The sequence below is a fragment of the Lygodium microphyllum genome, chromosome 29 (assembly GCF_053477565.2).
Source record: "Lygodium microphyllum isolate KBCC chromosome 29, Lygodium_microphyllum_v1.1.10, whole genome shotgun sequence".
NCBI lineage: Eukaryota > Viridiplantae > Streptophyta > Polypodiopsida > Schizaeales > Lygodiaceae > Lygodium > Lygodium microphyllum.
In genome coordinates this window covers 105,559,619-105,631,707 of record NC_141163.1, presented here as the reverse complement: position 1 = coordinate 105,631,707, position 72,089 = coordinate 105,559,619, and the positions used below count along the sequence as shown (strand labels likewise).

Genomic DNA, 72,089 nt, shown 5'->3' with positions numbered 1-72,089 from the left:
CAACCCTAAATGGTAGGGAGAGGAGGGGGTAAGAAGTGTTGATTACATGTTGAATCTAATTTTTTTATTATACATTTTTCATATAGGATACATGTGTTTTGAGAATAACAGGGTACAATAGCACAAGCATGCTCGGTGCTATTGCTGACCCTATGCGATGTAGCAACTACGCTTAAAATGAAAGCATGAAAAGAAATGGTTTCACACTATCACAATGTTGTTTTAAATGAATAAAAATGGTTGAGCACTATGAATCATTCACAATTGCATTGCATTCAACACATGGTATCATCTTGGATGTATGGCAATTGTCTTCATAAACATTGGCCCATGTTGAGGGTGAAGTATCCCAAGCCCTAGGGCTAGTGATCAATTTTTTTGGGAAGTGTGTAGTGAGGATCATAATCTATCTCTTGGAACAATTGATTATAAGAGAGGACTATGTGTCATATGTGTTATATGTGTTCATGACACATCTCGAGGCCAATCCTCAAGGTGTAGGAGAGTCGAAGTGAGCCGCGGTAGTTAGCCAAGGGGTGCTCCTTGTTTATGTGATAGGATCATGTTTGGGTGCTCCCTATGAGGAGTTGGGGAGTGTTATCCATTGGACTACAAGCCATACAAAGGTGAATATCTAAATTAGAAGTTAGGTTAGTGTATCTCTAGTCGTGAGGCCATGGGGTGTTTTGGTTGAGCATAAAGGCCTACTGGCTAGAGCCTAAGAGCCAGTGTTGGGCCCATGTTAGGTCTCCATAGGTGGTGTGTTTGCCAAGAGCTGCTAATAAGTGATGGTTTCTAAAACTTGGCTATAATGGACCTATTTTTTTTGTTTCTAATTGAGGGCCATCTTGAAGCGGTGGATATTAAATTAAATTTGGGCTGATTAAAGCCTTGTTCATTAGCATGATGATTAGTCTAAGAAATCCCCATAACCGATAAGATACTCTATCGATTCTAAATGGTTTAGTGGGATTTTTTGTTGGTCATGTGGCTGGCTATTTTAGCCTCTAACCAAAAGTGACACCATGCTCGAGTTTGGGACACTATGGGGAAGTATCCATGGAGCAACTTTTGAGATTAATAGGCCATGGGTGTTAGAGAAATCATTAGAAAGAAAAAGTGAGACTAAGAGGGCACGATCATCCACTAATGATGATGACTTTCTAGATTAAAAGACTATGATGACAATGGTTAATATGCACACAATAATACATGACTATGATCCGAGAATACATCTAATGCTAGTGTCCCCACAGTTGGATACTATAGTGCAATTGCTAAGATCCATAAAGCATTGGATTATGTCTACGTGTGTGGAACCCATTGTTAGCGAGGAAGGTTCTATTGGGACATATCTTAGGTTCTAGCAAAGTGGTGGTAGATGAAAATAGACTTGCTAAAGTACCACTAATCAGTGAAGGGGTAGATTCCCTATTGCATAGTGTTGGACTCCTAAACTATGGAAACGTAAGATATTAGAGACCCTGATATGCTGGTATTAAGTTAAAAGGAATACAAAGATTTTGAGGACCTAGTGTTGATCCCAAAGAAGAGGACTAAATATTGTCCTCCTTATAGGGATCTGCTAGTGTTTTGTGGCCTATTGGATGAGGATCTGATGCTACACTTAAAAGAATATGGCCTAACTTGCCTTGCAAGTGAGTTTAATGATCTACATCGGATGTTTGTGTTCTCAAGCACCCTAAAGAGAGAGGCTAGGAAATGGTATTAGAGCCTCCCAAGAGGATCAATCAAATCATTTGAGGATTTGTGTGATAGATTTTTAGATGAATATGAGAAGAAGGTCCCCATGACCCATGTCTTGGGACAGCTTATACAGATTCAATAAGAGTTATATACCTCCATCAAAGAGTACATGAGAGCCTTTGATGACATTTTGAAGCTTTGGCTAAGGAAAATTAGTCAATTATTGGAAGATGTGCTTGGTGAACTCTTTGTCGATGACTTGGAAATAAATACATAGTTCCAAGTTAAGATGAGAAACCCTAAGTCACTGAAGGAGGCAAAGGCTCAACCAAAAGATTACGAGATATATATTCAAAGGTGTTGGAAGAGCTATTGGAGTTTTCCCCACACCCTTGAAATTCATAAGGATTGGCAACATTTGTTGAATGTTAGTCATGCCGAAGGTGCAAATGATAGGTATAATAGGGAGAATCATGGCATTAATTATAAAGATCCCAAGGCCCAAGAACCCTTGCATCCTAGTGCAACCAATCCTATGTTCCAAAGCCATGAGCTAGATGGAAATTGGTGTAGACCTAATGGGGGAAGTGGAGTGGTTAAGCAACCCCTCAATGGTCTAAGTTTGAAACAAAATCATGTCAATGAGATCACCCCCCAAAACATAGCTAATATATGCTACCATGTGGAGGCTATCTCAACTATTGGGAGTCCAAGTGATAGGGAACCTAGGGTTTATAATGGTAAAGACCCATTTAGGGTTGGATCTAGTAAAAGTATCTGATTTAGAGAAAGTGATAGGCAACAAGTGAGCCGAGATAGATTGATCATCATGAAAGAATATAAAAATAGAAGAAGTGGTGCCATCCATTCAAGCCATGCAATGATAAAAAGGAGATGGGTTTGGAATCCCGAAACCTCTAAAAGTGTGGCTAGTGGCTTAGATGAAAAGTAAAGAGTTTCAAATAGACACACCAGAGTCAATTCCCAAGTGGATGAGACCAGAGGCCATAATGATACATCTAACAATATGCACTCCTCTAGGATGCATTGATTGATGGGCCTAGGATTGAAGCCCTACTTAGTTTGGGTGTGGTAACAATGAAACACTCAAATATCCAAATAGGGAAGGGTCAAATGAGCCAAAATTTGTGGATTTCTTTGTAGGAGAGGTCTTTGGGAAGCTAGAACAACTAGTCTACTTGAATGATAAGACACTCGAGCCCAATGAGGTCAATCATTTAGCTAATAGTACCCAACAAGGGATAGTCCACATTGACATTATATCAGTGGGAAGGCTCAGACTGGTGAATATATAAGAGCACAAGATTAAACTTTGATAATCAGATTGCATTGAACTAGTTTGCATATGTGGCATGAGGCTAGCCCTTGCATTTTGTGTCATTTTTTTGGTTAGCTTGGATAGGTTGATAGGATGCAATATAGATGCCAAGGAAACCATGTGCTTGATTAATTAAAATGACCCATTCTCTTAAGGCCAAGAGGGCCATGTATTGGTCTAATGCAGGTGTGATTAATGTTTTCTTGTTTTAGTGTTGTGCCAAACAGGTCTGACAAAGTGCCTAGAGTGAGCCTCTTGCTACGCTGATACTTCTTGCGGCCAATTCCAGGTGATATCCTTCCTTTCTAAGTTATTTCCCTTTATGCTGAATGGTTATGTGTATGTGGGGATTTTTGTTTGTTGGCTATCGGTAATTAAGGCATGAAGTCCCAATGTTTAGGTTAGGCACAATTGCTATGCAAAACAAGTCAAGTATTGCAACTCCCTTCACCCTCTACCCACATTGTTGAGGTCCCTTCAAAAAAAACTACTTTCCCAACCCTTACATGATTTTTATTTCCCTCTCTATTTTACATTTACATGTTCTTTTAAAATAGTTGGTTTTATGCACACAAACCACCATCCAATGTGGTGCCAAGGACACTCCTTTTTGTACCACCAAGCCATGATTTCAACCATATGCATGCGATGAATGAGAAATATAAGGTGTTAAGGAAAGATATTAATGTGTAGTGTATATGTGTATGTGTGCATGTGCACATGCATATGCGTGAGCGTGTGTGTTGAGAGTGGAAAAAGACTAAATTTTTGATGTTTTTGAGGTCTGAATGATTGATTTTTTATGGATTTAGAGTGATGTATGGTTGTTAAAGGAAGTTTTTGAGAGTGTTTTGGATGATATTGATTATTTTATGGAAGTTCATGATGATTCTCAGTGGAGATATGAGGCTCTGTGATGTTCTGATAGGTTCTGTTGAGCTTTTGATTGGTTCTATATACCTATTGTATAGCTTCTGTTTTGTTTTGATTTTCTTCTATATGAAGCATGGATTGATGATTGATGAAGATTGAGATCTTTTGGAAGCCTATTGAATATTTTTTGATAGTTTGGAATGGTTTGAGTATGAGTTATGAGGTTCTGATGACCTTTTGTAACCCTCTGTACACCTTCTATAGAGCCTCTGTCTCTGCTCTGTCTCTGTACTGTAACTGTACTATAGCTGCTTTGATATTGTACTATACTATTCTGTAGACCTTATGTAAGTGTTCTGTAGAATGTATGGGTGATTTTGGGAAAGTTTTCTAACCTTTGAAAAGGATGAATCTAAGTTCAAAAGAGCTAAAACAAGTGGAAAAAGCAGCTACTGAAGACTGAAGAGAAAACTGAGTGACAATGACAGTAGTGAGCCGTGAAAAGACATTGTAGTGGCTCTGGTGACTCTTCATATCAGACATACCTCTTGGGAGGTGCATCCACGACCTAAGAATGATTATTGAGAGTTATTATGAGAGTATTGTGTTAGATATGATCAATGCCCCACCCTCATTAGGTGCTACCAATGATCCATGGTGCTTAAAGTTGTAAGGCCCCCATTATGAGGAGAAGCCAAGTGTGAGCCCGGACATTGGTGGAGTCCTGACTTGTATATCAGATGAGGTCTATGTGACCGGATGGCAAAAAGGTGACCATTGTGGGTCTAATCTTTGGGTTAAATGGAGAGGTTAAGTTGGTAGCAACTCGAGGCACATTGCATTGAGTTGCGTGATAAGGGAGTTAAAAGGGGCCACTATTGTGGGGTCCGGGGGCCGCGAAAGCAGCCCCTGGATGGGGGGGACCCTGGGGGCCAGCGGCCCCCCTGGCGGGGGTCTGGGGGCAGTGCCCCCGGCCCCATGGTAAAGGGAATATTCCCTAGAATATTCCCTGACCGACTAGTGGAGGCTCATATGGTAGGTCGGTCAGCAGGCCGGACCTAACGACCTTCGCGGGCTATAAAAGCTAAACCCCTTCGCAGCCATCTCTCACTCATCTTTCACCCAGTCAGAGTTGTTGTTCCAGCTAGCCTTAAGCTCTTCACCTATCTTCTGTCTAGATCACCATCTAAGCTTCACACAGTGGAAGCGCACGGGTGGGCAGAGCCATCTTTGTATCAATTGTTTGGAGTTAAAGAATTTACTGATTCACCTCTTATCTGTTGTGTACTCTCTATCTCTTTCTCAGATTCTGTTCGCTGCGCCGTGTAATATTTTACATGGTATCAGAGCCCAGGGGGCTCTAGAGATCGAAGAGCATGCAAGAGGCAAAGGCTTCAACAGCAAAGAGAAACTATGTCGACTCCGGGAAGCGGTTCTGGCGCATCAGGAAGCGGTGCAAGAGGTGGTGCTGCTGTACCGGCTATTCAAACACTGAGGATTCGTCCACCAACCTTCAGCGAAGGCAAGTTAGATGGTACAAACTACACCTTATGGAAGTTCAAAATTACAACTATCCTTGAATCTTATGAGCTTCTGGAGACTGTGCTGGGGACTGACGCAGAACCACAGCCTATCCCCGACCCATCAAATCCTAGTATGATGATTCCTCCGAATGCAAATCTTCTACGAGCTTGGAAACGAAGGAATGCAGGTGCATTGTGTGCCTTAGTTACAAGCTGTTCTGACAGTGTTTTGACTCTGATTCAGCATACAACCAAAGCGTCAGAGGCTTGGAATGTACTAAGGAGTCAGTATGAAACACGAAACCAAACAAGGATTCAAAACTTGGAGAATCAACTAGCAGCGGAGAAGTTTGCTGAAGGAGAGACGGTTGAAGCATTCATCACTCGGATTAAGAATCTGCTCGACCAGATGGCTGGCGCTGGGATACAAAAGACTAGCGAAGAGCTAGCTCGGAGGTGTCTTCGGATTTGTCCACAAAAGTTTGATGGACTAGTAACTGCCCTTAATACTCAGGTGAGACCTCAAGCTTTGACTTTTGATGCCAGGAGGCATATTCCACGGTGGATTCCGTGAGGTTTTACGGTGGATTCCGTAAACTTAGATGACCGGGGCTCATACGCAAAGAGGATTCTTTGTGCGAGAAGTTGATGGGGACGCCTGTCCTTTTCGGGCGTTTCATTAATTTAGTGTGTACATGGGTGATTCCATAGCGGGTGATTCCGCAAAATGCATATTAAATTAATAAACGTTTATGAGTTTAGAGTGCGCACTCGTAATAAATTAAGGTTAGGATTTATTTCTAACCAGTTGATTTATTTATGTAGCTGAAGACTGCTAGGTATTCACTTTTGTCGGTTTAATTGTGTTATTTTACTAACGATTGTGAATGCTTCAGTTGATGTGTAGAGATAGCAGGAGTGGCGGAGGAAAGCATTGGAGTCTAGCGGGTTTTCGACCTTTGGATATATTTTGATAGGCGCCACGCCTATATTTTGATTATGTCTATAGAGACATCGACTATTTATTATTATTTTGTATGCGCTTATGTGCCTGGATATGTTATTTTTATTTGGACATTGAGATTGGGCGTGCCAGACTCTTTGGGCACCGTCCATTAGCTTTATTTTCCTATTTTTGGTAGAAAGCAAACTCAAAAGCTAAAAGCTTGTATATTTTTGTAATTGGGCTATTTTTGAGCAAAAAGATTGAAAATATATATTAAATACATGCTTTGTGAAGCGCTCACACAAGGCATGGGGGAGATTCAACCCAATTTGTCTCTTGTCTCATGTCGTGCTTGTTTTTACATTGGTCTTTGTGCTAAAAAGTAGAGTGCTTTGTTCTTGGGGACCTTTGGGAATTCACTACGTGAGCTACCTGCGTCCGATCTGCGCACCAGTGGTATCAGAGTCGAGCAGAGATCAAGGGCTTCCAATCGCTACCAATCTCGGGCGAAGGCGGAGCTCCAGGAACAAACGACCTCTACAGTCAATCTCGTCGCGAACCGTCGATACAGGCAGACTTCTGGCGATCAAGAACCCCTGTTTCCACTCTCAGATCGCGAAGGACCACTCTCTGTCGGCGGAGGACCACTCAAACACTTTCTTCATGAAGTCGTGGAGTTACAGATAAGATCTTTCCTAATCAAGTTTAGTTTGAGCTTAAAGCTTAGTCTTAAGCTTAAGGAACTTTAAAACAAGCTTCAAATCGTAATCGACTAGCAAGGAGGAGCATTCCGAAAATCACGCGCGGAAAAAACGGACCCCCCCCCTTCACGAAAATCACGACGACTGCAGTAAGCTTTCAAAGCTTAATCATCTAAGTCCCATAAGCCTAAGACTATAAGCTTCTGCAAGTCACACAGAGCAACAAAGTCGACATACTCCGGGTCACGCGCATCAGAAGACAAGTTTCGCAAGTCGACACTAATCAAGTACTGCAAGTCCTGCAAATCAGCTAAGTTCAGCAAGTTCACAACCCTGCAAGTCTGTTAAGTCTGCAACTCTGCAAGTCAGACTAAATCAGAACTGACTATTGCCTAAAACTCCTAGAAGACTTGTTCGTTTGCAAAAACTCTGAACTGGAAAGTTGTTCGCAGCAAGCTGTTTTACCTATCTGCAAGTTCGTTGAAGTACTTTCAGCAAACAGAGACAGAAATATTTCAGAATTTCTGAAAATTGAAGAAGAAAATACCCAAAAAATACATAGCCTTGTAACCCCAAATTTGAGCTACGCTCATCCCGCTAACTGATTTTGAGTGAGAAAGGTTTGTTGAGTTTTACAGGATGACTACCCCACATATGGATGATCCTATGGCTGAAGACGACCTACCTGAGCCTACCATGGAGCAAAAGCTGGATCTTATCATGTTGCAATTGGACGAAGAGCGAAGAGCTAGGCAAGCCTTGCAAGCGCAATTGACAAAGCTACAAGGAGCGTCCACTGATAAAGAAGAACCTCAAGCTGAAGATTTGATACGCCGTACCATCGACGCCACTCTTGAAGCACAAACCATTCGCAAGGAATCCAAGATAAGTAAACGAAGTTTCAAGTTTCGCACTTTCAATGGCATAAGAGAAGGAAAGACTGTTTTATCATTCATTAGCCAGTTTGATGACTATTTCCATGAGGAAACTTATCCTGAGAAAGATAAAATCAAGTGTGTTACTAATCATCTGATAGATAGAGCATCACTTTGGTGGACTGTTGTCCGCAAGAGCATAGAATGTCCTGCTACATGGGAAGATTTTAAGAAGAAATTTATGCAAAATTTCCTTCCACCGCAATTTCATGAGAAGGCAATCAAGCAATGGGATTTACTCCAACAACGCGACCGTGAGTCTATTCCACAGTATACAGAGCGTTTTTGGAATGCACTTCTACAGCTACGCATGCTTGAAGACGTACCAGAGATGACCCATAAGCGGAAGTACATGTCTGGACTTCTTGGACATTACTACGCTGAGGTGAATATGTTTAAGCCTGCTACCCTTGAAGATGCCATCTCCTTAGCTCACGACACTGAAGATAAGTTACGTGGAAGAGATCGACGACCACAGCCATTCCAAGCAAACGGTAATTATGGATCTAAACAATTCAATTCCAATTTCAGAAGGTTTAATCCAGGTCGTTTTTCATCACCATCTTTCCGCAAGAATTGGCCTAAACCACCTGCATTACCATCCACTGTCAATCCAAATCCTAAGCCTATCCAACAAGCAAATCCAAATATACCCAGACTCCCAGCCATTGCAAATAATGTGACCAAAGCCAAGCCTATCGTATGTTACAAGTGTCACCAGCCAGGCCATCTCGCAGCAAATTGTCATTCAAAGAAGCCATCAGCACATATCAACTACCTTGGAGCTATGGACGAAGACGAGCATGAGGATATGCCGGATTTCACTGAAGAAGAAGATGATCCTACTACTACTTCCGACACTTTACCAGGTATGCCTACTTTACATTCATTGTTGACTATGAAATGTATGGTGCATGGAAAGGAAAGAATTGTATTGCATGATGACGGTAGTACGCATGATTTTATTTCAGCAAAATTGGTAAAGGAATTGAAATTGCATACAGTACCTACGCATTATCGCATAAAAGCTGCATTTTTAGGCACTAGGTACAATGGCACACAAGAAGTTCAAGATTTAGAAATTCAAATTGGTCCATATATTGAAAGAAGAAATTTCTTAGTTGTCCCATTACAGTCTAGCGACATTATTCTAGGAATGCCATGGAGACACCAACATAATCCCAATATAGATTATTCCACACACACAATGAATATAAATTTTCAAGGAAAATCTATTACATTATTTGGTATGCATGCATCTCATATGTTTCCACTGCTTTCGCATACTCAAGCAAAACGTGCACTACGCAAGAACACTAAATCATATCTCATTTGGGTAAATGAATTGCACGCAAAAGAAACTCATATGCACTCTAGGCATAAGGAATTTCTTGCATATTTTAAGGATTGTTTTGCAGAAGACCTACCACCAGGTTTACCTCCATCACGTCCAGAAGACCATAAAATTGACCTAATACCTGGCACACAACCACCTTGCAAAGCCCCATATAGGCACAATCAAATAGAGCAAAAAGAAATCCAGAGTCAAGTAGAAGAATTACTAAATAGAGGTTTAATTCGACCCAGCAGTTCCCCATTCGGTGCACCTGTGCTCTTAGTCAAGAAAAAGAATAATACTTATCGGATGTGTATTGACTACCGAGCATTAAACAAGATCACTGTAAAGAATAGGTATCCTATACCTAGAGTTGACGACCTTATGGACAAACTGCAAGGATCTTCTATATTTAGTAAAATTGACCTTAAATCTGGATATCATCAGGTGAGGTTAGATAGATCCGATATATTTAAGACTGCATTCAGGACACAGTTTGGCCATTACGAATTCTTAGTTATGCCATTCGGATTAACTAATGCACCTGCCACTTTCAGTAGAATGATGAACCGTATTTTTCTAAAATATCAATATTGTGTGATTGTTTTCTTTGATGATATTTTAGTATTCAGTCAAAGTGAAAAAGAGCATTATGAGCATTTATCATTAGTTTTTCAATTACTGAAAGAAAATCAATTGTTTGCAAATCCTGACAAGAGTGAATTCTTTAAGACAGAAATAGAATATCTAGGTCATATTGTATCAGAAGAAGGAATAAAAGTTGATCCTAAGAAAATTGACGCAATATTGCATTGGCCTATTCCTAAAAATGTACATGAATTACGCTCATTCCTTGGTCTTGCTAGTTTCTATAGGAAGTTTGTACGTAATTTCTCATTACTTGCTTTACCGCTGACCAAACTTCTTAAGAAAGGCATTGTTTATCGATGGATTGAAAACCAGCAGAAATCCTTTGATTTACTTAAACGTGCATTGACCAATGCCCCTGTTCTACAATTGCCTGACTTTAATAGACCATTCTTTCTAGTTGTGACCGATGCTAGCGGATCAGGAATAGGAGCCGTGTTAATGCAAGATAACCATCCAATAGCATATTCTAGTTCTAAGCTGAAACCCTCTGAACTTAAATATTCCACTTATGACAAGGAACTCTTAGCAGTTGTCCAAGCATTGAAACAATGGAAGCATTATTTAATGGGTTCAGAATTCATGATAAAGACCGACCAGCAAAGCATTAGACATCTACTTAGCCAACCCCAAATTTCTGACCGCCATATCAAATGGGCTTCATTCATTCAAAGTTTCCATCCTATCATTCAATACCAACCTGGAAAAGAAAATGTAGTTGCTGATGCATTAAGTAGAAGACCTGCAATTTATAACATTTCTATCATATCTTTTGATTCTTTGATTACTATGAAAGACACATATCACCAGGATATTACTTTTCATTCTGATTGGCAAAAATTAGTTCAAAATAATTTCATTCCTGTTGATTCATTGTCATATAATGATGGATTCATGTTCTTTGAAAAGAGACTGTGTGTTACTATTCCATTCCGATCTTTTGTTTTGAATGAAATTCATTGTCCCCCATATCAAGGTCATAGAGGTATCATTTCTACATTACGCATGTTAACTGAAGATTTTTATTGGCCGCATATGGATGCAGATGTGTCTAATTTTGTTTCTGAATGTTTGATTTGTCAACGAATAAAAAGACATCATGGTAAACAGTATGGGTTATTAATGCCTTTATCTATTCCATCTAAACCTTGGGAACATATATCTATGGATTTCATTACTGGCTTACCAAATACTAAATCTAATCATGACATGATTTGGACAATTGTAGATAGATTTAGTAAGCAAGCATATTTCATTGCATGTAAGAAAACTTTAACAGCATCACAAGCAGCACAGTTATTTTTGAAAACTATTTTTACTAACCATGGATTGCCGAAAGTGATTATTTCAGATAGAGATTCTAGATTTTGTAATAATTTCTGGATTACACTGTTTGCAAATCTAGGCACAAAGATTGATTTCTCATCTGCATTTCATCCAGAAACAAATGGACAAACAGAAGCCACAAATAGCACTATTCTAGATCTTTTACGTGCATACACTATCTCTAAACCTCAAACATGGGATACTCATTTACATTTATTACAGTTTGCATATAATAATACACCTCACACATCTACAAAGAAAGCACCTTTTGAAGTTATTTATGGACATAGATTATCTACACCTGTTGCATCTTTGTCTAATAGAATACAAAGTGCCGATGATATTGCTGTTATGCATAACACTATTTTTGATGAGGTCAAGGATATGATTGCTAAAGCCCAACAATCATATACCAAACAAGCCAACAAGAAAAGACAAGCCATGAATTTCAAAGTAGATGATTATGTTTGGCTTAGAATAGAAAAGCGTAGACTGCAAAGTGTAGATAGACATCCAATTGTTAAACTAGCCCCTAGATTCTACGGACCATTTAGAATCATTCATAAGATTAATGACAATGCATTCAAGTTAGAACTGCCATCACATTGGAAAATTCATAATACATTTCATATTAGTTTGTTGAGACCATTTGGAGGACAATTACCTATCCACCCTGTCTATGAAAACCCACCTTTACTAGAAGAAGAGACTGAAATCCTTGAACCAGAAGCCATCATAGACACTGACTACATGACCACTAGAACTGGCCGAAGGTACTCTAGATATCTCGTGAAATTTAAGAACCATCCTGTAGAAGAAGCACAATGGATGCACGCTAGAGACCTAAATGCTTTCCCCACTCTGTTAGCTCCACATTGAGCTAATAGCAATTGAGGTCAATTGCTATCCCACCCCGGGGGTATGATGCCAGGAGGCATATTCCACGGTGGATTCCGTGAGGTTTTACGGTGGATTCCGTAAACTTAGATGACCGGGGCTCATACGCAAAGAGGATTCTTTGTGCGAGAAGTTGATGGGGACGCCTGTCCTTTTCGGGCGTTTCATTAATTTAGTGTGTACATGGGTGATTCCATAGCGGGTGATTCCGCAAAATGCATATTAAATTAATAAACGTTTATGAGTTTAGAGTGCGCACTCGTAATAAATTAAGGTTAGGATTTATTTCTAACCAGTTGATTTATTTATGTAGCTGAAGACTGCTAGGTATTCACTTTTGTCGGTTTAATTGTGTTATTTTACTAACGATTGTGAATGCTTCAGTTGATGTGTAGAGATAGCAGGAGTGGCGGAGGAAAGCATTGGAGTCTAGCGGGTTTTCGACCTTTGGATATATTTTGATAGGCGCCACGCCTATATTTTGATTATGTCTATAGAGACATCGACTATTTATTATTATTTTGTATGCGCTTATGTGCCTGGATATGTTATTTTTATTTGGACATTGAGATTGGGCGTGCCAGACTCTTTGGGCACCGTCCATTAGCTTTATTTTCCTATTTTTGGTAGAAAGCAAACTCAAAAGCTAAAAGCTTGTATATTTTTGTAATTGGGCTATTTTTGAGCAAAAAGATTGAAAATATATATTAAATACATGCTTTGTGAAGCGCTCACACAAGGCATGGGGGAGATTCAACCCAATTTGTCTCTTGTCTCATGTCGTGCTTGTTTTTACATTGGTCTTTGTGCTAAAAAGTAGAGTGCTTTGTTCTTGGGGACCTTTGGGAATTCACTACGTGAGCTACCTGCGTCCGATCTGCGCACCAACTTTTGAGGAGTTTTGTGCATTATTAATGGAGGAGGAGTTGAGGCTGAAAGCCCGAGAAGGAAGCAACAATGGAGATGTTGCATTCTCTGCCAATGCAAAAGGCAAAGGTGTTTCCTCCACCAAAAATGATGGTGACAAAAAGAAGAAGGGCGGCAAGAAGAAGTTTCAAGGAGAGTGCTTCTACTGTAAGAAGAAAGGACATGCAATTGCAGATTGTCGTGTCAAGAAGGCAGATGAAAAGAATGGTACCCTTAAAAGTAAAGGGAAAGAGACAGCCAATACAGCTGAAGCAGAGTTGGAATTATTCATGGCAACCATTGAGGAAGTGTGCTCCTCAGCGCAAGAAGAATCTACCACTAACTCATGGGTGTTGGATAGTGGGGCCTCCCGTCACATGACCAACAAGAAAGGTCTATACAGTTCTATGCAGCCTCTACAAGAATCCATCACTGTGATGGTTGGAAATTATGCTAAATGCCCTGCTGCGGGCACAGGTACTATTTCTTTTGTTGCTGCAAATGGTGAAGTCAAAAAGCTTTCAAATGTGTTGTATGTTCCCGAAATCAGGAGAAATCTCTTATTTGTTGCTGCCATAACTGATCTTGGTCATGAAGTGAGGTTCAAGAAGACAGGTGCAAAACAGTGTAACTATATATGAGAGATTGAGAGAGAGAACTATAAAGACATTGAAGATGAATACTATGTGATTGATTTCCATTCAAAAGATGGTGTATTCTTCTGTGTTCTTTGTTATATTGATGGATTCTATGAAGATGTTGAAGATTATGGTTGATTCTATTAAATCCATGGGAGATATCTACTATGATGCTACGTGAAGATTTGTTGTTTTCATTGTTTTGATTATCAAAAGAATGAAATAAAAGCTTGTTGATGTTACAAGATAGATTTTCTTAGAAGAGAATTCCCTTTTCCTTGTTGTTCCTTTTGGGGCTCCATATTTTTGGTGCACAGCCGCCCGGGGAAACTTGCCATCAACAAGCATTAGAAGAGGCTAAAAATGAAGGAAATGGCATCGTTAAGAAGAGGAGAATGGATGTTTGCAAACTTCCTTCTTCCACTGAAGACTTGGAGATTCTTATCATCAAAGCCACTTTTCACAAGAAGTTCATCCCACAATGGCGGAGACATATCACCATCATGATGCATGCTCTATGTGATGGACTGTTTCCTCTTCCTGTTGAAGCAGCAGAAACTTACATCTTGGTGGCAAACTGTTTGGGCACAAATTGAAGAGCAAAAACAGAGAGAATGACCATTCATGAAAGATTTGGCATTCATTGAGAAGTTTCCAGACATCATCAAGTGGGAGATCGTGAAGAAGCTTCAGGAGTCGTGGTTTGTGGAGGTTCACGAAAACAAGAAGGAAAAGAGTTGGAATTTGTTCGTGGATGCTCAATAGCAAGATACGTGGGATGCTTGGTGTACTGATAATCTTCTGTTTGTCCAATTAGCAACCCACTGGAATTTGGTAGACAGAGTGTTTTTCACAACATATACTGTTGAAACCCTCAGAAGCTAGCATTATTATAATGACACAACAACGATCCTAAGATGAATGAGTTTTGATACTTTTAGAACGGAATATCTCCCCCTTTGTAGTGGTTTGAAAGTCGAATTTAGAGATGCTGAAAAGAAGGAAGTAGAATAGATGTTGGCTAGAGAATCCCTCAGAGACTGAAGCCCTCTTTGATACTATCCTATTGATTACAGACCAACTGGTTGGAGCCGACCCCCTGATGAATGACGCAATCAAGAGGCAAGCATTAGAACGAGTCCAGAGGTATGTGATAAGATAGAAGGTAAAAATCAAAGCTGAGAACGAGCTTGCAGCAAAAGCCTCCTTTGACTCCCTAAAAGCACTCTTTACAGAAGTCCCCATGGTGACTCAAGGTCCCCTTCCTAGTCAGATTCGTCCTGGAAATATTGATAAGAGGCCACAAATGTAGTCCCATTGGCAATTTTTAAGGGAGAGTACAATGAAGACCCTGATCTTCATGTAGCAAAATTTATGGTAGCATGTGTGGCTAACAATGCCAGAATCCCTAAGCATTGGTTAGCAATATTCCCCGCCGCTTTCAAGGGCGTGGCATTTCAATGGTATGAGAGACAAGCAACAGGAACTTTTGGCACTTGGGATGATCTGAAGTTGGTCGTCCTCACTAAATTCAGGCGTGAAGGTTTTGAAGAGCAGATGCGAGAGGAGTTCATGAACCTAAGTCAGTCCCCTGGAGAAAGAGTAGAAGCTTATGTCTCGCGAATGGAATCCATCTTGAAGAGATGGACTAACCATCATTTGGACAAAGGTATCCAGAAAGGAGTGTTTCTCAGAGTCATGCAACCAGAAGTTCGCAAGTTCATGGAATTGAGAAGACCAGTCAATCTGCAAGCTGCAGTGGAAGGTGCAAGATTGTATGACGAAGTTGAAGCAAGGCTGTCAATGACTCTAGGAAGAGGAGTCTTACTTCCTCCCATGCCAGGAATGGTATACCCACCAAATGCAGTCCCAAGGACAGTTCCCTAACCCTATCCCCAAATTCAAACAGTGTCGTAGTATAATGCACCTAATCCACTATGGTCTCGCAAACGACAATGCCTCAATTGATGGTTCAACCCCAACAACAGTGGCCTCAAACAGTTCCTCCAATGGCGACTCAACAACAGTGGAACCCTACCAACTGGAATCAACAATCCCAAGTCTCAACAGGAGCTCTGAGTCAGAGCCAGAACAGAGGACCTTCTGGATCTATCCTACTAGTTTATGCAGTAATTACAGACGCTTCCCAAAATCCCACTATAAGTACTTCAAGAGGTGAAAGTTTGAAGGACTACTTATCCAACTCAGTTGCAAGTATAAAGAAAGAGCTTCTGGATGTGATTACAGAGCAACTACAAACACTAAAAGTGAATACTGCCAATATATCCACTCCTGTGGGAGGTGAAAGAGATGTGATGCGCTCTAATACATGGTGCAGAAAGTGTTATCAGGCGGGACATTTAGCCATTGAATGTACCTGAAAACCAACCATTCCTGGAGCCTTCTATTTGTATTGTTTGCGGAAGAGCCATACAGAGGATATTTGCTCTCTGAAAGAGATGCATGAACGAAGATAGAAGGATGAAAATGTAAGATTCAACTTACTAGAATCCAAAATGACAACACATGATATTGGACCAAAGCCTAGGGAATTTGATCCTAATTTCAATCCAAGGAGGTTTCCCTCTCAAAGTTACAGAGGATGATAGTCTGGCAGTGGTCAGAGATCAGAGGTGGAATATTATAGGTGTGGAGAAAAGGGTCACATCTCCCCAAATTGTCCAAACCCTAGATGATCCGTGGATTACAAGCCCTTATGCAGCCGATGCAAAGGAGAAGGCCACACTGCAAAGGACTGTCCAAGCCCAGCCCCTGTAAAGGCCAATGGCACTGATAGCCAACAGAAGGTACAAGAGCCTACCTCCAATTTGATAGAGTTGGAAGTTGCCACTGTTATGCACACCAAGAATAAGGAACCATTTGTTCAGAATGAAAATAATTCTCCTGCCAAGACTGTGAAGTTCAACCTACCCACAAAGGGACAGAGTAGTACAGAACAGAACAGTGCAGTACAGAGCACTACAATGCCAAAGAGAGTTACAGAGACAGTCCCAGAGGCAGGACTAGAGGTCTAGGAGATAGATGATACAGAATCACTTCCAGAAACATGTCGATGCTACAATTATTAGAAGAAAAGGGAAAGAAGAAAATGGGTGTAGCCCCATTCCCCAGCCGGCTAGAGAAGCCTATGGATCCTATCAAAGATTATGAATTGGTAAAAGACCTAGACACTTTTAAACCAAACTTAACATTCCGGCAGTTGCTAATGCTGTCTCCTAGCTGCTGAAAGAAATTCAAAAGCATCTTGACAAGAAACGTGGACTAAGGATCACTCCTTTAACAACGACCAAGACCAATAAGGCCCGGAGCCTGTAAAGGAAGTAGATGTGGCTAGTGCCTTCCTAGATCCTGGAACCCTAGAGATTAGTGTATGGATAGAAGGATGCTTTATTTCAGATGCATTGATTGATGGAGGCTCATTAGTAAACATAATGACGGATGTGACAATGAAGGACTTAGGGTTACAAGGAATTCAACCTATACAGTGGCTTATCAGATTGGCGGACCAAAGCAAAGTCAAACCATTGGGCATCCTCCCATACGTAAAAACAACCCTTGCAAGAAGAGACTGTTGGCTAACATATCTGTTGGTCAAACCAAATTCTTATGGAACCTCATACCCTCTCTTGTTGGGAAGACCTTGGCTTTTTGAAGCAAGAGCCAGGACGGGTCCAAAGGAACCCTAACCCTAGGCACGGGACCCAACAAAGTGGTGTTAAAGCTGTATGGATCCCAAAAAGGCAATGGATCGACATCCATCGAAGTCATAACTAACTCCTCCAACGAGGTAACAAATGGTACATCAGGAGATGAAGAGGTTGTTAAGCAGATCTTTCCTAAGAAAACAGAGGCACAGTTCCTAACAGTGGGCATTGTAAGCCAACTGCCAAGGGAAGTAAAGTCCTTGTCCATGGGAGAATACCTCCTGCCTCAACTAGAATTAACTTCTGAAATCACCTTTGACAGTGAAATAGAAGCATGGATGTATTATTCTCCCTATTACATGACAGAGCAGAGACATTACAGTTACAGAGTAGAGACAGAGCAGATATAGTACAAATACAGAGCAGATACAGAGCAGAGGGAGGCAGAACAGAGACAGTCATAGAGACAGTAACAGAAACAGAGCCAGAGCCAGAGCCAGAGCCAGAAGCAGAGTCAGAAGCCTGACAGAAGCAGAAGCAGATGCAGAGGCAGAAGATCTGTTCTTCTCTTACAGAGCCTCTACAGAAGCAGAGACAGAGCCTGCAGAGAAAGAGAATGAAAATGATGAGGAAGAAAATGAAGCAAGTTATGAAAGTGCAGATGAAGAATTTTCTATGATAGCGAATGATCTTGTTGATGTCCCTACAGAGGCCTCAGAGGCCGAAGATCTCAGGGTGTTGGATTGAATGACCATGGTTCCATTTGGGTTGACCAATGGACCACAAAGTATGCAGAATCTGTATAAGCAATGGATTAAAAGCATAAAAATTAAGTTCACCAGTGGCTCCTGTCGCCCTAACCATTCATTTTGGAGAAAAGATGATGATGATGCTCCTTGTCAACAGAAGCCAAAGCCCTCAGAGCCTCGGCCTCTAGAAGTTCCGTGCTATGTGACATTCCTAGACGCATCCTCTGAAGATGAATACCTAAGTCTAGAAGAAATTACTACTCATACAAAAGCAAACAAAGCTCTGATACCCTTCCAGCAATCGACGAATGAGTCATCTGCTCAAAAGGAGGACACTGGCTCTAGCGGAACATCAAATGAGGATACTACTCTTTTGAAAGAGTTAGAAACCATCAACAAAAAATTAAATTAAATAAAAAATAAAAATCAAATCCAAATAAAACAAAAACACTAAGGTACTTTATTTTTTTCAGTCAGTGGTGTTTGTTTTTGTTTGGCTAGATCCAGATGATCCATCCTTACGTGATGAATTTCTTATCTCATACAGCAAGAAGTCAAGCCTAGTTCATGGTGCTTCCATGATATTGACACCCCGAGGGTTAGGGAAGGCTTTGTCTCTTCCCTACAAAGGAGATCCCTTTGTTACAGCTAGACAATTATTCTCCAACGATGAGATTTTCAAGCTATTACAGAAGCAGACCAAGGAAATTTTGGATGTCAAAAAAGTGATAAACACTTCAGGAGTATATTTTTCCATGATCACTGATCCTCTTTAGAAGTTAGTCTACTAGTTTCTCCAAGATAGGTTTATACCTGCTAAAACACCATCCCATTACTTGTCCAAAGAGCTCTTTACAGCTTCTAGAATGGTGTTAAAATGAGTGGCTATTGATTGGAGTACTTACCCGATTACAAAGATGGACCAACATTTTGTCAAAGTAACCAGAGTAAATGTCACAAATGTCACCTATGGTTCCTACCTATATTCTTTTTTGACATACTCAGGCTTAAAGGAGGGTGTGCTACCACCTCCTCCATCTGATCCAGTACCTCCCCCTCCACCTTCAGAAGAGTCAGAACCTATTGATATAGAGGATCTTGATTCTCCTCTTCCACTGGTCATTCAATGGAAGTGCTTGAATCATGTGGCAGATAAAACTCCCTCAGTTCTTCCTTCAATCACAATTCCTGCTACATCTTGCAGTGACCTCCCTGCTTACCTCACATGTAACAATTTGTTCAGGGCACATAGAGAGGGTTCCTTGGACATATCAGTCCCTTCACTGAACAATTTAGTATTAGGAGATGCCATTCCATTCCTCTGTAAAGGCATCTAGAGTTCGATTGAACTTTCAGTGAGACAGCTTGTGCTCAACAGCTGTATGCTTCCTTTTATGAAGAACTGATGTAGTCCAAAGACCAGTTGCATAAGGCAACCTCAGAGTTAGCCTCTGCTAAAGACACACTTGTATATCTGTTTAAGCAAATGGAGAAGCAAAACCAAATGATTGAGGTCCAAAGAGAAGAGATATCTTCTTTGAAGATTCACTTAACATAAGCTTAGTCATCATCAGAGGTCACTCGCATCTCAGAGGAGAAAGAGAGAATGTCCAAAGAAGCTCAAGAGTTTCAGACTCTTTTAGATGCAAAACTCTCAGCCTCACAGACTGCTCATGACACAATGGAATCACAAGCTTCCCAAATTAAGGAATTGCAAGACCAACTAAGACAGTCATGCTCTGTTCCTCCAAGCCCCAATGTTCCTTTGATTCCTTCTATCTCTAAGCAGAACTTGGCAGTTCTCCAGAGACATGACACATTGTGTCCTTTATTCCAAGATAAAGTGGAAAGATTGCAATCCAGGATGGATTTGTTATGGTCAACATTTGAGCACTTCTAGGAGTATGTTCCTCCGGACCATTCTTTCTTTGTCCACTATCAGTTGTTTGCAGAAGTTGGCCTTTTATATGAAGCTTTCAACAATGGATCTTCCTCTTCCAGAGGATGGTTGGAGTGGGGCTTGCTCTCCTGAGTTGCTGACAGAAGTGGTCCATATGGTGTTTGAAGATTCTGTGACGATGGATACCATGTTGCTATCTTACATGTATCTACAAGGTGATCTATTGATTTCAGATGAAGTAGATATGGCTTGGTATGTGGGGGATGTGGTTTTGCAAGCTATCTTGTATGTCAACTATTTGGAGTTGTGGATAGATGACATGTTCCAATGTTACTCCTCGAAAGTAGCTACTTGCCCTAACAATTCCTGGCACTCAATGATTGATTATGTGGTCCTGAATCAACGTCAAAATATAGCTTCTACCTATGTACAGAGCATTAACCAACTGAGGGTGGATCTCTTAGCTCATCTTTTCAAAAACCATCCATTTGATTCAACCTTTTTTTATGCTTATTAGAGAAGATTTGTCTTAGGTCCCTCTGTTCCTAGCCTATTATACTATCAACAAATGGCTCATCACTATGATACCTATCTTTCCCTTTATCAAGCCAATTCAGCAGCAATCTTACCTCTTCTTTTCCAACCTCAATCTTTTCCTCAAATTTCCATATTTATCTATTGCTCTTTTATCGAAGATAGAGTATTTTCCCCTTCTCCACCATGTCCTTCACCATCTATCCATATACCTTCCACTTTTCATGTTTATCAATTAACACCTTTCCTAACTGATTCCCTTAAATTTTCAGTCACTCCTTTAACTTATTCCTCCTTTTATGATTTTGCCTACCCCTCTCTTCATCCTCTTTTACTTATTCCACTTCCATCTCCTGACACTTCTATTTCTCAACCCCCTCAGTTGGTTAAAGAATACGAAGGGTTTGATCAGCAGATTACAAGAAGAAGATGATGGAGCTTGACTGATTCTCTTATGGGACCACAAATAAATTGGCCAATAATTCCAGGGGATTGGACTACTGCCAGTCAAGCATACCAGAACTACCTTCATTTTGCTCACCAATATTCACAACCTCTAAATCCTTCAGTGAGATTGACAGCTCATTTTGCTTGGTATCTAGCATACATGCATAGGCGTTCCCATAATGATCAAAAAGCCATTCCAAAGCTTTGTATGAATGTCAATGTGAACATTGACTCCCACCAGTTGGATGTCATGTATTTTCATGCCCTATGTCTAGCTAGCAGATACCTTGTTTGGCTAGAAAGGATGTACTGCCTGCAGTTCTTTCAAAATCCTCCAAAGACATTTGTAGATGAATCCTTCTCCATGGATCGTTTTTGAAACCACCAAGCCTTCAAAAGGGATCATCTTCATTGATGCCTTTGCAATGTATTTTGGATGATTCTTAATGATAGATATATCTCTCTTTTTGGAGGTGTTATTCAAATGGTTGTGTTAGTGTTTGTGTATATGTGTTGTAATAATTGTATGTGATGAGTTCGTGCTGATTAAGAATAATTTGTTCGAGAGCTCTTTTCAAACGATTGATGGTGGATGGAAAGCCTATGGTGCACAGCTGAAGAGAACCTCTTATATTCTTTACAAATTTGTTATGATTTTTAAATGAGTTAATGAATAATGAAGTTTTCCTTTAGTAGTATTTTTCTGTTGAATACAAGTAATAAGTTGGGGTCGTGGTTTGGAGAGACTATTGAAGATACTGAAGAAGATCAAAATTGATCTCTTTAATGAACTTATATTCTTCTTTTCCTTAGGTTGCAAGGACACTTCCTTTCTAAGTGTGGGGATATGTTGAGAGTGGAAAAAGACTGAATTTTTAACTAATTTTTTATGTTTTTGAGGTCTGAATGATTGATTTTTTATGGATTTAAAGTTATGTATGGTTGTTAAAGGAAGTGTTTGAGAGTGTTTTGGATGATATTGGTTATGTTTTGGAAGTTCATGATGATTCTCAGTGGAGATATGAAGCTCTGTGATGTTTTGATAGGTTCTGTTGAGCTTCTGATTGGTGCTATATACCTTCTGTATAGCTTCTGTTTTGTTTTGATTTTCTTCTATATGAAGCATGGATTGATGATTGATGAAGATTGAGATCTTTTGGAAGCCTATTGAATAGTTTTTGATAGTTTGGAATAGTTTGAGTATGAGTTATGAGGTTCTGATGACCTTTTATAACCCTCTATAAACCGCCTATAGAGCCTCTTGTTAGATATGATCAATGCCCCACCCTCATTAGGTGCTACCAATGATCCATGGTGCTCAAAGTTGTAAGGCCCCCATTATGAGGAGAAGCCAAATGTGAGCCGGGACATTGGTTGAGTCCTAACTTGTATATCAGATGAGGTCCATGTGACCGGATGGCAAAAAGGTGACTATTGTGGGTCTAATCTTTGGGTTAGACGGAGTGGTTAAGCTGGTAGCAACTCGAGGTGCATTGCATCGAGTTGTGGTGTAAGGGAGTTACGGGGGTCTGGGGGCAGTGCCCCTGGCCCGACGGTAAAGGGAATATTCCCTGGCCGACTAGTGGAGGCTCATATGGTAGGTCGGTAACGACCTTCACGGGCTATAAAAGCTAAACCCCTTTGCAGCCATCTTACACTTATCTTTCACCCAGTCAGAGTTGTTGTTCCAGCTAGCCTTAAGCTCTTCGCCTATATTCTGTCTAGATCGCCATCTAAGCTTCACACAATGGAAGCGCACGGGTGGACAGAGCCATCTTTGTATTAGTTGTTTGGAGTTAAAGAATTTACTGATTCTCCTCTTATCTGTTGTGTGCTCTCTATCTCTTTCTCAGATTCTGTTCGCTGTGCCGTGTAATATTTTACATGGTATCAGAGCCCAGGGGGCTCTAGAGATCGGAGAGCGTACAAGAGGCAAAGGCTTCAATAGCAAAGAGAAACTATGTCGACTTCTGGAAGTGGTGCAGAAGGTGGTGTTGCTGTACCGGCTATTCAAACACTGAGGATTCGTCCACCAACCTTCAGCGAAGGCAAGTTAGATGGTACAAACTACACCTTGTGGAAGTTCAAAATTACAACTATCCTTGATTCTTATGAGCTTCTGGAGACTGTGCTGGGGACTGACGCAGAACCACAGCCTACCCCCGACCCATCAAATCCTAGTGTGATGATTCCTCCGAATGCAGATCTTCTACGAGCTTGAAAACGAAGGAATGTAGATGCATTGTGTGCCTTAGTTACAAGCTGTTCTGACAATGTTTTGACTCTGATTCAGCATACAACCAAAGCATCAGATGCTTGGAATGTACTAAGGAGTCAGTATGAAACACGAAACTAAACAAGGATTCAAAACTTGGAGAATCAACTAGCAGCGGAGAAGTTTGCTAAAGGAGAGACGGTTGAAGCATTCATCACTCGGATTAAGAATCTGCGCGACCAGATGGCTGGCGCTGGGATACAAAAGACTAGTGAAGAGCTAGCTCGGAGGTGTCTTCGGATTTGTCCACAAAAGTTTATGCTGCCCTTAATACTCAGGTGAGACCTCAAGCTTTGACTTTTGAGGAGTTTTGTGTATTATTAATGGAGGAGGATTTGAGGCTGAAAGCCCGAGAAGGAAGCAACAATGGAGATGCTGCATTCTCTGCCAATGCAAAAGGCAAAGGTGTTTCCTCCACCAAAAATGATGGTGACAAAAAGAAGAAGGGCGGCAAGAAGAAGTTTCAAGGAGAGTGCTTCTATTGTAAGAAGAAAGGACATGCAATTGCAGATTGTCATGTCAAGAAGGCAGATGAAAAGAATGGTACCCTTAAAAGTAAAGGGAAAGAGACAGCCAATACGGCTGAAGCAGAGTTTGAATTATTCATGGCGACCATTGAGGAAGTGTGCTCCTCAGCGCAAGAAGAATCTACCACTGACTCATGGGTGTTGGATAGTGGGGCCTCCCGTCACATGACCAACAAGAAAGGTCTATACAATTCTATGCAACCTCTACAAGAATCCATCACTATGAAGGTTGGAAATGATGCTAAATGCCCTGCTGCGGGCACAGGTACTATTTCTTTTGTTGCTGGAAATGGTGAAGTCAAAAAGCTTTCAAATGTGTTGTATGTTCCCGAAATCAGGAGAAATCTCTTATTTGTTGCTGCCATAACTGATCTTGGTCATGAAGTGAGGTTCAAGAAGACAGGTGCAGAAATTATTGATAGTGTTGGCACAATTGTTGGCAAAGGAGAAAGAAGGAACAACCTGTATGAGCTAAGTGCTCTTACAGCCACCGCTGGAGTGGGCACAAGTAAGCTTTGGCATGAAAGGTTTGGACACATCGGATTTGCAGTATTGAAGGAGATGCAAAAGCAAGGTATGGTTGCTCATCTACCTACAATAACTGAATTGAAGGAACCATGTGAAGCTTGTATGATGGGCAAGCAACAGAGAAAGGCATTTCCACAAGAAAGCAAGTATAGAGCACAGGCTCCTCTAGAGTTGGTGCATGCTGACTTGTGTGGTAAGATGCCTACACAAGCCTTGGGGGGATCTTCTTATTTTATGTTGATTGTCGATGACTACAGTAGGAAGATGTGGGTGTACTTCCTTCGTGATAAGGCTCAAGCTTTTGGTAAGTTTAAAGAATGCCTAATACTTGTTGAGAATGAAAGAGGGAAAAGTGTGAAGAAATTTAGAACAGATGGTGGTGGTGAGTTCAACTCAAAGGAGTTTGAAGGCTTTTGCAAGAGCAAAGGGATCAAGTGTCAATTGACGACGCCTCATACACCTCAGCAGAACGGTGTTGTGGAACGCAGGAATTGCACCATTGTGGAGATGGCAAGATGCATGCTAAAGGGTAAGGGATTGCCTAACCATTTTTGGGCTGAAGCTGTTAATACTGCAGTCTACATTCTAAATCGGAGCTATACAAAGACTCTCAAGGGAAAAACACCTCATGAGGCTTACACTGGTAAGAAACCATTTGTCTCACATTTCAGAATTTTTGGATGTGAATGTTATGCACATGTTCCAGATGAGAAGAGAAACAAGTTACAACCAAAAAGTAGAAAATGTATCTTCTTGGGTTATAGTGATGAGCAGAAGGCTTATAAATTATATGACCAAGAGGCAAAGAAGATCATCGCGAGCCGTGATGTGGTGTTCAAGGAGCAGCCGCATACAGTGGAGGAGGAGAAGGCAAGTTCTTCCACTTTATCATCAAGCAAAGAAGTAGTCCACTATGAACCTGTCCCGAGAGCTATCCCTATCCTTAAGGAGGAGGAAGCATCATCTTCAGATGATGAGGAAAAAGTTCACCAACCTGACATCACCCCACCGGAAAAGCCATTGCCGCGCTGGGTGAAGCAGCTCTATGACCACAATAATCCTATGCCTGCATCTATTAAGGAGAAGGCAGACGGACCAAGGAGGTCTCAGAGAATAGAGGAGCAAAGGAGGGCTTCTGCTCACATAGTCAATATGGCCTTGATGGTTGAGATTATGAGAGAAGTAAAGGAGCCAACTGACTTAGAAGAAGCACTTGCAGATCCATCATGGAAGGCTGCTATGCAGGCGGAGTATGACAGCATAATGAAGAATGACACTTGGGAGCTAGTGGATCGACCAGCAAAGCGGAAGGTTATTGGCACCAAGTGGATCTAGAAGGTAAAGTACAAGACTGATGGTACCTTAGAAAAGTACAAAGCTAGACTGGTTGCCCAAGGATTTTCACAAGTTGAAGGGTTTGATTTTCAAGAGTCATTTTCTCCAACTGCCAGAATGACCACTATTCGCACGGTACTTGCAGTGGCTGCCCACAAGAAGTGGCCAGTGTACCAAATGGATGTTAAGTCAGCATTCTTAAATGGTGATCTCAAGGAGGAGGTGTACATGGCTCAGCCACCAGGGTTTGAGGCCCCCCATTCTGAGAACAAAGTGTGTAAACTGAAGAAGGCATTGTATGGGCTGAAACAAGCCCCCAGAGCATGGTACCAGTGGATAGATAGGTTCTTTTTAAACCTAAACTTCAAAAGATGTGCCTCAGATGCTAACTTGTATGTTTACAGGGATGGTAAAAAGTCTGTAGTGATTGTCCTATATGTGGACGACCTTCTTATTACAGGTGACTATGAAGATATGATCAACCAAACTCGAAAGGCTTTGAGTTCTGAGTTTGAAATGACAGACTTGGGCTTGCTGCACTATTGTTTGGGGATTGAAGTCTGGCAAGAGCCAGGAAAGATCTTCATCTCTCAGAAGAAGTATGCATGGGAGATCTTGAAGGCATTTGGCATGACCGAGTGCAAGGAGATAGCTACACCTATGGAGGTGAATGCAAAGTTATCCATCGAGGATACATCAGCACTAGCAGACATTGGGAGGTATAGGAGGTTGGTCGACAGTCTGATCTACTTGTGTAACACCAAACCAGATATCAATTTTGCTGTTGGTGTTTTGAGCAGGTTCTCAAACAAACCTCATGAGAGTCATTGGAAGGCTGGGATGCGGCTGCTCAGATACTTGAAGAAAACTCTTGACTATGGTATCATATACAGTTTCGGAACCTCTCTTGTGGGGAACTGTGACTCAGATTGGGCAGGAGACATTGATTCCAGGAAGTCAGTTTCTGGTTATTGTTTATCTTTGGGTTCAGGAATTTTCTCTTAGATTAGTAAGAAGCAACCAACAGTGGCATTGTCTTCTACAGAAGCAGAGTACAAGGCAGCTTGTTTTCCTACATGTGAGGCCGTATGGCTGAGAAGGATTCTATGGCATATGGGAGTGTAGGATGAAGAACCAACTGTGCTGAGATGTGACAATCAGAGTTGCATCGCCATTGCCAAAAATGCAGTGTTTCATGCACGCACCAAACATATAGAGATCCAGTATCACTATGTGCGTGATTTGATGGAGGATGGGATAGTGGAATTGGTCTACTGTCCAACAGAGGAGAATGGAACAGATATCTTCACCAAAGCACTTACGAAGGATCTGCTTCAAGTTCATCTTCAGAGACTCGACATTGGGACAAGGAGATAATTCACCTATGGGTGGACATTGAGGGGGGGTGTTAGATATGATCAATGCCCCACCCTCATTAGGTGCTACCAATGATCCATGGTGCTCAAAGTTGTAAGGCCCCCATTATGAGGAGAAGCCAAATGTGAGCCCGGACATTGGTTGAGTCCTGACTTGTATATCAGATGAGGTCTATGTGACCGGATGGCAAAAAGGTGACTGTTTTGGGTCTAATCTTTGGGTTAGACGGAGTGGTTAAGCTAGTAGCAACTCGAGGCGCATTGCATCGGCCCGATGGTAAAGGGAATATTCCTTGGAATATTCCCTGGCCGACTAGTGGAGGCTCATATGGTAGGTCGAGGTCAGCAGGCCGACCTAACGACCTTCGCGGGCTATAAAAGCTAAACCCCTTCGCAGCCATCTTACACTCATCTTTCACCCAGTCAGAGTTGTTATTCCAGCTACCCTTAAGCTCTTCACCTATATTCTGTCTAGATCGCCATCTAAGCTTCACACAGTGGAAGCGCACGGGTGGACAGAGCCATCTTTGTATCAATTGTTTGGAGTTAAAGAATTTACTGATTCTCCTCGTATCTGTTGTGTACTCTCTATCTCTTTCTCAGATTCTGTTCGCTGCGCCGTGTAATATTTTACACCTCTGTCTCTGCTCTGTCTCTGTATTGTAACTGTACTGTAGCTACTTTGGTGATGTACTGTACTGTTCTATAGACCTTCTGTAAGTGTTTGGTAGAATGTATGGGTGACTTTGGAAAATTTTTCTAACCTTTGGAAAGGATGAATCTAAGTTCAAAAGAACTAAAACAAGTGGAAGAAGCAGCTACTGAAGACTGAAGAGAAGACTGAGTGACAGTGACAGTAGTGAGCCGTGAAAAGACACTGTAGTGGCTCTGGTGACTCTTCATATCAGACATACCTCTTGGGAGGCGCATCCACGACCTAAGAAGGATTATTGAGAGTTATTATGAGAGTATTGTAGTGAGGATATGATGTACTATTGATAGAGAGAGAGAGAGAGAGAGAGAGCCAGAGATAGTCAATTCTATCAAAACAGTGTAACTGTATATGAGAGATTGAGAGAGAGAACTATGAAGACATTGAAGATGAATACTATGTGATTGATTTCCATTAAAAATATGGTGTATTCTTCTGTGTTCTTTGTTCTATTGATGGATTCTATGAAGATGTTGAAGATTATGGTTGATTCTATTAAATCCGTGGGAGATATCTACCATGATGCTGCATGAAGATTTGCTGTTTTCTTTATTTTGGTTATCAAAAGAATGAAATAAAAGCTTGTTGATGTTACAAGATAGATTTTCTTGAAAGAGAATTCCCTTTTCCTTGGTGTTCCTTTTGGGGCTCCAATGTGTGTACATATACATTTTTGTGCTTGTATATAGGAGTATTTCAAACCCCATCTAGCTAGTCTAATTAGTGCAAGCTAGAAGCAACCTCTATAGGACTATAAAGCTTCTATCCCAAGATCTATGTGGGGGTTTTTTGGGGGGGGGGGGGGGGGGGGGGGGGGGGGGGGTGGTTTTGCTCTTACACTCGTGTAGTGTGTAAGTGTGTATATGAGATGCAAGGATAAGTCGTGTGTATATACATATAAGTCACATGCATCAATCAGTAGACTTAAAGTGTGGGTCTTACACTCATGTAGTGTATAAGTGTGTATATGAGATGCAATGATAAGTTGTGTGTATATGTATAAGTGACATGCATCAAGAAGTATAGAGTTAAAAAGGAACGGTCTAACGATGTGTGTGTGTGTGTGCATGTGTGTGTGCGTGCGCGTGCGTGCATGCATATGTGTGTGCGTGCATGCGTGCATGTGTGTGTGTGTGTGTGTGTGTGTGTGTGTGTGTGTGTGTGTGTGTGTGTGTGTGTGTGTGTGTGTGTGTGTGTGCGCGCGCGTGCGTGCGTGCGCGCGTGCGTGCGTGCGCATATGTGTGTGTGTGTGTGTGTGTGTGTGTGTGTGTGTGTGTGTGTGTGTGTGTGTGTGTGTGTGTGTGTGTGTGTGTGTGTGTGTGTGTGTGTGTGTGTGTGTGTGTGTGTGTGTGTGTGTGTGTGTGTGCGTGCGTGCGCATGTGTGTGTGTGTGTGTGTGTGTGTGTGTGTGTGTGTGTGTGTGTGTGTGTGTGTGTGTGTGTGTGTGTGTGTGTGTGTGTGTGTGTGTGTGTGTGTGTGTGTGTGTGTGTGTGTGTGTGTGCACGCACGCGCCCATGCTATCAAGATGAATTTAGTTAACCATAAAATTCTTCATACAAAGTAAATTAACTAGATTGTTGAGATCAAGAAGATGTGACAAACTGCGGATCATGATAATCATGCTTATTCTTTTATTGTTGAATTGTTGACTAATCATACAAGTTTGGTTAAAGCCATCCTCAATTTTATGAGTATATTTGAGATGATGCATAGGAGTCATGCAAGAACCTGAGCTCTGGCTTATACAAAAGTATCAAACACTTGAAGACATAATCCTATATTATACAAGGCAACATATAATATAAATTAGTGAGGACTAAGAAGCATTATGGGTTGTAGGTGTTAGGAACCCACCTTGATTATTATCCCCTTCCCACCATGTGAAGGGAGAAGCCCAAGTGGAAGCATGAGCAAGCGGAAGCAAGAGAGGTGTGAGCTATGGTGGATGGAGAGAGAGAGAGAGAGAGAGACTCAAGTTGTGGGAACTACAGCAATCACAATGTGTGACCAACCTTCCCTTTATTTAAATATCACTGAAAGAATAAAGAATGAAGTGACAGCAATGATGGGCGCCCGCCACATGTAATGTGCATGTGTGTAGATACTATGAGTGTAGTGATACACGAGCGGTTAGGCACAGGCGCCTTTACCCCAACAACCTCCCACTTGAAGGCAATTATGTCTTAAGTGAAGAGGGAACAAGAAAAAAAGTGACAAAGTACAATATGTACATAGAGTACAACAAGATGAGGAATAGAGGTTATCTCATCCAACACCCATCAACTTCCTAAGGAAGGCAAAACGCTCTGTAGAGAAACTTTTCGTGAGAAGGTCTGTAGGATTTTGGTTAGTTGAGATCTTGACAAGGTCAACAGACTTGTCCTTAACAACTACCTCTCTCATAAAGTGATACCACACCTCAATGTGCTTCATCTTCGCATGGAAGACTGGATTCTTGGCTAACTAGATAATACTCATAGAATTCGAATGCAGTGTAGGGACCACGTCAATCGTACCAAGGTCTACCACCAGACAGCCTAACCAAAGAGCCTCCTTACAAGCCTCAGTGGCTGCAACATACTTGGCCTCTATTGTAGTAGAGAGAGCTGTGCGTTTGTGCAGCCTGGACATCCAAGAAACAACACCCCCAACAAAGGTAAACACATAGCCAGAGGTGGATTTCTTACTGTTTGCATGTCTTGTAGCATAATCAGAGTTAGTGTACCCCATGACTCTTGTATCCTAGAAACCGTAACATATGCACATATATGTTGTGCCTTTCAAGTACTTCAGCTATGTCAGGGCGAGTGGCTAACGTGGCATACATCAAACTACCCAATGCAGCTAATGCATAAGGGATCTTGGCCATCTCAGCCTTCTTCTCGTCAAACTATAGACAATCAACCTCGCTCACTTTAACATGAGAAAGCAAAGGACAGCCAGTAGGCTTAATATCCTACATATGAAACCGCTCAAGGACCTTCTGGATATACTCCTTCTATGACAAGGAGCCCCTGAGAGCGGCGGTCACGCATAATGTGTATCCCAAGAATATTTGAGGCATGTCCCGTGTCTTTCATCTCAAAGCTCTTCTTGAGCTGACTTTTCATCAAAGCATCCAGGTCATCGAGAGCTCTCCTAGTAATTAGCATGTCATCCACATAGAGTGCCAAAATCAAAAGGTTGCCATCACGAGCCTTCTTCGGGTATAAACACGGATCCATATCACTGCATGTATAGCCCTACTTAAGGCCATAAATGCTCTTTCTCAATCTACACACTAGGTGTTCCCGGCCGTTTTTCTCAAAGCCCTTAGGCTACTACATATAAATCTCCTCATGCAAGTCCCCATGTAAATCTCCTCATATGTAGTAGCCCTTAGGCTACTACATATAAATCTCCTCATGTAAGAAATTCATCTTAACATCCATTTGATAAAGGTCCAAATCTAACTGAGCAACGAATGCTAGTACCAGTTGTAGGATAGTCATCTTAACTACAGGAGAAAAGACTTCCTCGAAGTCAACACCATGCTCCTATTTAAAACCCTTAGCAACCAATATGGCCTTATAGGGAAGGCTTAGGATGTCCAGGGGTACTCTTCAACTTGTACACCCACTTGCATGGCAATGCACACTTTCCACTAGGTAAAGGAACCAACTCCCATGTATGATTTTTCTATAAAGAGTCAAACTCTGACTACATGGCCCTCTCCCAAGAGTGACTATCACCACGGCGCATGGCCTCATCATAAGTGAGAGGCTCACTAGTATATGTCACCATCACATAATCAACAGAGGGCTTAAACCACTCAAGAGGGCGTTTGGCTCTAGCAGAGAATCTCAAGGCAAGCTGAGGAGCATGTACATTCTATCTAACATCATGGTCATGGGCAACTAGAGCATTAGCTTTGTTGCTCTACGTGCTGTCTAGCTAACTATACAGGAGCAGGCTCCTCTTGAAACATAACCCGACGTATCTCCAGTATCTGCTCAGGCTGCTTATGCATCATTTCCTCATGGAAAACTACATCATGGCTAGAGATTCTGAGCCTGTGGATCCCATAGGTGATAGCCCATCTCACCCACATCCCCATAACCAAGAAAGATGCATTTCACGAACTTAGGATCTAGCTTTGTGTGCTTGTCCTTGGATACATGGTAGAAAGCCTCACAATCAAAGACACCCAAATAAGCATACGAGGGAGGTTTTCCAGACCACACCTCCTCTGCAACCTAAAAGTTAATAGTACTGCAAGAGATCAATTGATCAAGTGTATAGCAGTAGTCACTGCCTCAGCCCAAAACTGCTATGGTAAGCCTGCCTGGCTAAGCATACTATGGACCCTTTTCTGTATTGTCCTATTAATGCGCTCAGCCATACAATTCTGGGGTGGGGTGTACGGGGCATTCAACTAACACTTAATACCCTTCTCATCACAAAAGCGCTCAAAGTCTTTAGAGACATACTCATCCCCATTATCCTAGACTAGTTTTCAACCAATGCAAGCCAAACTGGTTCTCAACCAATACATGCCAATGCTAAAAGATAGCCAAAACATTAGATTTCAGCTTTATGGGATATGCCCAACTTATGTTAGTAATCATCAATGAATGTGACAAAGTACTTTGCACCTCTTAACGATGATTGATAGGGCAAAGGTCCACAAACATCAGAATGAACAAGAGCCACGCACACAAAGTGCCTGACTTCTTATGTGTACTACGTTTCTACCTGCCATAGAAACAATGATCGCATGACTCAAAACACTTATAGTCAAGGGGCAAAAGTTACTGCAAACAAGTAAGCATTTTCATTCCCTTTAAGGACATGTGCCCAAGGCGACAATGCCAAAGAGATGCATGTGGAACTACAGTCACAAACAAAACATGATCTATAGATCCAGATACAACCCAAAGGATATAAAGTGCTAGACTTAGCACCATGTGCTAGAACAAGGTTCCCACACGTGATCTTCAAAGAAGAACCCAAACATATTGTATGAACCAAACTGCAGCTGAATATCACCAATACCAACTATCTGCAATGCCAAGTCATTTCCCAAATAGACAAATCGAATCATACTATGATAGGAGTGGAACCACTCTCTATGAGGGGTCACATGAAAGGAAGCCCCTGAATCCATCAACCAGCACTGAGTAAAACCAAGCAAGTCATCATCCAAAGAAAAAACTGCAAGTATGTAATCATCATGAGAGTTAGGCTGCTACACTACATTGATCTCTTTGATCTTAACACTGGACTTAGCAAGGACAATGTTGTGATCATCAGACTTGTCCTGCACTTTACCTTTGCCCTTTTCCTTGTGCTTGTCAGTGCACATTTTATGGCACTATGGCCTCATATGTCCTGCTTTCCCACAATAATGGCATGTCAAATTGGACTTAGGTCCATGGGACTTACTACGAGACTATCCACAAGACTTAGAAGGAGACTTCTGCAAGTGTCTACCATGGTGGTCATTCTCGCTCTTGCCATCATGGCAACCTCGAATAGTCAAAGTATGAGAAGTATGAGAAACATCCACATTCTTCCTATCGATCTCCTCTGTCAAGAGTGCACCCTCTACATCAGACAATTTCACCCCATTCTCAGGCATATTTGCACACATACCAATATGGAATGTGTCCCAAGACTCAAGTAGTGTGACAAACAAGAACAAAGGTGAAAGATTATCCTTAAAGTCATTACCTTGCAATGACATCTGGCCAATGATAGCATGAAACTCACTCAAATGTTGAGAAACATTGGTACCTTCCTTCATACAAAGGTCCATAAGTTGGTTTAGCCAATGCATCTGAGAAACAAGGCTTTACATAAACCTGCTTATTGAGAGATAAGATAATCATGGACTTGCAAAGCTCATCTAAGTCATCATATACATCCTAATCTTGACCTTCGAGCTTAATGCTCTTGCATTTGATCAACCTAATCTGAAATTTTTGCACCAAAACCTGCCAAATTTAAGTCTTCCAATACCCATAATTGTTGTAGTCCAACTTTTCAATGTTGAATATGGCACTGTCATTTGAATGACCAACCACATTGAAAGAAAGAAAAGAGGCACAGTATAGACCAAACAGGTTGTTGTAATACCTACAAATAGCCCCAAAACCACTGGCAAAACAAGTTGAAAACAAGAGATATGGACCAAATAATGAGTTGTCCACAAACTATGACCAAAATAGCATCAAATGGAGGGGACTACTCTCATAAATAACACAACAGTTTGTAGCACGCGAGCAGAAGTTGAAGTAGCTCAAGCTCAACTACAAATAAATCCAAATCTCAATGTAACATCCAAGTGTCAAGTAAGTGGCTCCCACTAGAATGAAAGTTAGATGCCAGACGAGCAAAAAAAGCTCAAATTCTCATGTGAGTGGCATCCAAGCACCCAAGATACATCAAGTACATATCCAAAAGCATAAGACCCAATAAAAGTTTCAAGCCCATAAGGTCATGGACCTTTGAAGCATCCAATGAAGTAACTGACAACCAATGTCAAATGTCCTAAGCTCAAATCAAAGCTCAAATGCATTCAATAGCATAACCAAGAATAGATTGTCCCTATTAAAAGCTTCCTAATCCATTGTATGTACAGCAGTAAAATGACATTCAAGACTAAGCAAAAGTGAGCTCAATAAAAACCCAAAAGAATTCCGAGAGTATGGCCAAGCATGTGGCATCAACCACAAACATCAATGTATCATCCCAAGTAGCCAGGAAGCATCAATAAGCAATAGGCATATACTTTCATTGATTAAAAAACCCTTAGCCCTTCTTATTATAGTAGTAAAAATGACAGTAAAACTAAGCCAAATATGGGATCAAATTATTCCTAAAGCATTCCAACACATTGGCCAAACGTTCCCCAAGTGTCTAGCATCAAATGAGCATCTCGAGAGCATCACATAAGCCAAGAGCATGACATTTTCCAAACAAATAGCATTCAACCTTGTTTAAGAAAGCTATGGGTATATTTCATGAAACTAAGCTAAAAGAGTGCTCAAATCAGTTCAAGAGCATCTCAAACCAATGAATATGATCCCCCAAGTATCGGACAATAAAACATAGGTATATGGGCATCTTGAGAAGCATATACAAGCTCCAAACATTGAAGATATGGTTGTCCCTGTTTTATGACAGCCTGTTGTCCTATTTGTACAGTTAATAGCTGAAGCTCAATGACTCAAAACCAATGCTCAATGTTAATGGTCAATGTTGGGAGGAGTGGTATACAATGCCAAAACCTTTGTCCAATGCTGGGAAGTGGTTGAGCAAGCACAAGTGCTTGAAAATGGCCACAGCTTTGAGAAAACGTGTTTGTATTTCTAGCCCCGAATACTAAGCTAAATACTCCATGAAATAAGCTCAATGTAGGCTCAAGAATGCCCTAAGATAGCCCCAATAGTTTGTCCTAAGAAGTCCTAGAGCAATGAGAGCTCAATACAAGAGGTGGAGCTATGGTTGCCAATGGTGAAACCCTATTGTAGGTAACTTGAATGAGAGCTAAAGCAATGTCAGATTGAGCTCGAGCTTACGAAGAAGAAGGTTCTAATACCAGTTGAAGGGAGAAGGCCAAGTGGAAGCACAAGTAAGCAGAAGCAAGAGAGGTTTATGGAGCAAGAGAGCAAGGGGGAGAGAGAGAGAGAGAGAGAGAGAGAGAGAGAGAGAGAGAGAGAGAGAGAGAGAGAGAGAGAGAGAGAGAGAGAGAGAGAGGCTCAAGATGTGGTAATGTGTGATCCGCCTTCCCTTTATTCAAATGTCACTGAAAGAATAAAGAATGAAGTGATCATGATGGGCGCCCACCGCCTGCAATGTGCAGTTGGGTAGTACTGTCGGTGTAGCAATACACGAGCAACTAGGCACGTGCGCCTTTACCGCCAACACCATGTTTGAAGCAAAAGAAGCTATGGTTTGTTGTGGATTGCAAAAATTATCTTACTCTCTCAAAGTACAAAAGTTGCCTTACTCTCTCAAACCTGGTTTCTAAAACTTTTGATTCAACCTATGAGGATGTAAATTGATCCTTTCAAGAGTTGAATAAGGGGGTGCAAAGATAGGTTGGCTATTTGAATTCTGAGAGTGCAAGAATGTAGAGGTAAGAACCTTAGGCAAAGTTATAAGGTCATGAGGACCATGCGTGATTGAGTGTGAAAGGGAGAAGTATTAGTGCTTGAAAGTGGTTGATTCTCGGTGGTGGTGTATTAATGATCCCTATCAATCAATTAGGGTGGAGAAGGTGCACCGGTGTTTCATCGATTAGCCATTTGGATTTGAAACCCCTTACCACCACTCATATCTCTTTGCTTGGTGATGAGCCATGATGCCTTGCATTTTTAAGGTAAGTTTCTTGCATAGGAGGCAAGGCTACAATGAAGAACCTGCAAGGTGCAACACCGAACCATGATGCACATGTGGCATGATAGGGTTAGGAATAAGGATTTTATGGTCTTCTTTTAGAATATCAATGTTAATCTAATGTTTTCTAAGGCCTTTTCAACCCTTTTTTGTCCAAATCTAGACATGTATGTACAAACATTAAGGTACATATCTTAAGATTTTTATAAAAGCCTCCCATAGTGAGTTATTAGTATATAGGCAAGAGTCGAGGCAAGAGTCTATTTGGGATAGAATGACCTTGTGTGCCCATTCAAAAGGCCTATTACTATTTCTATGGGTGAATGTTATTTTTTCAAAGGGGAATCCGTTTCTTTTACTAAATCTTCTTAGTAAATCCCCATCTTTAGAGGTCACAATCTTTATGTTGAGAAAATATTTATATATTGAGTTATAGTGATCATCTTGTATCATTATGAATTCATTATCAAAGTTTAAGTACTAACTCTTTGTCATTGATTGTAGTGTTGGAAAATATCAAAGGGCTTGGAACATTGAATAAGAATAAATCATCAACAAAATGAAAATGGTGGGACCATTTTATTAAGCCCCATCCTTGTTTCATTGCTAATATTTGGCAAAGGGTGTACTCATTGTAGAATAGGTAAAGGTTGCACCATAAAGGTGAACAAGAGAATCTCATGGCTATATCATGCTTGCTAATTTGCACATCTAATTGGAATATCAATGTGGTCTATGAACCATTTTTTGATTAAAATAATCTATTGTAGATCAAAAGAAAGGGGTTTCCTTAAGTTGCATCATCAAGCCTTGAAAGTATATTCAAAAGGGAATCTTCAAAATGAAATGCAACATTTGGTAAATTGAACAACCCAAGAGATTATTGTGTGGAAAGAGTATCTTTCAAACCATTTGATTATTTGTGTGGGATGGATTCATAGCATTTCTTAATGTTTAGAGAGAAAGTACTAAGGATCTGATTGGGGAGGTTGATAACTCATTCTATTGTGAAGTCAATAATCCAATGAGATTGGATGTGTAAGCCTAAGGTTAAGAAAATTCTTTTATTGAATGTACTACATATAGCTTAAAGCATTCCCTTACATGAGTTTAGTAATGAGACACATAAAATAGCAAACTCAAAACAAAGACAAGACAATGCATTTTTAAGCCATCTAAACCCCTATTTGTGCAACTTAAACTTGTCCATAAGGAATGGATCAAAGAGGAACAATAGGGAAGTTCAAGCTTTAAGATTGCTTTGAGTTTTGGTAGCGAGTGTTACATTTACCCTAGATAAGAGACATGGGGGTAAATTTTGGCCCATTAATCCTTTATTGAATTGTAAGGTAATGTGTGTGTGAGAAAGAAAGAGAGAGATGTGCATCTATTTCTGCCAATGAACCATTACAAAGTAATCTATCAAGATTAATGCCTCATAATAAAGAGAAGCAATTGAGAAAGCTTTCCAACATTACAATCAAATAACTAGATTACTAAAATAACAAGTGAGACCAAGAGATTACCTTTGAGATTGTTGAAGTGGTTATAGCAAGAAAATGTCTACAAAATTCTCATTACATTCTATGAAGGGGCCACATGAAATTGAATGGAAATTCCTCAAATCTCATGAATAATTCTATTAAGAACTGTCAAATAGAGAAACATCAGTCATAGGTGGCAATGACAACTTCAAAAGAACGACCCCTTGAAGGCTGTTGAAGTGGCTAAAAGTAGAACATGTAAATATTAGAAGACTAGTAGACTTGAGTCATAGGTAACAATCAAATGTTACCTATAGAAACAACCATAAATTCTATTATAACTAAAAGGAAATTTGGTTCATAGGTGTCAATGGCAAATTTTGTTGTGAATATATCAGCACCATCTCATGTCAACTTACTTGAAAACATTTTGTAAAGAAAAAAAACAATAAGCCTACATATTTATAAGCACGTGCGAGAAGAAGTATAGAGCTAGCTAATGTCCTAATTAATCAAAAAGTAAGAAGTTCATTATACATGGAAAGCTATTACGTGATAAAAGTAAAGGTGGACACAAGACTAGTGTAGCCTTAGAGTAATAAATAAGTCACAGTCTTATTCACAAGGTTGTCCTCCAAAAGAAAAAAGGGGACATCCCAACGTCTTATGGAGCATGAATAACTCTAAAAGAATGATAAGTTATTAGGGCAAGGCTATTAAACATGGCACATCTTTGTCCATTTACATTGATTAGACCTATATTTCAAACACTTTCTTTGCTAGGAAATGGCAATTGTACAAGCAAAGATAAGGATGATAAAACACTCATTTCAAGCTAATTAAGGCATACATCTAGTTAGTTATAACCACACTTACTATAATCTCACTAGAAGAGAGAAATTGTGCATTGATTTTGTTATACGTGCAAAAACATAATGAAGCATATCAATTGTCTTATCTTTAGTATAAGAAAGGAAATGAGAAGTTTATGATAGCAAAATAGCAACACAATCACACTATGGCAAATATGGTTAGCATTTGATCCTCTTCAAGGTATGACATTTTGTTATACATACAAAAAAATACCAAAACATATCGATTGTCTTATTTTTAGTATTAAAAAGGAAATGAGAAGTTGACAATAGCACAATAGCAAAACAATCACAATACATGTGAATACCATTAGCATTGGATCCTTTTAAAGGTATGGCATGCAAAGAAAGTTCAAATAAAGTTTGTGTAGAGAAATGAGGAAATATGAAGAGGATGTTTATAAATACTCCAAATTTCCTTTTAACACTAGGAAGTTGGGGCAATAGCAATATTTTATTTTCAATATGCGATTCAAATTGTCTATTCTATATTCACTTCAAATGACTAGAGATATTAATGCTTTCACTATATTATACTAGATAGATTGTTTAAGTGCACACTCCCTAGATCTACAAGTCAATAGTATCAAATGCAACCTGAAACCCCCATCTAGTCAACAAGTTTCTCGTCATGTGTTTGTCCATATACATTACTAGATTATATCCAACGCTCTAAAAGGTTCATTCTAGTCTCTACTCCATAAATTTATGTATAATATTTTGATATGCTCATAAATGATCTTGGATGGTCAACACAAAGACAACGCTATTGTCAATACAAATACCCAAATAACTAAATCACAACAAAGTGCTTTGAAAAGCAAACATTACTTGTCTATTGACCAAATGTCCTTTAGTGGGTATATTCACGATGCAATGGTGTAGTTTAAAAATTTCCATACATTAATAAATTAAAAGAACTAATGGCCATTATAAAATAGTTTATGGGGACTAGCTTTCAAGACAATAGGAGGCACAATGATGGTTCCAACGCGTGCATGAGCAAGAACACGTAACTGGCGTAATATTTAACTCTTAATCACTTGAGCATTTGTACACTCCTTTATTTCTTGGCCCACCATTTCTTCCCTTCCACATATAACCCCCATGCGGTCCCATATGTTTGTTGCAAATACTAACCGGCAGCCCACTCCATCGAAGAAAAATTCACAAGAATTATGATGGTGCATGCCTAGAAATAAAGAGAAATTATCAAATATGTGATTCCCATGTCTTTATATGTGAACCTACAATCAAGCAACTTATAAAGCCATTGCCAAGGTTGAAGTCCACCATACATGTGAATTGAAGTCTGGGCAGGACACAACTTGTTTTAGAAAGCACACATTCTAACTAAACTAAAAGCTCAAGGTTTTACAAAGCACATTCTAACTAAATACAAGCTGAGGAGAGAATGAATCAATATATGGAGACAAGTTGGATGAGAGAGAATTTGCTGATTGTGAGAACAAGAAGCTACAATAAAACACCTGCCAATTATTAGAACATGGGAGAACAATGTAGAAAGCTTCGGGGGTAAAGTAAAGCTCAAGCTCCTGCTTTGCCATCTAATAATACGAGGGCATACGAGACTTCCTAGTTAAGGCTTCTTGAAAAACCTGTAAGCTAGAAGAGTCCCTAGTGGACTTGGTTACTAGAAAAACCTGTAGGTTGATCAATATATGCCCTCCTACACCCAAAAAACAAATGTTGACTAGTCTAAACCATTTAACCATGAAGAAAAGGTCTACTATGCAAATAAAAGTCAATGGTTGATAGGTATACACCCTCCCCAACAAACCCCCCAAAGAAAATGTTGACAGGTCTGAACCATGGCCTTGAACCGAAGGTACCATAAAAATAAGACTCAAGTTGGAATTGAATCAGCCTTTCATTATGAACTCAGCTTACAGCTTCTAGAAGAGGTCATTTCCATTTTATTTTTGCATGTGCGCATGAATGCATGTAGCATACGTGTGCGCACGCACGCGCACATGCAGACAGAAGGGGGCAGGCAGCTAGCCAGCCACAAAGCCACATCAAGTCCTTAACTTTCTCAGGCATAGAAACAAGGAAATGTTAAAACCTCTCGCAGATTGAGCCATTATGTGTATTAGCTATGCAGATTCACGCATATTATCCTCGCTCTTCCTGCCTGATCACCATACCTTCTTTGCATGCCCTTAACAACCAAATGATCCCAGTATAAACAGTTTACCATTGTACAGACGATCTATCCCAGCCATAGACACAAGCACTCTCTCTCAAAAAGGTTAAGTGTACAACTAATACAGAACTTCCCAAATGCAGGCAACCTAGCTTATGGTGTAATGACGGATGTTTGCACAATTGTAGAGAGACGCATAACTTTCATACTAAACAGCTACGTCAATTTTAACATTTCAATTTGTACTGAATTTCTCAGGACCCGCACCAACAGAACACAAACCCTGCCACAGCTGACAAAGATTTCTGATGCTAAAGAGAAGTTCTAACAATGACCCATTTCAAAAAACACAAGCCTGTGGGGAATAGCACACAATGAAATCTCAATACTTCTTCCAGAAGCTTATGTGGTGTTATGGCATACAAATTTCAAGCTGCACCCTATACAGACACAACCAGGTTTAGGCTGCATCATTATGGAAACGCACAACTATGCATGTAATATTATCTGCACTTCCTTTACGCAAAGCCTCTTCTGTTAGCTTTCTTGCTGCTTCTTCAGCATCAGGAATGGCTTGCACCATTGAAACCGCATCCTAAAACATCAGACAATTTATACAGTAGTACTGACCCAATTTGCATTAAACAACATCAAATATTAACAGCTTCTGCATATATTGCATGCTAACCTGATTTGAAACTACGTCCCACAAACCATCACTTGCAAGAACTAAAAATTCGACCTCGTCGTTGATAGTCTCCTCCTACAAATGAGAACAGTGGGATTAATCTAATGCTCAAGCATCAGTAACTGCGGTAATAAGGGCAATAAGTAGCTTTCTACAGACCAGCAAGCATGAAACAGCGAACTGTTGCGAAGAGAAAAAAAGGAATCCGGAAATTACCTGCAATTCAGGCTCTGCTACTACGTATTGTTTCAACAGTCTGTCACCAAATGCACGGGAGACGGCTAAGACACCTCCTACCCTCCAAGTACCTGCAAATTCAGAAATGGCAAGACACAGAAAAACCTTATTATCCTATTTGCTGCATCAGATAGCCATTGACCATGTCCAATGAAAGGAGTATGCTATAATACCAGCCCACATGACGACTCCTCCAGCTTTCTCAATCCGCTGACGTTCATCTTTACGATTTGGTTTATGGTCAGTTGACAGTGCAACAGCTGCAATCCAAACAGAATTTGTTCTTTACCAATGACCTAAAAATGTCAAGTAGCTGATAAATGCCTTCAGCAGATGACAACTGGGCTACCACAATGTGACAATTACAACAGTAGCAAAATAGACTCATTCAGCAAACTAATGCATGATGCCTCTAGCTCAATTTGGAAAAAGAATGCTAGATGAGTCAATGCATCTACCGAACCAACAGTCTAAATATCCTTCAGATGACAACACAAAAGCAACACACCAAATCAGTAATACTTTTAAACATCTAAGGAAGCAGACTCAAAGAGGCACATAAGCCACCTGTAAAAATTGTTGGGAGCATTCTCTCGTTTGTGAAACCCCCTTTCCATGTGTGCATATACCTGTTAACTTGCCCAATAAAAGGAAAGAGAGTGAATGTCGTACAAATGTTGTTTTGTACCCACTCATGCTAGCATGTGCGCACCTGTGGGAGGGAACAGCACTACGATGGTCTTACAGCCCCACGTGAACACCCTCAAACCATCCCCATTCCATCCCTTTCCTATCCCCCCAAAAACCCAAAAAAGGAAAAAGGTTTTGTTTCAGGACACCATACAGGCGACCTAGTGGGGCCCATCCACCATCACTATAACTTGACATTGCCATTCTTTGCCTCACCATCATCCACACTTCGGTCCACATCAGTTAAGGCGTTGCCCAATCAAAGAAAAGCTCTCTCAATCCAGTCTATAAGCTGCCATTTGACAGTTCTACTAGCATGCTCAGCTGAGCTTCAAAATATTGTTTGTTTTTCTGTAACCCTGGAAACTCTAGACTTGCCCCTTGTGAAGTAAGCAGTGTGCATCACAAATTATATATGAATATATTTACAAGTATGATAATACATAGTAATCAATGCTGGGTTGGAGGCTGGAGGTATGCTAATTTAGGTCTTTCTGGTTCATAATGGTGTTCTTTGGCCAATGCTTAGATGTAAAAACGACACACACATCTGCCTATTAAAGACGTGCAAGGGTACTCTCTTTTGCCCATCAGTTGCCCATTCATGCATCCATAGTCACATCACAAACACTCTCTTATACCTAGTTTCGCAAAATGGCAACACTCATTTTCTGTCCTCCAGAAGTGACTTGTGTGTCTGATATCTTGACCCACTATTGACTCCTGAACTGATGAGAAGTGTGAACGCACACTATGCTTTGGACATCTGGAAACCACATGAGCCCGCTCACATACTAAAATAGAGATGTCTCCTCCATCAAAGGGAGGTCCAGTTGCCAAAATAGTAGACAGAATATTAAGGTAATTATGTTAGCAATGTACATATCATGTTTGTATGGACACACTGTGAGTACATTACATTTCTGTCATCTGAGCAGGAGCCATATTTATGGCCGGCCAGCCCCCATTAATGGCATCATCAAATGCTTGCCAACCTGTTTATTGTTTTGTATTATTTCAGCTTGAATGAAGGCTGCCTCTCCTCCATCTCACAATCATTCGATACATGCACACTGCATCCTGCTACAGAGAGGGAGACCAGAAGCTCTCTGCTGTTTGCCCACAGCCCGTGCCTTTGCATGCTCTTGTGCTTTGTATATGGATTTTGTTTCCCCGAGTTCACTACCTCTGAATTCATGTCTCTTGCACTTCTATTCAGTTCTCTGTGTCTACAGCAACTTCATCTTTTTGCTTCCGTTGCTCCACATTATTCAAACATCATATCAAAGCCCAAGCATCTTAGTTATCGTGCTGTCCTCTATTTCTGACTGTTGGTTCAAGTCTGATCACTCTTCCCAACTACTGCAAACTTTGTGTTTTGTTGTTGTCCTGATCTAACTGGCCTGGGCACCTCATCTGACAGCTGAGGCAGCAGTTTACAGGTTCCGGGCAACCTGTTTACTTGCGTTTTCACTGCTAAACGATGCATTTCCACTGCTACAGCTTGTGTTTTCTTCAGCCTTGCCGTCGTCTATGCTGAACAGCTAACATTTAACTTCTTTTTGGGTAGGCACCTGCCTGCATTTCCATCTTTTCTGCATTTTCAGCCTGACCTACGCACCAAGGCAAGGTTCACAAGTGTCAGTTGTTGTGCCTCTGTTCATTACACTCACTTCACATCATGTTCCTCTCTCATCCTCAAGCTGAATCGGTCTCTCTTGCTTGAATTGTTATACTCTCGATATTGGGCTAATTAACCATAAGGCCCCATGTATTCTCTCTACACCCCCTAAGGCCTTTAAGCTCATGAGTGTTACAACAGTATGGTTTGAGCAAAAGTCTCTCTGGTATATTGTTTCAAGTTCTACTTTGTGTCCTTGAAAACCCTCTCCTCTTCCATCAGATTGGGACAAGGACAATTATGAGGAACAAATCCTAGATTGGGACAACTACAATGCCAAAGCATATTCAATGCTTCTTTGATGCATCTCAAAGGAAGTCCTTCCAGTGGTCACCTCCTAGTGGGAGAAGTTTTAGCTTATGTACGACATTCCGTTGACCATCAGGGTTGCTAACCCTCTATAGTCAAGTGCACAAAAACTTGTTGCTAACCCTCTACAGTCAAGTGCACAAAAACTTACTCAAGGCAATTGACACTATTCAATCATTCATTCTCCAAGTGACATGATATAGGATGAGCTTCAAAACATATAGACTACAATCAAGTGCAAAATATCCAATTCAAGGCAATTGACAACATTGAATCATTCATTCTCCAAGTGACACGGATCTAGGATGAGCTTTGAAACATGTAGTCTGCTCTTCCCAAAGCTCACTTGCTAGGGACTATTCTTTACAAATTGCTTTTGAAATTTCATGGTTTTGCAGATGCCTTACAATTTGAGACATAAGACTCCCCCACTGATTTCTCACACATAACATCGATGCTACTTGAGCATAAGTCTATCTTACAATTACAAGGCAAGTTTCCATCTCACTTTGGCAGCCAACCTTAAAGTAATTTGGTTGCTTCACAAAGGGGTGACAACAAGAAGAAGAAGAAGAAGGGTCAATGTTACCACTATGGCAAGGGGCACCTCTACAAGGATTGCAAAAAGCTGGCGACATTGTGAAAACAAAAGGAGAAGAAGGGCAAGGACTCCTTCAATTCTTAATTATCCTTGGATTCCGACTCAAATTTCGACCATGCAACAAAGGCCATGATAACCTCATTAATCATTCTTCTAGTGTCATGAGGCTATGAACTTGATTAAGTTATTAATCAAATGTACAGGGTTGTTTAGCACAGGTGATGCACATAGCAAGTATTTCATGGTAACAACACAAGGACCCCAAGGATGCAGTAGGTATCAAAGGCAAAAGTTGTGATAAGTTTGCTAGCTAGGCTTTGGGGATCAATTGGTGTCAATTTTGACCCTAGAATTGTTATTTGGCTGGCTAATAAGTGTCTGTGGTGACACTAGGGACTAGCATTAATTAATTAATTCATTAATGCCGATCTAAGGGTCAACAGAGGTTGGGGACCACTACAAGTTGCAAATGGCCTAGCCAATTTAATTATGGATGGACACTTTAAATTTGGGTAGGGTAAGAAGACCTAAAATTAATTTTCAAGATTATTTAATTTTAAAAATTAATTAAATGGTTGGATACTACTGAAGAATAAATTTAGAAGGCTGCCACTTGGCAAAAATGTCCATGCAAACTAAGAAAATGCTTTTGAGGACTGGGTCTCAACCATTCAATTAGTTTACAACTTGGGAGAGGAAGAGAGAGACCTGCTGATTCATTTTTTTATCAAAGAACAGCAATTTGCTCCAAAAGACGACCATCTAGGGGCCTCAGTAGGCAAGAGGCAGCAAGTAATAGTCTTCTAGGTGCTAGCAATGACTTTGTTGATCAGGTTACAACATTTTGAAGGTGCCTGTCAATAGGCGACTATATTTAATGCAAGCTGGAGCAAGCAACAGGTAAAATTTAGGGTTTTCTCACAAAGAAAATCTGATTTCTCTCATCTTGGCTCTCTCTCATCTTTTCCAACCCATTCTCACGAGATCTCAAGCATTTTGAGTAGATCTCAGGCAAATTTTGTGGAAAGTAAAGAGATCTCTATTGTAAATCCTAATTTTTTGCAAAAATTAGGGTTTAGCAACCACCTTGGGACCTGTGCCAACAAAAGAAGGCATCATACACTAAATTCAGCACCTGAAATTTGTGTAATTGTCGAGGAATTCAAATGCCAACCCATTCATTTTAAATTGGGGCAGCATTTGGCCAGTTGATTAACATTTGTGCAAGTCCTAAGTGAAAAATCAAGGGGCAATGGGCCCGAATTGATTGTTGATTGTTGCTATAGCAAGGGGCTTTTGGAACAACAAAGGAGATTATGAATCTCAGCTTGTACTCATTCCATTGAAAATCAACTTAAAGAGATACCGAAGGGGCACCAATTTTAGGGTCAACAAAGTATCCAATGTCCAAGATTATTAAGGTGATTTATGCATTTCAAGTTATATTCATTGTTGTAATTAAGTGCTTAATCAAGAAATTACCACACTTTCCAAGAAGGTAGGTTTCATCTAGCCCTGGTGTCATGAAAACATGTATTTTTGGAACCTCACTTAACATATAAATTAAGTCCAATCGCATGGTTAAGTAGTGTAATTGGGATCAAAGTAAATTTACAAGCCCTTGACACAAGAAAATCACGAGATGTCAAAGGCAAAAGTTGCTATAAGTTATGCCGCACAAATACTTGGTGGTATCTCGTACCAATTGTTGGCCTAGGTCATTCATTTGGCCATAAGTGTCAGTTAATAACACTAGAGAAGTGGCCTCTAATGATACCTAATGCCAATCTGATGATCAAAGATAGCGCACAAACACTCGGGAATGGAAGTTGCCTAGCCAATTTGATTATTGGTCAATCAAATTATTTTTTAGGGCACCGAAATAACTCTTAGATTAATTTTCAGTATTTAAAGACTGAAAATTAACGTTTAATTATGGATAATGCTTTAAAAAACATTTGGGAAGGCTACCACTTGTCAAAAATGCCCATGCAAGACTGAAAAACGTCTTTAGAGGCTAGAGAGAGGCATTTTAATGTATTAAATATGCAAGAGAGAAGAAGGAGATGCTGCTAGTTTGATTTGCAACCATTGGAGGATCTTCTGAGGCAGCTAGGGGCAAGAGAAGACCAATCAACAACAGGTGACAACATCTACAAGCTGTTGAGATAGGGCAAAAGCAATAAATGACTGATTTTCTTCAGATCTTTGCATCTACAAGCTGTTGAGATAGGGCAGCAGCAATAAATGATAAATTTTCTTCAGTTCTTCGAGAAGAAAGTCTGAATTTTCTCTCTCCTCAGCATTCTCTCTCATCTCCCAACCTTGCTCCGAAGATTACAGCATTGAGATCACCAAAGGCTGAGAAATTTCAGATTTCTCCGATGTAAACCCTAATCTACAACAAAAATTAAGATTTAGCAATAGCCTCGAGAAGTGTACCAAAAATTGAAAGCTCCAAGACTTAGATTCAACAGGGCTGAAATTGTTTTTAGTCAAATTCAAGCAGAGGGACCAGTAATTCAATGAGTTTGGGACATTTTCCATCTCCATTAAAGCAAGTGAAGGTCAATTGACTACCCGAATCAAGGGGCAAATCAGATTGAAGACTTATTGGTCATTTTGGACAGCAAGAAAAGTTGGAATACCAAAAAGGATTGGGAGAATCCCATTGTACATTAACTTCTTCTTTAATTAAGTTAAATAAATACCGAAAGGGGTACCAGTTTAGGGACCAATAGGGTATCCATTGTCCAAGATTGTAAGTTAACTTGCATTTTTTAGTTTTGTAATAAATGTTACTGTTGTAACTAAGGTGCAATTAGGGAATTACCACCCATCCATGAAAGTAAGGCTGGTTTCACCTAGTGGGACCATCATCCCTCAAGACTCTCCAATGCCAAAGAGAGAGTGTGAGCAAGTGGTGGCGATAGGACATGTGAACCTCAACTAATGCAAGTGGTGGGCCCTAAGCATGGTGGGCCCTAAGCATCATAGTAGCCAAAAACGCTAGAAACATTTAGAAATGAAACGTCTGAAATGTGTTTCATAGATTTCATTCCAGAGGAAATAAAATAAGAAACACCAGTTTTTTTATATAGGGGTTTTATAGTTTTTAACTAGTAAAAAAGATTCTAAACCTCTATGGAACTCTCTTATAAACAAAGAAAGGCCAATTGAGCTTGAGTCATAATACATGAGAATCAATTGAGAATAATATGTTACATATCCATGATTCATTATTGACTTGTCACTTATACTGAAGATAGTCTTTGTTTTTTTTACAAAAACTATCAGGCAATGTTAAACATGATGATGATGATGATGATGAGTAATGACTTGTGAGGGCTCAAGATTTTAGATGAGCGATTGACTTTTTTGGGAATTTGTTTAGCCATTGGACTTTGTCAATCTAGTATTCGTCTTGCTTCAAGAGTCTCATTTATGAGTTATCTATGACATATTATGATTTATTCTGGATTTTGACAGTTTGTTAGTTTGTTTTGGAATGAAAATCATGATGCTACAACTTGACTTAGTCCATATTGTACATAGACTATATAGATGTTTATTTCAATTTAGATATTATATTCTAAACCATAGTTTTTGGGTTCCAACTCAAAAAAAAAAAAAAACCCTACGTTTTTTTAATGTCAGAAACATTTCTTACTTCAAGAAACGTTTCATAAGTTTCAAACTCAAAGAAAAATGTTTCTTTGCTACTATGCCAAGCATAGCTTTCTATTGGTACCAATGAAGTTTGATGAATTTAAATCCTAGAGCTAGTTTGCCTTTCAATCTCACAATGGGAGGTGAGACCAAGAGCAATCTCTGCTCCTAGTCTATTCTCACATAAGAAAACACTTTTATAGTCTTGATGAAGACGGGGAATCCATGGTCATAACTGTGCTTTTTGTGAAGCTAGTTTGTGACATGTATCAAGATTCATCTATTTCTACTATCCATAGTCAAGGATTGGTATAATCAACATCAACATCAATGTCTTTCTAAGACACCTAGGTGGCTTAGGTATCCATGGTTGTACAAGCACACTAAGTGCATTTCATTTCTAAAGAAGAGAAATATTTATAGTTGGCCGACTTGCATTAATGGCCTCATCAGATACCAATTGGTCTATTTATTGTTTTGTATCATTTCGACCTATATAAAGATTGGCCCTTCTCCATCTCATAATCATTTGATACATCCACACTATACCCTGCCCGTGCGCAAGGAGCAGGGAGGAAGAGAGGCTAGGAGCACTCTACAGGTTGTCCACAACCCATGCCTTTGCAGTTCATTATTTATGAGTTTATGTGTGTTTCTTCTTCCATTCAATCCTTTGCATTTACAACAACTTGATCTTTTTACTTGGGAGATCTATCATGAGAACGTGTCTATTTATTGCTTAACTCTGGCATAATTAAGCTGTGCAGATGGGAAGTACAAGTTAAATTTAGCACAATAACAAGCCCAAAACCTAACTTGGCCTACAGTATTAAATGAGCCTTGAAAATGACTTTTGTATCAAATTCATTTGTGCCAACCAAAAATTAAACATTTAATGCTAAACTAAAGCCAAATGAAAGTTGAAACAACTTCCAAGTTTAAAGGACTTAGCACATTAAATGCGGATAGAGAAAAGGCCAATTAATGGCAAGCACAATAAAATTATTAGTTTTTATCCATTAATTAATTGCTGAAAATTAAAGTCTAGAGGTAGAGATTACATTAGAATGTATATCGCTTGTCGGTCAAAGAGAGAACTTGCCATGCATGCATCCGAAAGGTAGTTTGGGGCTGGATGAGAGTATCAGGGTGGCCTTTCCAATCAAGTAACAAATAAGATAGAGATTTTAAGTGGACAGGAAGTTGCCAAAATCAAGCCACAACAAATCACGCACTAGCAATAGGACAAGTGCAGCAAGTTTCCTCCTTCAACTAAGTGAGATGTGACAATAGAAGAGGACTCGCTAGTTGCACTAGAGTTTACCACTCTTTTGAAGCTATTGGGACCATCAAAATTGCCAGCAATGTTACCATTTGAAAGATTCACTCTCCAAGTAATTTTCTATTTTCTCTATTAAATTTTCAACCCTTGTCAACAGATTGAAGGTGGATAGTAGTACATTTTGCTGTTAAAACCTTAACACCCTATAGAAATTAAGGTTTCTCAACCACCTCAAAGTTCATGTCCATTAATTGAAGACCCAACGATGGCAACAGCAGCAATTGCAGATGTTGCAGCTAATTTAAAAGGCAAAACTCATCCATGTTTAATTTGACTTGCATGCAACTGTTCTTGGTTCAATTTGTGCCCAAATTGTATCAAAATCAATAGGCAAATTTGGATCCTGATGCTGGTGGTCATTGGTGACAGCCCAAAGTGATGGAATTTGTTAGCCTATTATCTCCATATACTACAAATTCAACCAATAAAAGTCAAAGAAATACTGCAAGGACCAGTTTTGGGGCCAATGGAGTGTCATTTGTCCAAGATCTATGCCGTAAAATACTTATTTTAGACTCGTGAATTTTATGCTTGCTGTAAATTGTATTAAATCAGGTCACCTACCACCCTATCCCAAAAGGATGGCTGGTTTCAAAGGACAACATCAGTTTGTGGCGATTCGTGGAATGCTGCCCCTGCTGTTATGCTGCCCATCTCAGCTTGGCAACCTGCATACCAGCTGGCGATCTAATCAGCACTCCTCGGGCATCTACATTTCAGCCATCTAGTGGCCACCCTACTGTCAACAACCATCTGCAGCCTGTTACCTACTGCTCAGCATATGCATTTTACTGTTCACGAGCTCTCAGCTAGCTGTCAGCTGCCCCACTATTGCGTTTTGTCATCACCCAAGCCGCCCTGCTGTTCGCTCAGCCTTCTGCCCGTTTGTGGGCTGCTGAAGTCATCATCTTGTCAACCAAATCTGCATTTTCTGCATACTAGTCTGCATACACTGTTGCCACCACCATTTGACATCATCAAAGTTATGTGGACAAGTGCTGCTGCATTTTCAGGATCCATTTGAGTACAACACAGCAACATCCATTCCTCCAACCACCTCTAACCAGGCTCTAGAGATACAAAGGTTCGAGGCCCACTTATTGTATCATCTTTGTATTCATTATTCATTCATTAGCATTCAGCACTTTTTAAATTATGTTCTACGTGTTGTCGTACACTTTTGAGTTTCTATACTTACCATTCCTTTACAGTGTACACACAAAAACCCCTAGCTACCAGCACCATCCCCCATATCACAACAATGATTTGCCAAAAACAATAACATCATAGTATATACAAATAATAACAATTAACTAAGATCATAGGTACCCAAGCAATCGGCAATCAAGCCACCACCAAGGTGCCTCAACAAACATTGATGTCAATATCAATATAGAAACTCAGAAGTGTACAACAACATGTAGAACACAATTTATAAAATGTTGAATGCTAGTGAATGAATAATGAATACAAAGATGATACGATAAGTGGGCCTTGAGCCTTCGTATCTCTAAGACCAGGTTGGATGTGGTTGGAGGAATGGGTGTTAGAATCCAACAATGAGGAAGAGCCTAAGTTGCCCTTGCCCTTCTTCCCCTTCTTCTTTTGAAAATCTGCTAGCTTCAAAAAAAAAACTTCTAAAGACGCCTCTTCTTGCCACAACACTTCACCCTCTTGTTGCTACCCCTCTTTGCAACCACAATAGCTCACAAACATCTAGAGCACCGACTAGAGATGGCAACCTTCCATATAGCCTCAAGGCAATCTCATGCTCCGAAAACAAAGATTACATTTCCAACTTGATGGTCTAGATATGTCCATTGAAAGTGACGACCCGCATGGGTGATGGAACATGTGAGAATGGACAGATGATTAGAAGCAAGAAACAAAAAGTATGAACATTTAACAAAAAGAATCAACTTGTGAACACGAAACTCAAAATGTCGCCCCAATCCTTCTTTATGTGTGTAATGCAATAATTTATTTCTGGAAATTTTTGTCATATTCAGCCTCAAGGGTTTTTTCTTTCCTTTCTTGAAATGTGTAGCCACAAAAATAAGTAAATATTCTGATTGTTGAGCAATATTATGTTAGGCATGGCACTTAAACTCAAGCATTTGGTTTTTTTGGCTCTAATAAGAACAAGTATTTTCTCTCTCTTGCATCCTTCCCAACAATCCCAAAGGCCCTATACTGAGAATTTTTTCATGCATAGGACTCTTTTGAGCATGCTTGTCCATCTCAACAACCTATTAAATGGTTTCTATGGCTGAGCATGTACCTAACCAGCCCTCTATGCCCATGAAATGCTCCATGGATGTGGTTCACTCGTACTCCTCTCATTTGGCCCTAGATGGCCCTTGTGTTGTTGCATGGTCATTTGCCACTTTCTAGAACATGGCAGCTTGAGACACAAAGTACTCATCACTCTACCCCATCCCATCCAGATGACTCGACTAGATGCCAACCTATGTAGGTTGCTATTGCAGTTGCTCATACCTACCATGATAATAGATATAAAGTGTCACAAGCTGAAAGCTATTGTCAACCTAGTTATTAGCATGTTCTTGAAATTCAATGATCAATGCTTTTCTAGAGCATAGATAGATTCCTTCGGCAACAATAGTCTAGCTTCCAAAAAGGAACACATTGAACAATTGTGCCTTAAACAACAAATCAGGTCATGATTAATCCTCAAATTATTGGCCAACCTATTGGGCTTTTAGGTGCTACAAAAACAGATCCAAATCAATCTCCATTACACCAAAACTTGAAAAGTTTTAATAGAACAAAAACATTCGTGGAAGGGGATTAAAAGTTGTCATTTTCCATTTTCATTCCAATTATATCATTTCTAGCACTAGATTTCTCTCAGCTGCCCATTGCCATAATTGGATCCCTAATGCAATCCCCACTCCTGCATCCATCCATCCTCCTCCTTTGGCACACCCAAGAGAGTCATTGCTGTTGACTGCTCATGTGACCTCATTTACTGCCTGGTTGATGAAATTCCAACTTGTCTGTTGATGTCCTCCTGCCAAAACATTGGAGTTTGCTGCTTGAGACTGCTCTATACATCGCTACAACACTGGACTACTCTCCAGATGTGCCTGTCCACCAAATGCAGCGTCCTACTACACTGCCCCAAACAGCTGTCTTTAGTTGTTTCCCTCAGCTACACTGTTGGTGCTGCACTGCTGCTGTCTGCACCGGGTCTGCTTGCTGCGACATCACCATTCAGCTCCAAATTGCTTCATTTTGCTGTTCTTACTGCTGCACAGCTGGTCGAAACCCTAAATGCAGGTTTCAAGGCATCTCAGCACTGGAGTGCTGGCTAGTTGCTTCAATCAGGATCCACTATAGTACAACACACTCCACTTCCTGATCTGTGGTGTCATTGACAGGTCCTTCAGCACCCCACAGCTTTATTCCCCAAGTTGCTTTGCAGCAAGGCTCCACCTCCAATCCCACCAATAATGCGGTTGGCCCTTATTACATTCTCTGGCATACATTGTTTATTATGTTGTCCATACATCTCTATGCACTCCCTTTAGCTCTAGTGTTTTCATTCATGCGCTTTCTCAACTGATTTTTTGCTTCTCACTCTTATTTGTTCCTATGGCTATTGTATCAGCGGATTCCTCATTTAGCATATAAACTCACTCGTGGAGCCTTGATTGGGAACTACAGTGCTTACCAATGCAACAGAATAGACAGTTTGATAGCAATCAAACAAACTCCTAAGGAAACGCATCAATCGAACATTGAACAATAAATCTACCACGACTTGAATAGACTACTTACTGACTGGAGTACCACAACTATTTTGTTGCTGGAACCTACACTTACTAGCACAAACAAATTGTCCTAAAGAGTCTCCTCAGGAGGCAGCTTTACACATCTCGAGCTCACATAGCTCGACCTTCAAAGCATGATCAAAAATAACCAAATCATCAATTTAAAACAAGAAAGGTGAAGCTTCTATTTCTTAGAAAATCTACAAACACGCATGCTTAAGCTTTAAGGAGCATGCCCATGAATCTCTTGCAAATTCAAACCTCAAATTTGCATATCAAGATGGCCATGCAATTGGCAAACCCTACATATATATGTTTGCAAGCAATTGCCAGTGGGACTTTATTCAAGTTGCAGTTCAGTGTTTCTCCTAGTATCCTGCTCTATTAATATTCAAGAGCAGATAGACTTTCGAGTATGTCCTAATGTGGTGTCTTAAAGCCAAAAAATATACTAGTCAAGTAAGTCGTGCAAATCATATTATCACTCACTGTCCTTATAAGTAACAAGCACAAGCCTCCTGATCTTCATTTTTCCCTCTACCACTACATCAGAGGGTCAAGCCAGCCAAATATGCATGTCCACATCTCATGCTTGAAAGTGCTTGATTGTGACTCCTTTTGCATTAACTTGCACAAGTTGAGTCAAATTGTAAGTCTTTTTGCCTACTCCATCTCGTCTCGAGGCACACTTTGTGCATGCGCCACGCTTAACCTAGCATGGCTTAAAAATCGTATTGTGATCTTCATGATCTCACAGCAACCAAATCCCTCATCATGGTATTGATACCACAACAAACACCGAACAAATCTCACATCTACTCTCTCCCATCAATTGGTGAAGGCAAACACAGGAACTAAGGTGAAAACAACTCTTTGTGATGCTAACAATTTGAGATAGACTCTTTAGAAATGACAAATTGATAATCAAAAGTATAGCAACTGCCATACTTAGAAAGCATGATAACCAATTAAAAATCCACACTATGCACAGTCCGATATGAGACATTCTTGAAAAACCACCACCAAAAACATGTGATTTGAATTATAGGCCTGCTTACCTTTACCAGCCCTGCAAATAACTGCTCTTGAATCACCCACATTGGCAACAAGGAGACGGTCACCCACCAAAACAGCAGTTGATGCCGTTGAGCCAGCATCTCTGTGCTGACTATTTTCAGCTTTCAAATACTCTGAGTCCGTTTGCTGATATGTTTCAACTAAATCATCAAAAATTTCTTCAGCATAAAGAGCATTCTTACATGCCATTAAAAATCCTCTGGCAGACATGATTTAAGTTTGTTTACCTATTGCACTTCTTGTATCAGGAATAAACTTAGGATGTTTAATCAGATTTTCGAAAAGGTTCTTTTGCACATAATCTGCAGCACGAGAACCTCCATGACCTGCAGCATGGTACAAATTGGTCTGAGACAGATTTCAGTGAACTACAACCACTGAGAATCAAGAGAAAATAGGAATTGGGGGGATAGAGCAAAAGGGGTGCCAGGCAAAACAAATTAAGAGCTTTAGTAACGCATACCATCAAATACACCAAACAAGCCAACAATGTGCCCATCAACTTGAGCAAATCGGGCCTCATAGAAATCCTCCATAAAGGCTCTTTTCCCCCTTAAACTTGAAAATCCATAGCTACATTTTGCATCTTCACTGTTTGTACAAAATATAAGTACCATCAACATCCTAGAATAAGTCAATAAACACTAATTCCTAGCTTCTAAAGTCCTGATCCACTTACCCATCATGTGCACTGATTTTAAGTACTAAAACATTGCAGTGATTGCTCTTGCCAAACCTAGAAGCAAAAATGCTAAAAGCAATTTCAAAGATGGTAAAAATGTAATGGCTTCAAAAAACAACAGTTCTATATTACAGCCATTTCAGACCTTAAGAAAAGGGAACAATCATTTCACGTTAAGAAAGGTTGAATCTAAAGGAAAACCTAAATGACTGCAATTCACCTCCAATAGCCCATCAAAATGCTTTCATGATGGATTATAATGATTTGCACTGTCTAGTATAAATCTGGGCCAATTTGAAGAAGTTAGCCAAAACTGTGCTGCTTCATCAGTCACAAGTATAACCTTCTTATCAAAATCGTGCACCTTTAGCAGGGAATGAACATAGAGAAGCCAAATATATGTCACCCCGCATGACTTGAGATAGGAACTATGAATGAAAAGGAGGAATCCACAACTTTTTGGACGACTCATGGATGGACTGCTTGTCGAGAACATAATCCAGCAGCAGTGTTTGAACTATAATGGATGGTTACCCATTTGATGAGCAAGAAGATCAGCAACTTACCCAAGTCCATTAATAAAAAATGGGTGGGTTGCTGGTGTAACAAGACCTAAGCAATACGTATTCAATGATTGGTCCTGAACACAGATTTGGAAGAGCGAATTGTCAACCACACTGCACATTCACTCACATGTATATATATGAAACATGCATGATCACTTTCCTTGTGTACTGAAGGTATGGGCAATGCCTGAACTTTTTCTCCATGTCCAAGATTACAATTTTTGGTGATGCCCAAGTACAAACCTGGATCATTAATAATGCTGCATAAACCTAAACTTGGACCAAGCTGTGGGCTTTGCAGTTCTTTTTTCTTTATTATACACTCCAAGCATTTATTTATTAATTACGAGACTCAGTTTTGCACCTCAAACTTTTCAACATTTTCTGAATATTATAACCTTGGTAGAAGCACTGCAATTACAAGATCCCACATATGCAGCTGCTTCTCAAATCACCTTGTCTTTTCTTTTTCAATAATTACTCTGCACAGAAAGCCTTGTGAAAAGCTAAATTCAACCCTCATTTCCCAGTCAATATTTATCCATATGTAGTTTTTTCCCATCTCGGATTACTACTTTCCGCACATATGATGATGGAATTTTGACAAACCATATTCCATAAATGGGAAATGGGAGACCCTGTTGATATCTAAGATATGGATTACACTACTTGTGTTACCTTTTATTTCCTTGAATTCTATAAAATCTTAAACAATCCTTTCTTCAAGTTGACAATGAAGCTGCCAATGCAAAGCTTGAGAAAAATTAATTTGTATAGTGGCCAGCTAGTTAAGCTGCAAAAAACTTTCACACTTCTGTTTGCAAGTACCTTGTTGTTCTAGACATACATCCAAGTGAAAAACACAAGGCTGGGTAGTGCTATCAATAATTTTGAGCTCAAATCCAATATTTGTTCTAGATCCCAATATAGTTGAAGATTGGACTTTAAAACGAAAGACTTGAAGAGCACTACAAGTTTGCAAGCCCACTAAAGTCTGATGAAACCCAAGACATAGCAACTCCAAAAAGTAGGTGCTTTGCTCCAATAGCGAGATTCATCAAAACTAAACTGAATGGTTCAAGGCCTTGGCAACTTTTGGTAACACAGCAATACTAACAAGTCTTGGAAACTTGCACAATCCTCTATACAATGGCAATTGTAAATGCAAGCAACCCAAAACTGCTAGAAGCATATGCGCAGCACACATTCATAGCATCACAAATGGCCATGGCTAGTGGCAGTTCAAGAATATTGAGACGTACATGAACTGTATAGTCTGGACTTGAGCACCCAAGAAAAGCGCACGCACACGCACACACACACACATTTTTAGTATGAGCATTATGGGCAATTCCCCATAGGAACAAAATATGAATCCCCAAACATAAAATTGGGAATGTCCCTAACATAGAAAGCACTTGCTACGCAGTTGCTCCCAAAACCCTAATAACTTTTCGAGGGTATTGATGTCAAACATAAATCAAAATGTGGAAACAAATACAACAATAGCTTAAGTTCCTAACAAAAGTCAACAAGCCCACACCAAGGTAACCAGCTCACTAGATACCCCAATGTTGTGACATGTTTGAACAAAATAATCATGAAATCTTAGATTGACATGTTAGCTTGTTAGACTCAGCCTTTTTATGAATACAACAACTCCATCACTTGAGACCCTATATAGAATCATGACCAAGCAATGATGCTCAATCGTCTAGAGAGCTTCAATCAAGACTAATATGCCCGATATAAGATAAAAGATCTTGCTTAAATAAACAATGCCATCACATTTCTGAAAAACATAGATGCATGATCCATCTGTCATTGTTGACAACAATAACCATGTAGTAAGTGATTGCTGTAGAGCTTGTAACCCGTTCTTGCAAAATTTGATAGAATACAGATAAGGCAAATTAAGGGTTTAGTAAGGGTTCCAACAACAACGGTTGACCAAAATAAATCTCTTATTGGAGTCGCATAAAAGGGATACCAAAGCTGATCACAGATACGTTACGATCCAGTCCCATCTAAAAGTTTGGACCTGGTCTGTAAACCCGGGATTTCTTACAGAATAACTCTTCAATGAAATCTGGCAGCATCCTACGCATACCCTATGTGGAAAGGTATCCTACATGTCACAACTTAGATGTCAATGACAGTCTAGATACAAAAAGACCAAAAAGAATGAGACTTAGGCAGAGGCATATAGTGGATATGTTATTTCGATCTCATACACTGAATGCGTGTACATGATCTCATGTGTCAAAATGTGTGAAGGTATGAGCTGACTTTTTAGCAGCACCACACATCTGTTTGAATCTTAATAGAATGAAACAAGCCTTCACAATAGAAAGAATAGTACCTCTGGCCACCACCACTTGCTTCTCCACTCGGTGGATCACCTGCTGAAAGAATGCTGTTAAGGCAGCTCATTCTGCAGAAACACTTTCGCAGTAGTTTCCCTGGTGTTTAACAGCTATGCCTGAAATAGACTAAAAGTAAACTGCAAAATCACACAAACAAAAATAAGATTCGGCTGGTCCAGCACTGCAGAGAAGCAGAGCATTGATTTAGGTGGCATCGTTCTACAAGTATTCACTCTAGCTTAGAGTGCGTTGCTTACACATAACATTGGGCTAAATTGATGTTGAATGCTATATACTTGGAGATCTTAATAATTCTGATGCATAATGATTTGAACTGAAAAAAGATAAACTTGCAATGTGTGTAGGAAGAGACTTCCGAGTAAATCAGGTGAATGCGGCTAAGTAGTTTAAATAAGGTGAATGTAATTTAAGTTGCCCATGAGAAAGAGATTGTGTGGGGAGAAACCATTAATTTATCACTGACAAATAAAATCCACACTTGAGGCGTGGCATAATGCATTCCAACCAATGTCTCCACGCATCATATCTGACTTGTCTCGGCTAGATGCATAAACAGCAAACGCAGAATCCATTTCAGACGAGAGATGCACCCTCAAAAACATGGTTGATCCAGTGATCAAGGCGTATTGGATGATGCTATACACGGGAAAATGTGGAACGATATTTACAGGGAACAAGGTTATAATCTACGTTCAAAAAGGCGAAAGGAGGAGCAAGCGAGCAGCACAAGAATTGAACTCGAAGTCAAGATATGCACCGTACTCTGAGATCTAAGCACAAGAAACGGAGAGCACCATCGAAAGAAACGGTGCGCGCAAGACGCAAATAAAGGCAACCTGGGGAAACGACCTGATCTCAACAGTCGCCGGCCCTGCAAACCCTAGCTCGCACACAGCAAAACAGTGCAGAAGAAACGTGCCCCCACGAGAATCGATGGAAAATGAAAGGAGGAAGAAAAGAGGGAAGAGAGAGTAGCTCGCTATAAGAAGGCAACCTCAGCCGTCCGATCTCCCCTACTCGATGCCGTCCACGTGGCGGGTGACTTGTCCCTTTCTCGGTCAAATAGCCGTGCACTTAGGTCACGTGACTTGGCAAACATACTTTTACTCGGTCAACCGCTCCGTGTTTTTTTGCCCTTTTTGTGAAGTTTATCTTAGGGTTTAGCTAAAGGCCACGCATCGTGGCACATTTCAATTTCCGGAATGGAAAATTAGGTAGTCCTTATCCTTGTCCAATGTTCGATTTAGGCCTTGATTTCAAGGTTGAATACCTAACGCTTCCTAGTAACCAAGGAACTAAGGAACAAGTTCATATTAGGGCCTAATCACACGAGCATCGTCACCCGCAATAGTGCTGATGAGCCCACCAAAGCATACAGGTCTTCTACTTGAGCAAACAATCTAATTTTAGTTCATACATGTCCCCAAAAAGTACATGTCACGTTGTTCTTTTGAGAAAATATATTTTATATGCATCTAAATAGTGTATGTAGACCATTGCATCCATCTAAGATGTGAGAGGAGACAAAAAATTAGAGATGGTCGTCTAGAGTAAGCCCTTGAAGCTTGGTCCATTCCCCCACCTGATGGTGAAACGACCACTTACTACCATGACATGTCACCTCTACAAGGTAGTTGCCACATAGGATTTGGTGGTCATACCACCATCCCCCACACCTAGACCCAAAGTCATTTTCCCTATATATATATATATATATAAAAATCGTGGTTGTGACTAAATCAGGCCTTCATGCCAATGGGGTTGTAGCCTAGTCAAATCAAATGTGTATTGAGTATTACACGTGTGTGAGTCCGGTTCCCTAGGTTGTGATTTCCTAATGGCACCAATCTATTTATGTCTAGAGTAGACCTTCATTTTCAAATTTGAAATTCCCCTCGTAATTGTCTAATCAAGGTTGGGAAATATGTTTTTTAAAGCACTACCTTGACCAAGTTTCACATGTGCACACTTTTGACACAAATTCAATTTTCCTTCGTAACTAATAAAACAATTTGTAATATTTGTAAATGGAACTTCAAGTGTGCAAAAGAATATTTCAAATCTTAAATTCCATAAAATTATTGGTTACATTGAATTGCAATGGCAAATACATGGAATTTGATTCAAAACCCTTACTATGAAAAGTGCCTTCATGAACACTCTTCGCAATATTCTATTATCACTTTGTTATGTAGGCTTCTTTATGTTGAGTGTAAGAAGGGAGGTACCTACAATTGGTCGGTACATGTTACCACATTCCCAAGCATCCATGTGTAAGCTTTCAATCCAATCTCATATCGTATCTTTGCTCCCTATGAAAGATAGGTAGTTTTTTTATCAAATTTTAGCTCGTAAGGTTGAAAATTGAGACACCATGTGAGAGTTGATACAAAGTAATAAAGCTCAGCATTCCCTGTAGTTGTCATTCACACAAGGGTTTCTATTGCAAACAAGTCCTATTGAGATTACCTCGATGAGAAATTGATCGAAGTATGACTTTTTTTTCAAGGGAAGGAAGACAAATGGGACTCTTTATATCGAGAGAAGAGCATAACATTGCCTTGCAACTAGCAAGATGTGAAAAAGATCCTATGTGGCCTCAAAAAGTTCTCAAATGCCATGACCCCACAAATCCATCACTAGCCACTTGAGGTAGTGGGCTACATGGCAATGTTGACAAGATACTTCTTGCCTAGCAAGAGAAATACAATTGTAATCTGGAAATTGAATTACAATTGAGCAAATTGATGGTTGTACTAAAATGGCTATTGACATGGATGCCATAAAAATGTAGATTTTGTGCTTATTGGTGGATGAGCTATCAATTGCACTTAGTCATATGTGACATCATCATATGTGGTGTGACATTTGATTGACATCTTATAATGGTTCAACACAAATTTTGCGAAAGGAAACTGATTCAACAAACAAGGGCAAACATGGGTTTGCAAGAGCATTACCCTAATGTGGGTTTCTTTTGTTTTTGGTGGTCAAGACCTTGCACCAAAAATTTCAAAAATAAAAATGAAATCCCAAGAGCTTGACTTGAAACATATTTTTTTTAAAAGTTAATTGCCATGATCTATTCAAATATTTAGTCTGTGTGAAAAATAACTAGTGGGACTCTTCAACCATAACAATAGCAAGCATTTTGGACTTAACAAATGAAGATGATATCAAATGAAAATGCTCTAAATGAAGGTGGCATTAGGTTAAACAACTATAAATGAAGGTGATATCATATGGAACCTTCTTCTTATAACAAGTAAAGGGACGAGTAATGTTTGCTTTTAAAACAAAATGGAAAATGCAACCTATGAGAGTACCTTTGCTTCATATCACCTACTTGAAGAGTGCATCTATAGTTGGCAAAGGCATTATTGAGATCCATGGCACATCTTTTGAAGAGATTTTCCATCAAAAGAGATAGTGAGAAGCCCTAGCGACATCAAGCAAGTAATATAAATTTTCCATTGTACAATGAGATCAAAAGGCAAAAGGCATCATGTGACTACATGCTAAGTTTAATATCCAAAGTTATGCAAACTATCATCCCTATCCTTGACATAAAAGTTTTTGTAAGAAAAGCTAGACATTTGTCTAAACTTTGATGTGGTTTTTGAAAGTCTTCTTAGCTTCAATATTGAATTGTTTCCTTTTTGGAAAGGAAAAAATAATTTGGTGGATAAACCCATTGTTATAACTTAAACTGGATGGGTCCTAGGATTTTAACTCGTTTGATCTTCTCAACTTTAGGCCCAAGCTCCCACCTAGCATACAACTCAAAGAAGCTTTAATTGAGGGAGGGGTATATGAAATCCTTTTGCATTCCTCATCCATTATGGTATACTTGTAAAATAATGAAAATTTGCAATCCATCTTTGGCTTACAAATGAAGTATGAACACATGTTTAGTTATATTCTTTGTTATTGGCCCAAATTCATTAAAATATATCAAACCCTTATTATTTGAAATGATTAAGATTATGCTTATGAAGAAATAATCTCAACACATTCATTATTAATGTTAGGTTTTGTTGTAGATGCTACATGTCATCTCAACAATATTAATTTCTAGCATGAAAGAGACCCCAGATATGCTTTAATTAAAGTGAACACTAAGTTTGAGAGCTTCTCCATTTTCAAGCCAAGAGCATGCAAGGTTTGTTTTGGATGATAATAAGTCCGCTTAAACACGTAATGGCTATCAGTGTGGTGTGTGGTTTCAGTGAACTTATTTCACAATAGAACAAGCTAATGAACAAGAGTTGCAAAAGTATTATCATCCATATCAAGGAACTCAATCACTTTTAACATGCCCTTAAGGCAAATTTTGCCAAGATCTCTCAAAGTATAAGAAATACTCATCTCTCTAAATGTTCAAGAATATCTTATGCATGGTAATTATGATAATTCTTATTGGACAAGGGCTTGCACTTTGTGCCGTCCTAGGCTAGGAATCGCCACAAAGCTCCTTTCCAATGTCACATGCACACAACAACTAGAGAGGTGAAAGTGTGATGACTTGACTAATTGTAACTTCCTCCTATATGAAGGAGTAAAAGTGTGAGCTCTTGACTAGGACAATATATTGCATTTCTAAGAAGATGTCCACCATTTGTCTATTTATTAAGCTTGCAACAATAAAAAACTCAAACTGATGCTTATTTTATTAAAACTAGTAGTAAAGAATCATCACTATCATTTCAAATTGATGTCCAATATGACAAGATGTGCACATTTGTCTTGTGAAAAGTTATTTTTGGAGCTTTTATGTATGTATTCTCCTCTGTGTATAGATTTATTACAATACACACATCCATACACACACATTATAGAGAGAGGGGGAGAAGAAACATATGTCTTTACAAAATTTTCCATATATATATATATATATATATATAAAGAGAGAGAGAGAGAGAGAGAGAGAGAGAGAGAGAGAGATATTGTTCAAGTGCTTTGTATCATAAACCTTGAAGGGTATAGAGCTTGGTGGGTCAAGAGAGACAGGGGGGGAGCACCTATTGTTTGAGTGCTTCATATAATAAAGCTCGAAGAGTGGAGAGAGAGAGAGAGAGAAGGGGAGGGGGGGACACCTATTGTTCCAGTGCTTTGTATCATTAAGCTTGAAGAGAATGTAGAGCTTGGAGAGAGAGGGGGAGAGGTAGATGGGACTCTTATATACATTATGGTATTGTTGGATGATCATTACTAGATACACTAGCACGCAATTGTAGCCTGCCACTCCATGGGGTGGTTCATCAATTGCATCAAAATATTGTGAATTGCTAGCACTTCATGCATACCCATTGCAAGCCATAAATCAAGACCCTCATGCTAGATGAGTCAACCATGCCTTTAAAATATAGAATACATGTTTATATGCATATCAATGTATCTAGCCTAATTGTCTATTTGCAACATGGTCAAGAGATAGTCATTCAAATAGGTTTATACATCATTTTGTAGCACAATCTAGAGATCTAAATAATCATTTACATGTGTATCCACATGTGTTAATTGTTTTGAGTGGAAAACAAAGCACTGTGAAATTTTGACTTTACATATGTAAGTCCATGAAAAACACTTGCATATCTCTATGTCTCCTTTGACCTTATGATTTTTCACTTTATAGATGAGGATCCATTCACAAATTAGTGCCTTGCTTACTAATTTCGCCTTTGAGCCACGACTTCCATTTTGATAAGGTTTGTAGAGGCATCAACCCCCAAGACCCACGGGTCACTTATTGGTCAACCGTTTGAAGCGAGCAATAATGGCTACCCCTCACATAGCCGACACGTTATCCCTCTCTATTAGTGTAGTGAGCTTACCCTGATGCTCGATTGAGTTACTTCCTCTCTCAAGTACTCCGAAAGCTCTACGATTCATGATGTAAGCTCAAGCATCCTCAAGCCTCTTCCCTCAAGCTCCATCCCCCATAGCCACGTGCGAGACAAGAGAGAAGAAGAGAGGAGATGGAGGGGGGCTTCACCACCAAGATTCCTCACCCTCACACACTCACTCCCTCACTCACTCACACTCCCTCCCTCAGGCACTCACAAGCAAGCAAGCAAGAGAAGAAGAAGAGTCCACTTTGCCACACACCAAGAATGAGCTTTCATTCACTTTTTGAACTTTATATACAAAACCCTCTTTCCCTTGGGCAGTCATCCCCTTTTTACATGGCCAACATAGCCTAGGCCCTTTTTTCCATTGTTCTTCTATCTTCCTATCTTCCTTTCTACCTCCCATCTACCTTTACAATTTGCACGGGTGAGAGCTTGATGCTCTTTTACAGAGGTTTTGGCTGCGCCTTTATATTTAAAGGTGCAGCTTCTTGCGTTTGGCTACTTGTGGCTTCCATGGTTGCATCTTGTACTCTTGGTGGTTGTTCCCATGCTTTTAGATTTCTTTCGGGCCCACTCTCTAGTAGGGCACAATTTCCTTTTTTCTACCTTGTGCTTTTCTGCTTGATGCCTCGTTTTCCACTTCCTTTGCTTTGTAGTAAACATTACCCCCCTCCTAGTTGAGTGCCAATTCCATGGCACTGCTGAGTGGTGAGTCGGACGATGTTGTTGGGGTAGCTACTTGTGGCTTTTTGAGTGTGTATACTGTCAAGATTGTGGGAGAGAAGGAAGGAGTCTCACTTGTAGCTTTCTTGCTTGCACAATGGGGGAATACACATAGAGGTGGAGGCTGAAAACAGTTTTCCTCTTCTTAGTTGTGTAAGCCAAAAGAACTCTCGTACAAAGAAATAGAAGAACCCTATATATGGGTCTCAAACCAAACTCAACTAACTAAGGTGGCATACTAACTGAGCCACGAACTAGAGTAGATAAGGATAGCTATCATGTAGCTATTATTCATGGGCGGTGTACCAACCGCGTCTGCAACTGACAAGTCGGTGACATAAATACACGACGATCACCCTGGCGTATCACGAGTGGAGCTCAATATCTCAACACTCCCCCTCGAGCTCAATCCCAATTCCTGCACACCAAGCAGGTCTCTGAACTTGCGCAGCTTCTCTGCGCCCAATGCCTTCGTGAATATGTCAGCTACCTGATCCTCTGTGCTGACATAGACTAGATCAATAAGACCTAGTAAAACCCTCTCCCGCACATAGTGATAATGCACCTCAATGTGCTTTGTCCTAGCATGATAGACTGGGTTATTTGCCAAGTGTATACTACTCATGTTGTCACAATAAATGACAACTGGCCCATCTGTAGGTTGATGCATATCATAAAGTAGCTTATGCAACCAAGCTACCTCACATGCAGCCATTGCTGCGCCCCTGTACTCAGCCTCTGTGCTAGATAAGGCAACTATAGGCTATTTCTTGCTGCTCCAAGTGACTGCAGCACTCCCAAAAGAGAACACATATCCACTGGTAGATCGTCTATCAGAAATGCTACCAGCCCAATCAACATCAGTATATCCATGCAAATGTATCTGAACCCCAGTCTCATAAAATAGTCCATACTGCAATGTGGACTTCACATACATGAGTATGCGTCTAGTCGCATCCAAATGCGGTTTCCTTGGAGCCTGCATAAACTGACTTACCAATCCAACAACATAGCTCAAATCTCGCCTGGTAATAGTCATATAAATCAAGCTTCCTACTATACGTCTGTACATAGTAGGGTCTTCTAGAAGCTCACCTGCATCTGTGCTCAGCTTCACATTCTGCTCCAAAGGAACTGAAATAGGCTTACAGCCTGTCATCCCATATTTGGACAGCATGTCCAATCCATACTACCTCTGCAAGAGCTGTATCCCACTTGGTGATCTAATCACCTCAATGCCAAAGAAATAACGTTGGTCTCCCAAATCCTTCATCTCAAACTTCTGCTTCAATAGCATTTTCACATGAAGGATATCTTCATCACTGTCACCTGTCATAATCAAATCATCAACATAAATGATAAGTAGCATAATACATTTCTCTGTTTTTCTCACATAAAGTGAGAAATCTGCCTTGGAAATCTGAAAGCCAATAGTAACAAGATATTGTCCTATCTTGTCAGACCATGCTCTAGGTGCTTGCTTCGAGCCATACAAGGCTTTCTTCAACCTGCAAACAAACTCAGGATAAACAACATGCACATAACCTGGTGGCTGCTCCATATAGACCTCTTCTTGCAAATCACCATGCAAGAAGGCATTCTTTACATCCATCTGATGTAAAGACCATCCCTTTGATGCAGCCATAGCAATGACTGCTCTTACGATTGCCATCCTTACAACCGGACTGAATGTTTCTTCATAGTCAATGCCATATGTTTGTGCATACCCCTTGACTACTAATCTTGCCTTGTATCTGTTCACAGAACCATCTGCATTGTGCTTCACCTTATAAACCCACTTACAGCCAATTGCATTTTTACCTTTAGGCAAAGGTACCAATTCCCATGTAGCATTTGCTTCCAAGGCATCCATTTCTTCATCCATGGCTTTTTCCCATTTTTCTTTTCCCATAGCTTCCTCAAAAGAAGTGGGTTCTGGTTTTTGTATCACTTTAACCATATATGCATAGTGAATGGCTGTAAATCCATCATATTTCAGCCTATCCACAGGATACCTAGCTCTGGTAGACCTGCGCAAAGTAGGTTCACTCCCAGGTGCTCTCAAAACATCCCTGGTCTTCCTTACTCCATGTGTAACAATAGAATGAATACCCAACTCATTATCAATGCTCTGTTCTGAGCCACTGGATTCACCATCCACATAAGAGTGACCTGCATTCACATCAAACATGGGCTGATCAACCTTCTCTTTTCCTTTTCGTGATACATGCATACCACTATCTGCATTACTTTGAGAAGATTCTCCTGATCTCAATCTGCCTGTCCATGGCGAAGAATGTGAACCACTGCTAGAGGACGCTCCAGGTCCACTAATATTTTGTGACTGCTGCTGTGAATTCTGTGCAGCATTACCATTTTGTGCATCTACATCATCAATCACATTTACTGGTTTATACCAGCTACTCATCTCATCAAAAACAACATCTTTGCTCACTGTAAACTTACGAGTAGAAGGGTTATAGCATCTATACCCTTTTTGCTGCAGAGAGTAACCAATAAAGATGCACTTCTCAGCTTTTGGATCCAACTTGGATCTCAACTCATCTGGCACATGTACATAGGCAATGCAATCAAAAAATTTCAAATGAGAAATATCTGGTTTCCTACCAGTATACCTCTCCTCTGGAGTCATTCCATGTATTGCTGCAGTGGGAGTCCTGTTCATTATGTAGACTGCTGTAGCAACTGCTTCAGCCCAATAAAAATCTAGCAAGTCTTTTTCATTGAGCATGGCATGAGATACCTCTCCAATATGCCTATTTTTCCTTTCTGCAATTCCATTTTGTTGTAAGGTATGATTGCATGAATATTGCTACTTTATGCCATGCTCCTGCAAGAACTTTGCAAACTCATTTGAGAGGTACTCTCCCCCTCCATCTGACCTTAGGCATTTTATCTACAGGCTTGTTTCTTTTTCAACCATAGCTTTAAGAGTTTTGAAATGCCCAAAAACTTCACTTTTCTTTTTCATAAAATACACCTAAACTTTTCTGCTATAGTCATCAATAAAAGTGACAAAATAATGACAGCCTCCAAGAGATGTAGCTTTAGTAGTCCACACATCAGAGTGGATTAATTCCAATGGCTTCTCACTCTCTTGAACATGTCTAGGAAATGGTTTCCTTACATGTTTTCCAAACTGACAGGCTTCACATATCTTATGCATTTCTGCAACCTTGAATTTGGGCAATCCTACAATAATATTTTAGGCCTGCATTGATTTAAGTCATTGTACATTAACATGACCAATGCGTTTATGCCAGATATCAATATCTGCAACTACACCGGTTCCATGTGCAAACATTGCTGCACTCAATTCAGACATGTATGCATCCAATGTAAACATTCTGCCCTTCTTCTTTCCTTTTGCTATCAAGCGACCTTTATTTTTCATAACCTCAACAAAGCATCCATGAGGATTAAATCTGACCTACAAGCCTTGCTCAACCATTTGATCAACAGAAACCAGATTCTTGGTGATATTCGGGACATGAAATACATCGGACAGGTATTTCTTTTTCCCATCCTGCATAGACAAATGAATTTTTCCAATCTACACAATAGGATGTGCAGTATCATCACCAATCTCCACAAATCCTGGTTTTTCCATTTTCCTTACATCCTCCATCCATTCTGCATGACCTGTCATGTGGCTTGATGTACCTGAGTCAACATATCATACATCATTGCTTTCTTCTGCACTTGTCACAGAATTGTTCATGTGCTGCACCATAAATAAATGCTCATTTCTGTCATCACCCTGTCTACTAGAAGATGCATAATTCCCTTGTTGCAGTTTTCCATTCATGATGTCATTCTACTTTTTATAGTAGTCTTTAGCCATATGACCCATTTTACCACAGTAGTAGCATTCAACATTACTGTTTGCATTTTGGCCTCTTTGCCATCCACCACGACCTCTTTGGCTCCCCCTGCCTCTAGAGTTACCATGTCCTCCTCCATAGGACTGGTTTTCTTGAGTTTGCTGCATATTCTGATTTCTGCCATGGCCTCCAAATCGGCCTCCTCTACCTCTGCCTCTACCTCTTCCAGCATTTGAGTAGAAGACAGCTTTTTTGAAGTTCCTCCTGAAGAAGATGCACCACCATTTCTCTGCTCCTTAGAAATTAGAAGAGCAATCAACTCCTCAAAATCAGGAAATCTTTCACGGACGGAAATGGATGTTCGGAACTGTGCATAATCCTTTCCTAGACCATTCAAGGTCACTGAGACTAAATCATCATCTTCCACTGGCGACCCAATGGAAGCAAGTGCATCTGCAATCTTATTCACCTTCATGTGGTAGTCATTGATGCTCATATTTTCTCTTTGCGCATTATGCAACTCTTGCTTGAGCTGCATTTTCCTGGCTTGCGTATTTGAACTATACATTTTTGACAAAGTATCCTATGCCTCCTTTGGCGTACTTGCATCCTGAATATGCACAATCATAGAATCTGAAATGCCGTAGACAGCCAATACATAACTTTCCTGGCTCTCTCATGCCATGCTTTAAATGCCTGCATTTGCTGTTAATTGGGAACATCAGGAAGAACTGGTTCTTCTTCATTTCCTACAACAAATTCCCAATATTCTTTTCCCATAAGGAAATTCGTCATTCTAAACTTCCATGCTTGGAAGTTGTTCTTGTCAAGCTTTTCAGTGACAATCTGTGAAAGAGAATCAGACGCCATTACAGAACACTGCAAAAAAATTCTATCACTGCAAAAAACACAGCTTCACCCTCACAAGGGAAAAACTGCAAAATTGGCGAAAGTGGTATTTGACCACACAGTCACTTCCTAGTGACAATTTTGCATAACCAAGAACCAAGGATAATTCTGTAACTCCCAATGTCTCTGCACACAAGCATATGATGTAATTTCTGTGGTAACTGTTCACCGACCTGAAGAACAACGATCGCACAGCATAAAACAGGGCTTTTTCCTGAGTGCATGCAGAAAACTTCCGCCTCCAGAACAGGCCCCGAAATGGCCTTAAATCAAAAAAACAAGGTCGCCAAGGGCTAAAGCCCTTACTCGCAGCATATACTGCCCTCTTGCTTCACCACGAAGGGCGTCTCAACCTGAGACAATGTACTCCTGCACTTTCCGACTATGCTGCCTGCAGAGACTTGCTCCCAAAACAGAAAATGAAAGCAACACTGCTCCTCTTACCAAAACATCGCGAGCTTGGCTTGCTTCCTTGAGCTCCTTACCACGAACAAGGCTCTGATACCATGTCAAGATTGTGGGAGAGAAGGAAGGAGTCTCACTTGTAGCTTTCTTGCTTGCACAATGGGGGAATACACACAGAGGTGGAGGCTGAAAACAATTTTCCTCTTCTTAGTTGTGTAAGCCAAAAGAACTCTCGTACAAAGGAATAGAAGAACCCTATATATGGGTCTCAAACCAAACTCAACTAACTAAGGTGGCATACTAACTGAGCCACGAACTAGAGTAGATAAGGATAGCTATCATGTAGCTATTATTCATGGGCAGTATACCAACCGCGTCTGCAACTAACAAGTCGGTGACATAAATACACAATGGTCACCCTGGCGTATCACGAGTGGAGCTCGATATCTCAACATATACGAACCCTGTTGGAAAGTGTGTTGGAGGGATTTATGGAATTGAAGGGCCCTTGCATTTGGAATGAGCCCTAGTGTTGGAGGGATTTATGGAACTAAAAGGCCCTTACGTTGGGAATGAGCCTCGGTGCTGGAGGGATTTATGGAATTGAAAGGTCCTTGCATTGGGAATGAGCCCTGGTGTTGGAGGGATTTATAGACTTGCTGGAGGGATTTATGGAATTGAAAGGTCCTTGAATTTGAAATGAGCCCTAGTGTTGGAGGGATTTATGGGACTAAAAGGTCCTTGAGCCCTGGTGTTGAAGGGATTTATAGACTTGCTACAGGAATTTGGAATGAGCCTTGGTGCTGGAGGAATTTGGAATGAGCCCTGGTGCTGGAGGGATTTATACACTTGCTGGAGGGATTTATGGAACTGAGAGGTCCTTGAGTTTGGAATGAGCCTGGGTGTTGGAGGGATTTATGGACCTGCTGGAGGAATTTATGGAACTGAAAGGTCCTTGAATTTGGAACAAGCCTTGGTGTTGGAGGGATTTATGGGACTAAAAGGTCCTTGAGTTTGGAATGAGCCTTGGTGTTGGAGGGATTTATAGGCCTGCTAGAGGGATTTATGGGACTAAAATTGAATATCATGTTGGATGGATCTCTCTGCTAGCCCTCCGCGCTTATCGTCTCTTGCGTTGTTCCAAATGAGCTTCTTCATTCACTTTTTGACTGGGGCTGTCACGTCTGCCCCTTGCTTTGTTGTGCTTGCATGGTGGCATGTTGCATAAGATGGGGAGTGCATTGCATGGATGACGAGGTCTCTGGAGCTGGTGGTTGGGGCCTTTGTTTGTACCTGGAAAGAAAAGAAAGGTGTACTACCTAGGGGCATTTTTACCTTACCATAGAGTGCATGGTGCCCATGCTTGTAGAGCTAGGAGATGGGTCTAACCTTGGGCAAGCCCATGGTGGTGTCCCACACTTGAGGATTCTGTTTGTGCATAAGGGAGGTGCGATGCAAGGGGGCTTTGTTGAGATGGTAAGCTCAACACATGCAGACATTGATGATGGACCGCCTAGCTAGATGCATCCGCACGTCTACACTTAGCACATTGGTGGTCATTGTGACACTCACATGGCCACTGACTTATCACTTATTATATTTAGTTTGCTACATCTACTTACATCTGGCAAAGATATTGCACCAGTCGATTAGTGTAGTCGGTTATGCACTGTTTGACTTAGAAGGCCACTTTCCTTTATGTTGTATTTTATCTATACTTTGTGTACATTGTATAGTGTGTGGAAGAAGAAGAAGAAAAAATCAGCAAGAAAACGTTTTGGCCTCCATCTCTCTTCTTGTGTTCTTGAGTGAGCTTCCTCTTGTGTATACAATGTGTGTTTGGTGCAGCAGCTCAAGCAAATTCCCCCATCACACTATTCTTGACATGGTATCAGAGCCACT

The 72,089-nt window shown here is 40.3% G+C and overlaps 1 protein-coding gene across 2 annotated transcripts; it reads right to left on the bottom strand.

Annotated features, from left to right (window-relative positions):
- Positions 1 to 41,102: 41,102 nt before the first annotated feature.
- On the bottom strand, positions 41,103 to 59,419 carry LOC148010987 (putative protein phosphatase 2C 59). Of its 2 annotated transcripts, XM_087672265.1 has the most exons (10): positions 59,303 to 59,419; positions 58,429 to 58,569; positions 55,498 to 55,554; positions 55,282 to 55,409; positions 55,046 to 55,144; positions 54,800 to 54,958; positions 41,826 to 41,912; positions 41,632 to 41,723; positions 41,416 to 41,490; positions 41,103 to 41,322 (listed from the first exon to the last, which is right to left on the bottom strand). In XM_087672265.1, the coding sequence occupies exons 2-10, from the start codon at positions 58,497 to 58,499 to the stop codon at positions 41,188 to 41,190; spliced, it is 903 nt and encodes a 300-aa protein (XP_087528391.1). In that variant the 5' UTR covers positions 58,500 to 58,569; positions 59,303 to 59,419; the 3' UTR covers positions 41,103 to 41,187. The 2 variants fall into 2 exon arrangements, with proteins under 2 accessions (XP_087528391.1, XP_087528392.1); XM_087672266.1 differs by lacking the exon at positions 55,498 to 55,554 and having other exon boundaries at positions 59,303 to 59,418.
- Positions 59,420 to 72,089: the final 12,670 nt, after the last annotated feature.

Coding starts and splice junctions, on each gene's coding strand:
- LOC148010987 (XM_087672265.1), bottom strand. CDS start 58,499: ATGAGCTGCCTTAACAGCATTCTTTCAGCAGGTGATCCACCGAGTGGA. Junction 55,555..58,428: donor GCAAGTGGTGGTGGCCAGAG/GTACTATTCTTT, acceptor TTTTGCTTCTAG/GTTTGGCAAGAGCAATCACT. Junction 41,491..41,631: donor TAGCAGAGCCTGAATTGCAG/GTAATTTCCGGA, acceptor TCTCATTTGTAG/GAGGAGACTATCAACGACGA.